The sequence below is a fragment of the Triturus cristatus genome, chromosome 4_1 (assembly GCF_964204655.1).
Source record: "Triturus cristatus chromosome 4_1, aTriCri1.1, whole genome shotgun sequence".
Taxonomy (NCBI): Eukaryota; Metazoa; Chordata; class Amphibia; order Caudata; family Salamandridae; genus Triturus; species Triturus cristatus.
Window position 1 is genome coordinate 886978333 of NC_140585.1, and position 72089 is coordinate 887050421.

Sequence of the window (72089 nt, forward strand, 5' to 3'; positions counted from 1 at the left end):
AAACCACAAAAAGGTTAATGTTCAAAGAAAGGTAGCGTGTAACTGATCAGGCTGGATCTATGATGCTGGGAAGCCTGTTGAGATTATGGGAGGTATTTACTCATATAAAAGGATTTAGCTTCGATTTTGAATGCAGAGATGGATGGATGTTGGGAGGAAGAGCATTCCAGATTCGAGGAGCAGCGCCAGAGAATGCTTAGTCATAAGTTCTTTTCTTACGAAAATGGGCTGGTTTCAGTAGTAGATCCCCATGGCTCCTAGAGATACGGCATCCTCCAGATGGAGTGATTTTCTGGGCTAGGTACACAGGTGTTTGGTAATGTACCGCCTTGTGAGTGATGCATGCCAACTTAAATTGTACTCTTGCTTCTTAGGGCAACCAGTTGAGGGGTGATGTGGTCGAATTTTTGGGATCCCGTTATAAGTCTTGTGGCCGCATTAAAGACAAGCTTTTAGTGGGGCTGTTGAGATCTTGGGAAGACCGGCCAGCGTTCTGCAACCATACTCTATCCTTGAAATGACAAGTGCCTGAACTGCTGTTTTGAGATCTGACTTATTTAAGAATGGTTTCAGTTTTCTGAGGTAGTTTAAATGGAACCGGGCGTTTTTTGCCATTGTGTTAATATGTGATAGCATGTTCACGTTTTTTTCAAGAATAATTCCCAAGGATTTTGTGGAATCAACAATCTTTGGAGTACAGTTTAATGCCGTGATCAGATTGGTCCACTCTAGAATGTTCATGGAGCTTTTCTGGGGGGAGATCAGCAGGAATTCGGTTTTATGTGGGTTGAGCTTCAGATGGTTACTGGTTAGCCAATGATTGGTTCTCTTTAGTGCCTGGTTCATGATACCTATCTCTTCTGTCGATGTGACTTTGATGTATAGCTGAGTGTCATCTGCGTACATGTGGAAAGAGATGTTTGCTCGCTGTAGTGTTTCCGGGAGTGGTTCTATGTACAGATTGAATAACGCCGAAGATAGTGTGGCTATCTTGGGAACTCCGATTGTATTTCCGGATGAAACTGATAAAGTTTGGTTGACAATGAATTTTTGCTATCTTTTCTCTAGGAAAGAGCTAAACCATTTTAGGACAGTACCCTCTACTCCCATTCTATTTTTCATGCGATCTAGAATTTTGGCATGGTTTACCGTGTCGAAGATACTCACATGACTCTAAAAGGTCAGATTGTATTTTTGTAATAGAAATGTTGGATCTATGTATACAGGCAATGCCTCCTCCCTTTTTGCCTAGCCTGTCTTGCCTCATAATGCAATAGTTCGGGGGGACTAATAGATCTAGGCATGGGGAAGAAGAGTCAGATAGTCAAGATTCTGTTAGTATAGTTACGTCTATTTCTTGACTTAATATGAGGTCGGCTATGTCTGCAGCGTGTTTTTTATCTGACCGACGGTTGAGTAGTATACATATAATGTGTTTCTGTGGTTTGATCTTTGGCGAGTCTAGTTTGTCGGGAATTATTAACACTTTTTTAGGTTGCTATAATTTAGCCTTCTATTTTTGGTCTTAGTAGTTCTGCCTGCATTATTTGGGACTGATTGGATATTCTGTTCGCCTAACTTAGTAGGAGTAATGAGAGCTGGTTCATATGATAACAAAAGGGTTTGTATCTCATTGTCTGTCAGGTAATTAAGTTGATTACGAGGCCGGAATAATCTGTTAGACGCAGCCATTGGGGTAGATCTTAGTTTAAATTGGGTTTCGTGAATGGATTTCTGTACATGTTCCATTTTTGAAAGCCATTTTTGTGAGAGGCAAAGAAGGTTTTTCATATCTCAGATAGCGAATTGCAGGGCTTTAAGGGTCTTGTTTGATTGCGAGCTGAAATTATCAAGTTCCCCATTGTGTTGAGGGGCTCTAAGATTGTTATACTCTATTTTAAGTTGCGGAATAATGGGAGGTTGTGTGGGTTCCCCTGTTGGTAAGCTGGCATTATTTATCTCTAGGGGATAGGGACAACTGTTAGGATGCTCTGTGCATGTTTCCTTCTATCTAGCTGCTGTTTCGCGTCTCCTATTGTCGGTCAAATGAAAACCTCTCCCGTTGGCCTGGTCAGTGACTGTAGACTCCATCCTACTGACTATTTCCAGTAGAGGGATGTGGCCGGTGTTGTGGCTTGAGTTGGAGCTAAAGTCTCTGTGGTTAGTGGTAGTTAAAGTTGATTGAGATAGAACTGGGCTGTTACTCATAGCCTTGGGGTTTCTGGCATCCTGTATCGGTTGTTGGGACTCATTAGCGATTATCGACACATCTTGAGTAGCCTGTTTGGGTTCCTTAGCGATGAGGTTTTCTATCACAGTAGCTTGAATTCTATGTGGGGAGACTGCGAGTTTTTTGGTCGGGTTCTTGAGGGGGGCTGTTAAAGACGTGATCTTTTAAGGTTGAGAAGTATTCATCAAATCGTTCCAGATCTTTGTTGGCAGCTTGAATCAGAAACTTGCCGTTTTTGTAGCATGTTATGTTTAGTGTTGCTCTCAGTTTTCGAGGGGGTGTTATAAGCATCTTAGTGCCATAGGGAATGTTTCTCAATTCCTGAACCTTCAATAGATTTAGAGTATTTCACCATTTAGCCATTTTGGAAGTAAAGAATATAAAGTCGTTAATAATAGCACCTTTTTTTAAGTTGAAGGGGGGGTCTAAGTTTAATGTTTCTGGGTTTCTTCTGAGTAGGTTATGTTTAAAAGATTTGGAGGAATTAATATTTACTTTAGCCCTAATTTAGCTACTTCAGTTCAGTGGCAGGTGCAAAAGGACTGTCCATGGCGATCCTATAAAAATCACAGGCTGAGCATTGAACCTGGAAGGCAATTGTGTTTTGGTCTTCAAAAGCAAAACACTTTGCTAGCCCTTCACCAGGTGGTACAGCATAAATGCACTCAGCGGACACTAACTAGGGTGTGCCTTTAAATGGCACCTCCTCACTATTGTTACTTGTTATTTGCTTAAGACTGGAGGTGCTTTGACCTTACTCTGCCCTTAAAAACACTCAATATCTGTTTATAATGTTTCTGTAATCAGAAATACAGTTTCTGATTGGAAATGCAGAATACAGTTTCTGATTGGAAATGGTTCCTACTGCCAATTAATGTTCATGACATAATGGTTATTTGGTCTAGAGACAGAATTAAGCTGTTGACTTGTGCACTGACTGAACACTGGTTGTCAGGCTCAGCGTTCTGGTATGGATCACGTCTGGCCATCATGAGCCAGAAGGAACTACTTCCAGGTCAAGGCTCTGGTGACCAGAAGCAACACTAATTAGAACATTTGAAGGTTGAGTGTTCCATTTAAGATGATCAAGTGGCATAGGGCAAATAATGGTTGGTACAAGCCTGCTGCAACATTCCCAGTTTTGTCTTTCTGTTTTTCCCTCTTTAATTTAGAACATTCTGCCATTAGTATGTGTAATACTGGTAAGGAAATGCCTCCTTTGCATGATCACCCCCATCGTTTTGGGCAGATGCTGCTGGCTTTCCAACTTTGAGAGTGTACTGAGGCCTACTAACCAGACCTCGGTGTCAGTGTTCTAACCCTTTACCAAATCTATGTTGACTTGGCCATCCCCAGTAGGCTTAAGCCGATTACTTCCAAGTCCCTGGGATATGGTACCCAGGCCATGTGAGTTAGAGTGTCCACCCAGGGCTGCAGTTCTGATTGTGTCACCCTGTGTGTGACAAAGTGAAAAATGGCTACCGGCCTGCCACTGCATCCTGGAAGAGCAGTGTTAAACTGCTAGTTCAACTTTGCTTTTTAAACCAATGGCAAAGCCCCACTTCCCTTAACAATATATATATAAGTTTCCCCTAAGAAAGGTCTATCGAGCCCTAAGGCAGGGGGCTGTATATTGTACATGTACTTATAATGTCCTAACAGTAAAACTTCCAAATTGTCGTTTTTACTGTGGAAAAGCTAGCAGCTCATTGGCTTGTACAGCTTTACAGGCTGCCACTGCAGTCCTGCTAACTTCTGAATGGAAGTACTAAAATGGATACTTCAAGGTATCAAATTAATAATGGCATAAACCCTGACCTGATGCCTAAGATAAATGTAATGTCACTTTTAAGGTAAAGCAACTTTTAGTAAGTTTCCACTGTGTTGCCCAGTTCATCCAGGAGTCTATCGTAGTTGCTGGCCGCCAGAGGAATAGTGTAAACGACTCCCAAACCCTAGAACAACAGAGGACTGCCACAGACGGAGGTTTTACCTCCCCTTCCAGGAAGTCACACAGGGTGTTGGGCCAAAAGGAAAGGCCCAAAGGAGGAGCTACCTTTGGTGGGCAAATGAGGATCACACTTGAGAAGGGCTGCCTTGTGAACAGGTAGATGGGCTGGCGGCGGCAACAGAAAGGGGAAAACTGTTGCTAAACCAGTTTTTTCATAGGTGTGTAGCCCACAGGCAGCCACACCTCTAGGGTGGGCCACCAAGCTCCTAATATTGAAGGCAGTGTTCAGATATCATGAGAGTGGACAAAATAGTGGCCTCTGGGATTGCTAGATGCCACTCAAAACCAGAAGTCATCACAGCGCAGGAGGGATCCTGTAGCCCATTGGCTAGTGACCGTGTCATCCCTCCAGGGCAATTTCTGGAATAAATGGCACACCTGGCTCCCTGAAACTTAGGTCATGTCTGGACTGGAGAAAGGTCTGAAGAAGGACTGCGCTGCTGACCACTGGACTTGGCAAGAGAGGCTGCACCAACCGCTGGCCTGAACCTGCCACTCCTTGTGTTAGTGGAGAGAGGACTTTGCCTCTGTACCTGGTTCTGGGAAAAGTGGTTGCTGAGCCCCAGAATCACAAGGTGAACTCCAAGGGTCAGTCAGCTGACCTCCTGTTCCAGCACCAGGGCCACAGTAGCTGAAGTAGCCCGTCCTGACCAGTCAATAGCCATCCGCAAGGAATCTCCGCTGACCGCCGACGTGCAGCCAAGAAGACCACCCGTCAGGAATCAAAAGTTGCACCCATGTCAGCTGGACTCAGGAGAGTTATCAGAGTGCAAATTGGTCACCCAAGACAGACACTAGCCCTCACCAAAGGAGACTGCTGGAACACTAGAGTGATAGCCCAGCCACTGCTGGGCTCATACTAGCTCAAAGAGGACTTAGAGGGACTCCTACCTCTGTGGTCAAACTACCCCACCTCACCCACGGACCATGAAAGAATCCCAGGAAGGATCCCATCAACTCCAGAGCTCCAAGAGCATCTTTCCGCATCCTCAGCATCCTTTTCCTTAGTATTAGGACCTCTCAGTTAAAGTCTATGGTGTTTTTGTTTAGACTGTGGAACTGAACTCGAGACTGCTTTGATGACCAGGTAACTGTCCATATACTCCTTACTGGCCTCCCTGGCCTTCTTCCTGTCAGAATTGGTGGCCAAGTCCATGCCAGAGTAGCCAAACACAACTCTTTCAAACTTTTTAAAAGTTTACAAACTTTATAGTTACCAATGCTTGTTTGCGCGTTGGACTAAAAAGCTAAGATTTACATTTCACCTAAAACTCTATATCTCTGCACCCTCATGCAGATTTTGCTCATGTTGGTGTCTAATATTTCATAAAATATAATCTATTGTTAAAAATTGGTGTCAGATTTCTTTTGTGTTGTGTGACTTTCTTATTCTGTTGTTTGGTGCTTCTAAACGCTTTACACTAGTTCCTTTGTTTAAACTTCGCTGCTGAAATCCACAACTACCCAGGGTTGAGCAAAAGGTTTTACAAACGAGCCTGACTGGGCCCAAGACGGCTTTGTGAGTGTGCTACACAGTGAGGTTGCACAACCATATCATATAATACCCCACAAACCTCACAATATTTTTTAAGCATTATAGCCCTTCTGTCTAGTGGTACACCACTTGTTAAAGGCCCTCATCTGGGTTATCTCCCTAACTCAGGTTTAGGGGCCGATATCATCCTCAACAGTGGGCTAAAATGTCTATTAGGAGTAACGTTCATTATTGCATTTCACTTCCTTATATTTAGCAAAGAGTAATATATAATGTGTTATTTTATTGCATATCAAGAAGAATGAGATTTTTATGTTGTAGTGTTTGTTAGCTACCGAACTATATTGTGTTGTCACATATTTTATTTCTTTTGGTTGTATGAAATGATCTCTGGGCCAGGGTGCTTGTCACTTCTTTTATGCTGCCTCAGGCTCTTGCTTCTATTTCTATGACGCAATCTTTCCAGGCTTATTACAGTGCACGTGGGACTGAGTTATGTCACCCTCCAAAAGAGTAGTTGATGTCAGTATAGGTACTTTAGCAGTGTTACTGGAAATGTTAGCACGGTTAAGGAAATGTCAATAATTACCTTAAACTAACTAGAAACTAGTCAATGAATTGCAACCAGGCAACGTGTCCTCTGGCACATAGTTATCCCGTCCTGTCTTTATAGCTAACAACACTTTCTGGAATTAAAAAGGAAGAAGCTAAATACAAGCCCGGCATAAAATGCTAAAAATAAAATCATGACTGTAATAATTTGCCTCTGCTGACGTGAAGGCAACAAGCAGCTCTATTCGACTGAAGGTGTGCCTCGGATGTCTGGTGAGCGGTGGTTGCCCTCCTCCTCCTACCCATCGTCCCTTGGGCAGGTCTGCGTCATTGGGCAATGCGTGTTTTGCCGCCATTGCCCCGCCGTGCCTCGGGCTTCCTGCGGAACGGGAGCAGCAGTGCGGATTACCGAGGATGCGGCCGTGTGCTCGAAGAGACCGCAGCAGGAGGCCCTGACCCTCTTATCAAAGAATGATTAGTGCAGATTAAGGCTTTTGTGTCTGGCTGCGGGGCCACGGGCTCGAACGGCGCCCTCGTGCCAGGAGAGTGCAGCCCATATGGATGGGAGACATGCTTACACTGCAGGAGGACTCAGACCCGCTTCCCGGAAGCCTTGATCCCCCCTGCCGCCCCAGGCTCGAATTATCCCCTCCTGACACAACACCGGTCTCACCAGCAGGGCCACTGAAGAGGAAAGACACGGGCTTAAAATATCAATGAGCCCTTCTTGTGGAGGGGCTTGGCAGACTAGCCCGGGGCCCAGCCACTCACGCTAGAACTCAGCGGAATAGACAGTGTGCTTTCTGGGAGAATGAATGCCTGGATTTGAGAAAGTCATTAGAGATGAAATCAGAGAACACTGACATCCTCTGTTGACGCCAAGCATGGACGAGTGTACAAGCAAAGGTAACAACCACAGTGCAAGTTTACCGGATCTGCCCCACCAAAGTGTCCCAACTCTGCAGTGGAGGGGGCTCTTATTCCGGGGGAGGGGCTAAGGAGTACAGAGACTTACATACATTTCAGTCCCATGGACACTTAAATGTAGGCCTGGGGGAAAGTTTAATTAAGCCAGAGTAATTGGAGTGATATCGGTAATTACGCTTTACTCTGGTGAAATTACGCGATAAGGCCACATTGAGTAATTAAGAGTAATTTGGAGCGAAAATCCTACCACAGGAGCACAGGAACAACAAACTAAGAGAAACATGCTGTCTGTGTCCTGTAGAATTTAGCGCTATTTTCTCTGTGCAAAACGCATCCTCAGGTGCATTTTGGAAGCAAGGTTGCATTTTGCACAAAAAAAGGCACTAAATGCAGGATTACGCTTCTCGCATAATTACAAGTAATTACAAGTAATTTTGAGGTAATTACAGAGAATTATGTCAGTTATGCCCACTTCTACTTAAATTTCAGTCCCTGACAATATTCTTGGCAGATTACTATTTCCGTGTACCTCAGGTCCCATTCATAAAAATGCTAAGTAAAAAACTGAGGCCACATCTGAAACAGCATGTGAAACAAACTGAGCTAAGAATTTCTGGAAATATTTGCAATAGGAGCAGGTCTCCGCATGTCAACTCTCCCCAAGAAGTCCTTCATTCAATAGCCCTCTGGCAATAACTTTGGCTCAATACGAGCTAGATTGAAACTGAATTTGTGATCTCAAAGTCAAATCCTGAGTTAACAAGCTTGACCCAGGAAAGCGTCCTCAAGTTCGAGCAGCAGGGCTACCGTTTTAGATCCATGGCTTCCATCCACTCACTGGCCCCCTGCTCCTCCTCTTCAACAGCATCTAGAGAGGCCGGGGCACATATTCTTCAGGAGGATGCTAACATTAAAACCCTTGGGTACAAATCAGATGATTTAATCAGAGGACCCGGGAAGCGGTGTTCAGAGCTGCAAGCAAAGACAGCCCCACACAGAAGCAAGCATTGGCAAAGCCAAAAGGTCTCGCCTATGCAAGAGATATTGGCTTTCGCAATGTGTTTTAACCATGTTGTACACCAGTGTAGCTGCTGTTTAGCATGGCTTAAAGTTAGTGGGGTATGGTGGGTTGGGGTGGATTGGGGTAGATTGGAGTAGGGTACATTGGGGTAGAGTAGAGTGGGGTAGATTGGGCAAGAGTGGAGCGGAGCGGAGTAGAGTGGAGTGGGCTAGAGTGGTGTAGACTGGGTAGAATGTAATGGAGTAGAGTGGGATAGATTGGATTGGGGTAGACTGAGTGAAGTAAAGTGGGGTAGATAGGAGTAGGGTGGAGTGGAGAGGGGTAAAGTGGAGTGGGGTAGATTGGGGTGGGGTAAATGGGAGTAGAGTTGATTCGATTGGAGTGGACTGGGGAAGGTTTGAGTGGGGTAAAATGGAGTGGAATGAGGTTGAATGGAGTGGAGTCAGGTAGATTAGGGTGGGGTGGGGTGGAGTGGAGTGGGGTAGACTGGAATGAAGTGGGTAGATTGGGATAGATTTGAGTGGAGTGAGGTAGATTGGTGTGGAGTGCAGTAGATTAAAGTAGTATAGGTTGGAGTGGGTTGGGGTGAAGTTGGGTGAGGTGGGGGAGATTGGAGTAAACTGGGGTGGAGCTGTGCAGATTCGAGTGGAGAGGGGTAGATGGGGTAGATTGCAGTGGGGTAGATTGGAGTGTGGTAGATTGGAGTGGGATGGGGAGATTGGGGTGGGGAGATTGGGTGAAGTGGTGTGGGTCAGATTGCAGTGGGTGGAGTGGGGTGAAGTGGGTTAGACTGGATTGGAGTGGAGTAGTTTGTGGTAGAATGACGTGGATGTGGGTAGATTGGGGGATTGGAGTGGGGTAGATTGGAGTGGGTAGATTGTGGTGGGGTGGAGTGGGCAGATTGGAGTGGAGTAGACTGGAGTGAAGTGGGGTAGACTGGAGTGGGGAAGCCTGAAGTGTAGTTGGGTATATAGGGTAGATTAGAGTGGAGTAGGTTGATATAGATTGGAGTGGAGTGGGGTGGAGTAAAGTGGGGTAAATGGTGTGGGGTGGAGAGGCGTAGAGTGGAGGGGCGTAGAGAAGAGTGGCATAGAGTGGAGTGGTGTGTTGTAGAGGGGCATAGAGTGGAGTGGTGTGGCATGGCGTAGAGTGGAGCTGAGTTGCATGTCGTAGAGTAGAGTGGAGTGACGTGGAATGTCGGAGAATCGAGTGACATGCCGTAGAGTGGAGTGTTGTATTGCAGAATGGAGTAGCGTGACTTAGATTGGAGGGGCATAGAGTTGAGTAGAGTGGAGTGGAGTAGAGTCGAGGGGCATAGTGTGGAGTATGCATGATGTGGTAGCACACTTTCATTATAGACAACATATATTCAATTGAAATGACCATTACATTTCCACAGACATGCAGATATACTGCACACAAATGATAATGTGTTGAAATGTCATCACCTAGTGTATTGATATGTTATGATCTTATTCAAATGTTTGTTTCCACCACACTTCAGATATGCAAAAAATAAACCCAATTTGTACTTTTCTAATTCTGATATATTTTAGAAATATCAGCACAGTTCATGTTAGAAATGGGGGTCTCTAGTTGGCAATGGCTGGCCACTGTCCAAGTAGGGACACTTCTTCCTAAGTCAGAGTAAGCGGGCTACACCCTTTGATAACCCCTGCTCAACCCTGTGGTAACGTAGCACAAGCAGCTAGGCTTATCTCAGAGGCAGTGTGTGAAGCATTTATGACCATACACAGTAACACAGTGAGGAACACTACAAAGGGACACCACACAAGTAGTTATACAAAAAATAAGTATCTTTATATATAGACGTAACACAAGACCAATAACAGTAAAAAGGCACAATACTAGAAAATAGGGTTACTCTTGGAATGCTGCAAAAATAGTTCAAAGTGTGCAAAGAGGAGTTCAGTTCAAAGCAGTGGTCTCTGCGACCCTTTTACTCACAAAGTACCTGGATTCTGTAGCAAAGCAACCAAAATGTCGCTAAGGAGCTGTAGCGATGATTTTCCTCACGCGTGATCAGCGATGCTTTGAATCCTGGCCGCAAGGGAGGATGATGCGCTGATCTGTGTGCAGGACAAAGCGACAAACTTCTCCACGCTAAGCCAGCGATGCGTTGAAATCCTTGCCGCAAGGGAGAATGATGCGCCAAACCTGTTGCATGTGCGATCTTGTTGCGATGAAAAGAAATGGCGCTCCGTGAGGGAGCGACGATCCTGATGTGATGCGATAAAAATGGCAGACACCCGGCGTCCGCGCTGCGATGTCTTGAAGCGATGAACTCGATGCGATGATCTTTGGTTAGCGAGCACTTAGAGGCCCGCAAACATGCGATGCGATAATCTTGAGGTCAGCGAGCATTTGGCAGCCCGCAAACATGTGATGCGATGATCTCCGGTAGCGAGCACTCAGCGGCAGCAGCGCGATAATTTTCCGTACGCTCTTCAGCGGCGGAGGCTTGCAAACGGGCGTTAGCGACGATTTTCAGCACTCTTTTCTCTGGAGTAGAACTAGAGGCCCTGGAACTCACAGGAGCCTCACCTGCAGATAGAAATCCTCGCTGGGAGGAAACAGGAGGCTGGTGGTGGAGTCTGATGTGCCTGAGACTCCAGCAGGAGGCTAGCTCTCTTCTAGCCCTTGGGTGATTGCTTTAGCAAGTTGAAATAAAAGTTCTCTTCAAAGTCCTTTTCCTCTTCTTCCAAGTCCAGTGAACTACTGCAGGCCAATCCAAGAAACAGCATACAAGCACAAGGACAGTCACCTCCTGCAGATTCCTCCAGTTACACGGACAGAGATTCTTCTTGTTGTCTAGGAGCAATACCAATTGTAGGGGTTTGAGCACAGATATTTATACCCCAAAAGTCTTTGTCCTCAGAAGCTACAAGTCACTGAACCCAGCCAGAACCAGTTCTGGTCAGTCCTGGAGCACTTTGTTTACCAGGCTGCATCCTTCCTTTCAGAAAGAGGGGGTCTGCCTCAGACGCACAGTAGGAGGTGGAGCCAGCGTTCACCTTGCAAGGCACAGCCCTATTCAGGTCAAGGAGCTACCCCTCTGTATTCAACCCAGGTCTGACTCAGCCTGCCCTGTCCCTCCAAAACCAGACAGCCAATACGCAACAGCAGAGCACACTGGAAGGCTTAGGCAAGAAAATACCTACTTTCTAAAAGTGGTATTTTCAAACACAGAATATAAAAATAAACTTCACTAAAAGATGTATTTTAATATTCTGAGCTCAGGCATACTAAATTCGTTTTTCTACCATGTTCTTTGGGTCAGTTAGGACTATAGAATGTAATAGTCTAACTGCCCATTCTGGCCTATGGAGAACAGGTAGACTTACAGTAGTGAAAAACAAAATTGTGTGTAATTCACTACCAGGACATGCTACACATTAGAGCATGTCCTACCTTACACATAAAATGCACCCTACCATAGGGTTGACTTACATGATGCCAAGGGAAGGTTCAGGGGCTGGGAAGTGTCGGTACTTCACAGCCAAGATGGCAGTTCTGGACTGCACACAGACTCTGCAGTGGCAGGTCTGAGACACACTTTACTCTTTTGTGGGTGGCGCAAACCAGCACTGCAGGCCCACCAGCAGCATTTGGTTTACCAGCCCTGGGCACACACAGGCCACGCTACTAGGGACTAACAGGCAAACCAAATAAGCCAATCATGGATATACCAATTCACATGTCATATTTACATAGGGAGAGCATATGCACTTTAGCACTGATCAGCAGTGGTAAATTGCCCAGAGTCATAAAGCCAACAAAAATAGGTTAGAAAAAATACAGGAGGAAGGCAAAAAGTTTAGGGATGACCCTGCAAATAGGGCCATTTCCAACACAACCCCCTTCCAGCCAAAATGCAGGCGAGACCAATCACTACCTTGATGGGCTTCCCTGCTTTGTGTGATAGAACATGGATCTGGCCCGCGACTGCAGGGGCATACTTCAGTTCTACGCCACTCCGAACCCTGTGGGATCCCCTGATCCACACTCTCAGGGCCCACTGCCACAACCAATGAGGAACACTTCCCTTCACCTGTGGACACCACCTGTGCAGCACCTATCCCTAGCTTGCTCACAGGTGGGTCCCAACAGAGAGATAGCAAGCCACAGTTTCTACGGACAGTAGTCAGCGATGAGACCCAGGCCCTATACCTCTCAGGGCTCTCAAACCTCTGTGGCATCAGAGAGCGGGGGGCAGTAGCCCCAGGTGCCCAGCACCTTTTGTCCACTCTCCCTTCTGTCAGGTCAGGCACGCCACCCTGACTCTGACCCGCCAGCCCTGGGCCTGTATCCAGCGGCTGGACGGGAGACTGGGGTGGGCTTTTCCACACCCGGTCCTCCTCCTTGGGGCTCGGTACCCCCTTCCAGAAATGTCAGGGCACCTGTGGCAGGTGTCCTGCACAATTCGCCCACCAGTTCAGGGGTTCTATCCTGAAACAGGCATCCCAGCCTAGGGTCTGTACCTTTAGACTGGGCGGAGGTCAGGGGTGAGGCTGCCCTCTCCCCGCTCCCCTTACTGGCGCCCTGTACCCTCCCACCTGGAGAGGGGCCCCCATAACACAAACCGGTAGGGGCACTGTTAGCAGTGGCCCCTTCCTCCAGGTCAGGGGGGACACGCTGAACCTGGTCCTCCAACCCAGGGTCTGTACCCTTAGGCTGGACCTGTGCCTGGCAACCCAGGACTCCTGGAGGGGTACACCAATTCCCCCCTAGGAAAACACACTCCTCTAGAATTGTGCAACAGTCTGCCTGGCACACCAGGACTTCCTGGGGAGCACACAGGCCCCCCTCGAGGGAAACACACCCCTCCACCAGTTCAGGGCCTTGACCCTGCGACCGATCTACCAACCTGGAAAAACCCTCAGGTTGCACCGGGGTCAGAGGCGAGGACTCCCTTCCTCTGCACCCCCTTCCAGCATACTGTACCCTCCCACCTGGAGTGGTGCTCTTAGGAAAAAAAATGGTCGGGACACTGCTTACAGTTGTCCCTCCCTCCAAGTCAGACAACACCTGGACCTGACTTACCAACCCAGGGACCAACCCCTGCAGCGGAACAACTGCCTGGCCAACCAGGACTTCAAGGGGCGCACACAACATCAACCCCACGGGCAGGACACCACCCATCGATGTCCTTCCTTCCAGGTCAGGAATAGCCTGTACCTGGCCTCCCAACCCAGGGACCATCCCCTGCGTTTGAGCAATTTCCTGGTGAACCAGGACTTCTTGGGGAGTACCAACACGCTCCCCGAGGGTAACCCATAACTCCTGTGTTGCGTGACAGTCTGCCTGGCGCAGATCTCCCGGTCCCTGTCCACCTGACAGTGCGTGAAGATCTCCCAGGACAGAAGTGGTATCACCATGGTCACTCCTCTGGGGCTCAGCCCTCCTGACTGGCCCTTGATCCACTGGTTCTCCCACTGGGGGCTCCTTCCCCCTCTCACCCCTCAAGCTGGACTTCTGCACCCTCCCCCTAGGAGTGGCACTGCCAGACACAAGAGTTGATGGAGGCCTGACTACAGGCACTCCCAGCTCACCTAACACGGGGAGACTCCCCACAACTGACGGTCCATCTGGACAGACTAGATTCCCTACCTGGTGTTCCCTCATGGAACCATCCAGTACTGGAGACTGAGGTGGGGGCACTTCGGGACCCATGCCAGTCTCACTCCTGCTCCCACGAGACAGGCTGTGAGGCCCTACAACCTCCTCACAACAAGGGGACCTAGCTGCATCCCCCCAGACCTCTCCCACCACTCTGGGCTGGAAGACCTCTGAACCACTCCTATTAGGGTCATTCCCTAATGCCTCTACAGAGCCTCTGGTACTCACCCAGAGGTCTGCCTCCTGTGCAAGCTTCCTATGATCAGAGAACTCACGCTCTAACAGGTGTTGGTTTAGCTCTGGAAAACAGGAACTCACAATATGCTCTCCCACAATTGGATTACACAGTTCCACGCAGGAGCTAACCTTCACCTCACAATCCAGTGCCTCACATATATACCCCACACCACTCTCCTGAAATGGGCGAGACATTACATGACTGTCTCTATCACTCAACCCACACTCTTCTGGGCGGTTCTCACACTCATACACCAGGACTTCAACCACGGGGGAACCCCTCTCCCTGCACCTCACATCTAGAGTCGGTAGGGTGTCCTCCCCCTCACTAGGACTATGGGCCCCTGCGCTAGTTCCCCAATCCATCTCAGGAACACTGCACACCAATGGAGCTGCCTCATATCCTTGAATCCTCTGGTGTAGATCAACCCCATTCTCCGAGTCAGGTGCCACATCTCTGGGTGGGTGGACTACACTGTCATCATTACATAACTAAATTTTGCTGCCACCACTGGACCCCACCCACACTGGTGAATCCAGACAATTAGCACTGCGCTCAGGGGATAACCTACCCTCCAGAGCTAACTTTTCCTTTACTGCTATCTGTGCTAGGTGTGCCTCCAGCTGGGCAATCGCCATTTGGAGCCTCTCTAATTCCAGCTGGTTTTCCCTCTCCCTCTGTCTGTCCAACTCTTCTGGGGACCATGAAGGGGATTGGGCACTACTCTGGGCACTAGATCCCGCAAGGGACTCCCTACCTATGGGACCCTCCCACCTGTCCACCAACTCTTCTGGGGACCATAAAGGGAATCGGTCACTACCATAGGCACTAAACTCAGCAAGGGACTCCCCACCTCTGATATATTCCATAACACTTTCTCCATCCTCTTCAAATTCTCCAGAGCCACCCTCAGACCAACTATCCTCTTGGTAGGTGTACTGGGACTCCAAGAATCTCCATCTGTCTTGTTGCCAAAGTTTCAGGGAAGTCTGCAAGGATAACTGAGTCTCCTTCCTACTCACTGCTAAACCTCTCTCCTCAGAGAACCCCCTTAGCTCTTCTAGACTGTAGGTCAACAGATCCTCTATATAAAAAGTAGACCTCATTTCAGCAAGACCCATTGTAACAATAACTGGCAATGATGAATCAAAAATAGAACCAAAACCTCAAAACGTATGTGGTTGCGTTATGGTCTGCACTCACTAGTAGTGTACACCATAATTACTGTATGCGATCATAAATGCAAGTCCAGATCCTCACCGCTGACCACCAATGTTAGAAATTGGGGTCTCTAGTTGGCAATGGCTGGCCACTGTCCAAATAGGGACCCTTCTTCCTAAGTCAGAGTAAGCGGGCTACACCCTTTGATAACCCCTGCTCAACCCTGTGGTAACGTAGCATGAGCAGCTAGGCTTATCTCGGAGCCAGTGTGTGAAGCATTTATGACCATACACAGTAACACAGTGAGTAACACTACAAAGGGACACCACACAAGTAGTTATAAAAAAATAGGTATCTTTATATATAGACTTAACACAAGACCAATAACAGTAAAAAGCCACAATACTAGAAAATAGGGTTACTCTTGGAATGCTGCAAAAATAGTTCAAAGTGTGCAAAGAGGGGTTCAGTTCAAAGCAGTGGTCTCTGCGACCCTTTTACTCACAAAGTACCTGGATTCTGTAGCAAAGCAACCAAAATGTCGCTAAGGAGCTGTAGCGATGATTTTCCTCACGCGTGACCAGCGATGCGTTGAATCCTTGCCGCAAGGGAGGATGATGCGCTGATCTGTGTGCAGGACATAGCGACAAACTTCTCCACGCTAAGCCGGCGATGCGTTGAAATCCTTGCCGCAAGGGAGGATGATGCACCGAGCCTGTTGCGTGTGCGATCTTGTTGCGATGAAAAGAAATGGCACTCCGTGAGGGAGCGACGATCCTGATGCGATGCGATAAAAATGGTGGACGCCCGGCGTCCGCGCTGCGATGTCTTGAAGCGATGAACTCGATGCGATGATCTTTGGTTAGCGTGCACTTGGAGGCCCGTAAACATGCAATGCGATAATCTTGAGGTCAGCGAGCATTTGGCAGCCCGCAAACGTGTGATGCAAGGATCTCCGGTAGCGAGCACTCAGCGGCAGCAGCGCGATGATTTTTCGTACGCGCTTCAGCTGTGGCGGCCCGCAAACGGGCGTTAGCAACAATTTTCAGCACTCTTTTTTCTGGAGTAGAACTATAGGCCCTGGAACTCACATGAGCCTCACCTGCAGATAGAAATCCTCGTTGGGAGGAGACAGGAGGCTGGTGGTGGAGTCTGATGTGCCTGAGACTCCAGCAGGAGGCTAGCTCTCTTCTAGCCCTTGGGTGATTGCTTTAGCAAGTTGAAATAAAAGTTCTCTTTAAAGTCCTTTTCCTCTTCTTCCAAGTCCAGTGAACTACTGCAGGCCAATCCAAGAAACAGCATACAAGCACAAGGACAGTCACCTCCTGCAGATTCCTTCAGTTACACGGACAGAGGTTCTTCTTGTTGTCCAGGAGCAATACCAATTGTAGGGGTTTGAGCACAGATATTTATACCCCAAAAGTCTTTGTTCTCAGAAGCTACAAGTCACTGAACCCAGCCAGAACCAGTTCTGGTCAGTCCTGGAGCACTTTGTTTACCAGGCTGCACCCTTCCTTTCAGAAAGAGGGGGTCTGCCTCAGACGCACAGTAGGAGGTGGAGCCAGCGTTCACCTTGCCAGGCACAGCCCTCTTCAGGTCAAGGAGCTACCCCTCCTCATACTCCAATGCAGATCTCTCTATTCAACCCAGGTCTGACTCAGCCTGCCGTGTCCCTCCAAAACCAGACAGCCAATACACAACAGCAGAGCACACTGGAAGGCTTAGGCAAGAAAATACCTACTTTCTAAAAGTGGTATTTTCAAACACAGAATATAAAAATAAACTTCACTAAAAGATGTATTTTAATATTCTGAGCTCAGGCATACTAAATTCGTTTTTCTACCATGTTCTTTGGGTCAGTTAGTATTATAGAATGTAATAGTCAAACTGCCCATTCTGGCCTATGGAGAACAGGTAGCCTTACAGTAGTGAAAAACAAAATTGTGTGTAATTCACTACCAGGACATGCTACACACATTAGAGCATGTCCTACCTTACACATACAATGTACCCTACCATAGGGGTGACTTACATGATGCCAAGGAAAGCTTCAGGGGCTGGGAAGTGTGGGCACTTCACAGCCAAGATGGCAGTTCTGGACTGCACACAGACTCTGGAGTGGCAGGTCTGAGACACACTTTACAAGCTGCTTCTGTGGGTGGCGCAATCCAGCACTGCAGGCCCACCAGCAGCATTTGGTTTACCAGCCCTGGGCACACACAGGCCACGCTACTAGGGACTAACAGGCAAACCAAATAAGCCAATCATCGATATACCAATTCACATGTCATATTTACATAGGGAGAGCATATGCACTTTAGCACTGATCAGCAGTGGTAAAGTGCCCAGAGTCATAAAGCCAACAAAAACAGGTTAGAAAAAATACAGGAGGAAGGCAAAAAGTTTAGGGATGACCTTGCAAAAAGGGCCATTTCCAACAGTTCATTTTTGTTGTGTTCCAGAAAAAAGCCTTTCTGTTTCACAGCAAGATTGTCACATAAATTCTCTCACTTTGAAGTCAGAGAAAAACAAGTAAACACCAGGCTCCCTGGAAGACAGATCCTGACATATGACCTCTGTTTTTCAATGCACTGTCTGGTAGGCTTTGACCTAAAAACTGACCAGAGACAGAATTCCTTTTTTTTTTTTTTGGTTGGAGATAAATATTTCAGTCACTACTTATTTGCAACATTCTTGCAAAGGAAGAAACATCAGTTAGACAGAGAATGATTAAATGTGACATCTTACAAATTTGTAATGTTAATATCGGTCCCCATACAGAGTGAGTTAGACTGAATTAAAACCTAACCAACCATCCAGCTGGAAATCTTTTTGTGAGCTCCTCCCCAGGTCCTCTCTGCATCTTCAGAAACCAATCAGAGCCCCCTTACCTGTAATATGAAGGCCCACCAGAATGTTTCTTTCTCAGCTCCTCTTAAAAAAAGGGAAGAAGTGATCCACACTGATGCATGTCTAAAATACCATGCCAGAGGCATGCCTTGGAGGACCCCTTGACACCCAATAAAGAGATAGGCTGGGCAACCATGCCAACACTTGGTTCCTCAGCACAGACTACATCCCTCAGTAATGCAAAAAGCCAAAATTAATGTGGCGCCGAGCCAAGTAGACACCAGAAACCGCTGCGGCAGTATCCACCCCCAACCTCCTGTCAACATTTAAGGTACCATATACCCAACATTGAGGCCCAGAATTAGACTAGCCAATCATGTAAAATAATTTTTTGATGCAAGATGAGGTCACCCAAAATCTCACTGCCAACCACGATCCCACCTCACCACAGGCCTCATGGTTCATCTACCATCCAGACTGCCTCCAGAAGATACCAAGAACGAAAACAAGGTAAGAACAAACAACTCATTATCCTCCTGGGATAATTGTACCCTGGTCATGATGAAACATCGTTTGCCCCTAAGACATTCATGTGTAACAGACCTAAGGCTACATGTGCAGAGTAGTTTGATAAGCCCTCTGTTCATGCACTTAACTGATTTGTTAAGGGCCCCAACTAAGGACTCCCCTCTCCAAACCCTCTAGAAATTGTGAGACTTTGCAACTACTGCGCTGGGAACATTCACATCAGACAAGTAAAACTCAATATTCAATAGGTCAATCACGTTTTTACAGCTAAACTGTGCCAAATTGTTATACCTGTGAATACCTGAGTAGGCCATGAATCCGCCATTCCAAGATTTTTTGAACTATTGGTCCCATCGTCTGCAGGTGAATGCCCCCAATGCCAAACCACCTAATCCTGAATTCTGAAACTTCTAAGTCACGCACATCAAAATCTTCATTGTAGCATACCTTCTGTGCACGCTGAACAAAAGAGTGCCCAATAACCAAAACATCCGGAGGGGCATGACACCTAATACACATATATCGGAAGGAAAGCTAATTATTAGAACAAAGCCACAAACCAGAAGATAACTGATGAGGAGATTCTTGTATCGCGCGTACTTAGCCCAGTGGGCGTCAAGGCGCCTAGATTAAATACAGCAACTTAAGACCCTACCTAGTCCTATTTAATCATGAGTAGGCCTTCTTAAAGAAATACGTTTTTAGAGCCTTTTTGAAAGAGTCGATGGAAGGGAGAGTTTTTATCTCCATGGGGAGGGAGTTCCACAATTGCGGAGCGACGACAGAAAAGGCTCTGGCTCCCCAACTGACAAATTTGATGCGGGGGACAGCTAGTTGACAGAGTCCCGCAGAGCGCAGGTTTCTTGTGGGGACATAGCGCGAGAGAAGAGAACCAATGGCACTAGCAGGACCATCCATCAATGCTCTGTGGGTGAGACAGAGGATTTTGAAGGCGATTCTGTGCTGTACCGGAAGCCAATGAAGCTCTTTCCTGGCTAAGGTGGCAGAGGAGGCTTTGGGGAGATTCAAAACAAAGCGTGCTGCAGAGTTCTGAAGAGTCTGCAAACGGTGGATCAGCCCTTTGTTGACTTCCATATAGAGGGAGTTGCAGTAATCCAGTCTCGAACCCACCAGGGCGACTGCAACCTGTTTACGCGCCTGGGGGGAAAGGTACCCACGGATTTTGTTGAGTACCCGGATCACACCACAGCAGGTAGCAACGGTCCTGTTGACTTGCAGGGACATAGAGAGTGAGGTGTCAAATATCACTCCCAGATTTCTGGCAGATAGGGAGGGGGTGGGGCAGATGCCAAGAGAAGAGGGCCACCACTCGCTCGACCACAGATTCTGGTTCTTCCCAAATATCAACACCTCGGTCTTTTCACCATTCAGCTTCAGGGAATTTATAGTCATCCAGTCTGCCACATACTGCATGCAAACCCTGAAGCTGGCGGCAGATGTACTAACCGAGGTGTGAGCAAGAGAGACCATAATCTGAATCTGAATCAAATATAACATTTATAACAATCTGGCTTCCATCTATCTATCCTGTGCACTATAAGGGGAGAGGGAGCACTCTGTTTCTCATCCCAGCACAGTTCACCCCACTTCATTCTGGTAAATGCAGTACGCTCACTTCAAAGTTGCTTTAGTTTTTCACCAAAGGTGGTGCAGGTAGTGCTGTTATCTCTAGACACATGTTTCTGGGTTTAGCCCTTCATCAGTGGAGAGCAGAAGTAGTGGAGAGCAGAGAAAAATCATCTGGGGTTGCTGAAATGCTGCCCAAGTCTTCACAGGTCACATTACCACTCCGCAGGCACACAGGTGTGTCCCAGGTGAACTCGTCAGCTCCTTGGCTCAAAGGAGCCTTTGAAACAAAAGGGAGGGAGAGAGCACTCTGTCTCTCACCCTAGCACAGTTCACCCCATTGCATTCTGGTAAATGCAGTACACTTACTTCAAAGTTGCTGTCATTTTTCACCAAAGTTGGTTCGGGTAGTGCTGTTATCTATAGAAACGTGTTTCTGGGTTTGGCCCTTTATCAGTAGAGAGCAGAAGTAGTAGACAGGAGAGAAACATCATGTGGGGTTGCTGAAATGCTGCCCAAGTCATCACAATAGCCATAACTTCGGAAGGCGGCATGACACCTAATGCACACATCTGAGAGAAAGCAAATCATTAGCCAAAAGAGAAACAAGGTCACAAGCCAGAAGATAACTGAATCGGATATAACACTTATAGCAATCTGACTTACCTCTACCTATCCTGTGGACTAGACCTGGCTTAAGGCCGCTGCAAACACATGAGGTTGTAGCCCCAATCCTGAAGGAATGTGAAATAAAGGGAGCAGTCTTCATCCTTGCCTTCGTTACTGCCTTCTTTTGCACACTTGAATAATGTATCTTTGAAAGTGGGACCCCTTTGAAAAGTATAAATAGGGCCCTTGCACCACCCATTGGGTGAATCTGAATATAATCTTTTAGAGCAGAGCTTCCCAAACTGCGGATCCATCAAGAGCCAATTTTTGGTGGGTTGAAAATTCTGAGCAATAAATAAATGTGCCTTTAAATTCCATGTTTATCTTATCACATTTGCCAGTGAGAAAACAGAGATCAAATGTCAAGCTAGGTCATAGGCAAGATTTTAGTAGACAGATGCACCCAAATACTCCCTAAGCTCATACACACTGACCAAAATGTCTTCGTTTCGGGCCGCAGCACTTCCCAGAACATCTGCCGTCTTTTTCATATACAGGATCAGGTTAAAAACCAGCTCCCATGAGAAGCTTGCCTCATCCTAGACCTGAAAATGGCATTTGACACCCAAACTTGGCATTATTTATTACTGTTCCCATCTGCATGAGTATTAGGCCCAAGCTCTTAGCATAAACTTGGCTCCTATATTCCAAACCCATTTCCCGTACTCGCTTGGGACGTCTGTTCTCGGCCCCTTTCCCAGTAGGCCATGGGACAAGACAGTGTTACCTACTCTCTCCATTGCTGCTTGTGCTCACAGTGGAACCACTAGCCATACGAATACGTAAGGAGGGTCTGGCATGGGGCATTCCAATTGCAGATAGGACGCCCGCCATATCACTCTATGCGGACAATGTGCTCCTGTACCTATGCAAAGTGATGATGGGCCTATAGCCCCTTAGGGACACCCTGACTGCATATGCCTTAGCAGCTGGGCTCTGAGTTAACTGGGCCAAATCATCCATCTACCCTCTTCACCTGGACATGCAGCCATGTGAGGTGTACATCGGGAATGTTTTCCTTCATTGGCGTGCAAAGGCGATTCGATATCTAACGGTCTACCTCTAACACACTCCCACAGACCTCTACTAAGGGAACCTTCGCAGAGCCCTAGCAGGAATTAAGGCGCAAATCCACTTCTGGCAGCCTCTGCCTCTAACCCCCATAGGCAAGATCGGCTTGGCAAAAATAATAATCATGCCCCACCTTCTGTACTATTTTACAAATCTACCAATAGTACCCCCCATGCTCCTTCTTTAAAGAGATGGCCACTCTTTTCTGTACCGTCATTTGGGGCGGTAAGTGATGCCGGGTTTCCCTTGCAAAGTTGCAGCTCCCACTGGATGAGAGAGGGCTAGGTGCTCCTTAATTCAAGACGTTATCTAGCAGCCCAACTCCAGTGGCTGTCTCGGTGGACCGCAGGGTGCTACCTGGGAGAGACCAGCACTGAACAGCAACTTTTGCCGTCATCAACAATTTGTGGCTTGCTTCTCCCAAAGGAGCTACCATTCTTACCCTAGCCCTTGCAGGTGGCAGCAGCCCAGACGTGTATGGCCTGGATACATCACCTCTCCCAAGGCTCCCCAGTATATGCCCTGACCTTACCTCTAGTTGGATTGCTCCAAACCCCGGGATTCTATACCACTAGTGAACTTAAAGCCTGACGGAATGCTCAATACTCACGATGGGTGATCTTTTCGATAACGGTCATCATCCATTCGATCCGCTGGTGGAGAAGTCAGGCCTCCCTCCAGGCTTATTTTTATTGCTCAGGCAGCACTTGCTATGCCTTCTGGAATATAGTCATGGAGGAGCCCAACACGCTTTCCGTTTTACAAGCCATTCTTATCATGGGTGACGGGTGCCACCTCATTACTTGGCTCTGTAAACCATCTGCAAACTGAGGGCTAAATCGCTGGACTACTCCAAAAGTGTGAGGGTGACTTCAGGAGGGTGCTACACAATAGAGAATGGAGCCGAGCACTGGAATTTTCGCGGAGGGACTCATGTAGCTCCTAGTTTAGGAACATACAATTTTTCATCATTCATAGGGCCTACCTAACCCGCCACAGCTAAATTGCTATTTCTCCGAGGCGAAAGTTGACAGCCCATGATATCACACTTCCGATGCAGACCTAAAGCACATGTTGTGGTACTGCCCAACCATACAAAACTTTTAACACTCATTACACACGGCCCTGCACAAGGTCACAGAACTGCCAGACATATACTCGTGGGAGAAATGCTACTTAGGTTTGTTAAGAAGCAAAAAGCAACAAAAAGAACACACCAGATTCACAGAACTAGCACTCCTTCTCGCCAAACGCACACTTACACTCCACTGGTGTTCTCGTACTACTCCTCAAACAGCTGCCTGGTAAGGGGCAATGCGCAAATGGAGCACAGCGGAAGAAGAAGCCCTGCATTATGAGGAGGTTCGTGGCTGGCGCAGAAGGCCAATCTCCCTTCAATGGGCCACCCTTCTCATGCAATTCCAACAGGAGACCGGGAACAATGATCTTGCCCCATGACTCCGCCTCAAGTCCCATTGACCTCCGACATTCAGACATCACCGCTGTTGAGGATGTTTTGAAAATAATTATAACCCTGTTCGACTTCCAGTGAAGTCCTTTGTTTATGTTTGGTGTACGTCACATAGCTGTCATCTCCGAATGTTCGGAGAATATTTATGTGACGTCAGCGCTGCTCCCGCTCACTCGCTGATCCTGTCGTGAGCGGGGCGCGCCAGTGCTGTTGGTCTCTCGTGGGCCCTTAATATTGTAAAATTCAATAAAGAATTCATTTGGCATCGTCCATGGCCTGATGATCGTTTATAACAATGGCGACGAGGAACGGGATCAAGAAACGGGCTCACAAGCAAATGAAAATGTGAGATGAGGAAAAACATTACGGATGAAAAGTCGGAAGAGTTAAAACAGTAAATAACTGCCTACGAGTAAGCAACGATCAACATGAGAAAGTAAGTGAACGTTGCATGAGAGAATAACGCGGTGGTCGTTGGTGAAAAAATCTTGTCAGGAAAAATAAACTGAAGGTCAGAAGTGACGTATGGCTCAGCTCCGGGTTTTATTGGAGCAACGCCGGACACGTCGCACTGACGTAGTGAACGTGCCGCCATTTTAGGTATCGGACATTTGCCTGAGAGGAATATAACGCGCATGAGGAAAATGATTTAAGAAAGCAGCGCGTATTGAATAAATGGAAGGCGACGGTGTGTACTAACACAAATAAACAAAGGCACTGTTGATATTTAATGCGCTATGCCCAACATAAGCAAGCGATAAATGAACATGAGGTGAAATCAAATGGTGCTGACAAGGAAATAAATAGGTGCCAGTGGCAGCTGCATGTGAGAAGTGAAGCGCATTGAGAAAGTAAATAACACTTTAACAAATGGTCTGCTCTTGAGAGGAAAATGTTGGTTAGTGTGTGAACAAACTAGTAAATAGACCAACGTATTAAGGAGGAAAATAAAAATAAAAATACAAGAAGTAAATATTTTAAATAAAGAAGAAAATAGAACTTAAGTGTAAGAAGAAACAAGCGGAAATACATAACAGTACAATATGGCGCAAAGTTACAATATATGTGTACCACCATTGTTCCTAGAAGAACCGGGGAAGCCAATAATGAAATGGAAAAGTTGGCTAAGGGCGTTTGAAAATTACATAGTGTCAATTGATGGGAAAACATATGACGCTGAAAGGAAAAAAGTGCTTTTATTTGGTCTTCTAGGAAAAGCAGGACAAGAAATATTCGATAGTCTTCCGGAGTATGAAAGCCCGCCAGGGGTGTTCATACCATTAAATGAGTACCAAGAAGCCCTAAAAAGACTTGAGAAACAATTCTCAGAAGAAAGTAATATAATGGTAGGAATGCATAAATTCGCATTGAGAAGACAGGAAGAGGGAGAGACTGTTGAGTAGTATATAGCATGTTTGCGAGTTCTAGCAAAAGATTGTGAATTTGAAGACATGACAGATATCTATATAAGGGATCAAGTCGTGTTTTACTGCTATTCCAAAAAAGTACAAGAGAGGTTGTTAACATGCAGGAATCCGACACTAGAGGAAGTGACGGATATTGCAAAGGGTATAGAAAGGTCAATAATATCAACAAACAAATTATTGAGTACATGCAGTAATTCTAACGTGTTTTATTTACAGGACAAAAAGAAATTAGAACAAAGAGGTGTCGATAAAAGTTGGGGCGGAAAAAAGGTAGGAGTAAAAAACTTGTGTTGCTTCAGATGTGGATCACAGGAACATTTAGCTGATTGCAAAACATGTCCAGCAATTGGTAAGAAATGTGTTAAATGTAAAAAAAACAGCAGAAGGAATGAGAATAAGTGCATTAAGTGAGTCAGAACAAGAAATATGTGCAAACATTGTACTATCAACAGATAGTGTAGATGGAAGGATTAAGGGACCAATAGGAAATGTATTAATTGGTGATGTGGAGTTACAATTCACAGCAGATTCAGGGTCACCCATAACATTGATATCTGACAAGATATTTGAGGAAAAATGTCGAAATGTAAAATTAGAAGAAACTGATGTAAACCCAAAGGCATTTGGAGAGCAGAACATTGATATGGTGGGTTATTTTTGTGATAAACTCACATTCAAAGGAAGAGATATCAATACAAAAGTATATGTAGCGAAGCGAGGTAGGAATTTGGTGGGATGGAAGGACCTAGCAAAACTAGGCGTAATCCTTGTACCAGGGGCTAAAGAACCAATACTGTTGAGAGAAGACATGGTAAATGCAGTGCATGTTGATGAAGGTAATATGGTTTTAAATTGTATATTGGAACAATTTGACGATATTTTCAAAAGTAAAATTGGATGTGCAAAAGGATTTGTACATGATATAAAAATAAAAGAAGGGGCAATACCTGTAAAGCATAAGGTGAGAACGGTACCACTCTCTGTGAGAGATGAATTGAGAGAAGTGTTACACAAACTGAAAAAAGAAGGAGTTATTGAGAAAGCAGATGCTTCTGAGTGGGTATCTGCGATTGTAGTGTCTAAAAAGAAGACAACTGGTGATATAAGACTGTGTGTAGACCTAAGATCATTAAATAAAAATATTTTGGTAAACTGCCATCCACTTCCTAAAATACAGGAAATACTAACGTCCACAGCTGGATCAAGGTATTTCACTTTGATAGACCTAAAGTCTGCTTACCACCAGGTATGTCTAACCGAAGAATCTAAAAAATTAACAACATTCATAACGCCTTTTGGAGCTTACAGATATGTAAGACTGCCATTTGGGCTTGCCTCATCGTCTGGCGTTTTCCAAAAGCTAATGGATTTACTGTTTGGAAACATAAAGGGGGTTGAGTCATTCCAAGACGATATTCTGATACATTCAAAGGGTCAGAAAGAACATCTAGACTTACTGAGTAAAGTGATGAGAATATTGAGAAACAAAGGAATGACAGTTTCAAAGGAAAAATGTAATTTCATGGAAGAAAAAATAGAGTATCTGAGGCATACCCTAACTTCAAAAGGAGTAACACCGAAGGATGACTTAGTAAAAGCAATAAGGGAGGCACCCGAACCAGAAGATAAGGACTCCTTGAAATCATTTTTAGGTCTCAGCGAATACTATGCGAAATTTATACAAGGGTATGCAAATAAGGCGGAACCTTTAAGACAGTTATTGAGGAAAAATGTGAAGTACCAATGGTTGAATGAACAAATAGGAGCATTTGAAACAATCAAAAACGATATTGCTAAAGCACCTGCACTAAAACCATACAACCCAAATTTAAAAAATGGCATCACCGTAGATGCAAGTGCGAAAGGAATTGGTGCTGTATTCTGTCAAATGGATGGAAAAACAGAGAACACAATTGTTTTTATATCAAGAACTTTGAGCGAGGCAGAAAGACATTATAGCACAATAGAACGCGAAACACTTGCGTGTGTTTGGGCTGTAAAAAAATTGAAAAACTATTTATGGGGAAAAGAATTTGAAATTGTCACGGACCACAAACCATTGACATACATGATGGATGGTAGAGGACGTGGTAACGGCAAAGCAAGTTCACGGCTAATCAGGTTGTTATCCATGCTGCAGGAGTACAATTTCAGCATAAGCCACATAAAAGGAGGCAAAAACTGCAGGGCAGACTGTTTGTCGAGGTTGCCTATACACGTAAAGGAAGAGGGTTCTCTTGAGGACAAAGAGTGTGTAGTGGCATTAGTTGATGCAACGGCGATGTGCAACGGGTCAATTACAGAAGAAGAGTGGTTGGACAGTACAATGGAGGACAACATGTTGCAGAAGGTTATGAATCATCTTACATCAAAATGGCCTCCAATTAAAAACCTTGAAAATGGATTAAAAAGGTACCAACAAATAGGGAAGAACTAACAATCAAAAATGGGTTCTTAAAAAGATGCGACCTGTTTGTACCGCCAGCAAAATTGAGGCAGAAACTAATTGAAATAGCTCACAAAGGTCACCCAGGCTGCACAGCTACAAAAAACATATTGAGGAAATATTACTGGTGACCAGGAATAACAAGCGATGTGAACGGATACATTGAGAAATGTGAACAGTGCTTAAAAGCAGACAAACACTGGAAAGTAAGAAAAGGGGAACTGCAAATGGTTGAGATACCAAGTGGCCCATGGGCAAAAATAGCAATTGATTTTGCAGGACCTTTCCACTTGTTACAAGAAGAATGCAGGTATGGGATTGTGTTATCTGACTATTACTCAAAATAGGTGCATTACAAGTTTGTACGGGGCATGACCACTGAACGCGTGATAAAGTTTCTGAGAAAAGTCTTCTCCATAGAAGGACAACCTAAAATCATAGTTTCAGACAATGGAACTCAACTAGTGTCTCAACAAATGACTGATTTCCTTGGTCAATTAGGAATCAAACAGGAAAAAACACCACTATACAGCCCAAAAAGTAATGGACAAGTGGAAAGAATGATCAAGTTCATAAAGGAAGGTATCCAAATAGCAATTGAATCAAATTTAAATGTAAAAAACTATATGTGTGAAAAAATAGACACATACAACACTACTCCTAATGAAACCACCAAACACACTCCATTCTATCTGATGAGGGGAAGGGAGTGCATCAGTGAGCTCACACCAAAGTACAACAGGTGGTACAAAGGAAACGAGATAGCAGAGGAAATAAGGGACAACGTGGTAAGAGTCAAACAGAAAATTGTCTCAAAGCAAGAAAAGTCTAAAGCATATGCCGATGTAACAAATAAGGGAAAAGGAAAAGACATTGGAAAAGGGGATTGGGTAATCGTAAAAAAAAACTATAAGGTGGCCAAAGGGGAGTCGGTGTTCAGTAATCCTATTCGAGTGCATCAGGCATCCAAAGGGGCTGTTTGTTTGGAAAAGAGAGGATGGCGAAGTAAGGACGATGTGATAAAACTAAAAAAAGGACAAGAAAAAATTATGATGGAAGGAAAAGATAAACAAGATGGAGATGCAAATGAAGGCATGTTGCATTGGGAAGAAAATGCGTCTGCAAATCAGAGTATAAGTGACCCCGATGAAAGGTGGAATGGACTTTACAACAAAGGAACTAGAACCAGTTGTGTGACAATGGAAGACACCCACAGCAAGGAGTCATCTCATGTCAACGTACAGACAAGACCAAGCTCAGGAAAAGAAGTTGGCACAAACCAACGAAGCGGAGGCAAAGTTGTGAATATGGAGGCCAAAGAACAAGTGGAAGGTCAAGGAACTAGTCTTCAGGGGAGGTCTAGAAGGGAAATCAAACCTCCTAAACGATATGATGAATATGAGTTGTATTAATGTGTTGTTGTTGGATTAAGAAAGGGAGATGTTGAGGATGTATTGAAAATAATTATAACCCTGTTCGACTTCCAGTGAAGTTCTTTGTTTATGTTTGGTGTACGTCACATAGCTGTCATCTCCGAATGTTCGGAGAATATTTATGTGACGTCAGCCCTGCTCCCGCGCTCATCCTGTCGTGAGCGGGGCGCGCCAGTGCTGGTGGTCTCTCGTGGGCCCTTAATATTGTAAAATTCAATAAAGAATTCATTTGGCATCGTCCATGGCCTGATGATCGTTTTTAACAACCGCCCCAATTGGGAGCACACAGAGAAGCTTCTGTGCATGCTCCATGCTTACCCATCTCCACGCCATCACACTGACCCACAGAGTAGCACAGTCTCTCCCAGCAACTTACCCTCGCCAAATCTCACTTGCTCTATTACTACTTCTAGACCCGTCCACATCTCTTACTAGATTTCCCTCCCTAGTTTAACCCCAGTTTAAGATTTGTGGCACCCCACAGTTGTTGACACTCACTGTATAATGTAAAATGTAAACATTTTACAGTGTTGTACCATCTGATATTTTACATTGCAAACCATTGATATTTCTATAGGCAACACCAGGTTTTACCTACCACTTGAAATTATCAATGTCAATTAACACTGCATGCAAAGGCAGTATATATTGTTAAATCTAATAAAAACAGTTTAATACATAAAAGTCAAGCTATATCATCTGACAAATTGCTGCTTATTCTTTTAACATAGGAATTGGTGTTTACGTTTGCTTCTCTGATTGCAAAGTGAAAGAGGTTTTTAAAGTGAATGATGTGACATTTTGCTGGAGACCAGGAAGTGTGAAAGGTAAGGCTAAGATGACTTGACCAGAACGTACTCTGCCTTCTCATACTACTTGACCTATCATTGTCATTCGGCACAGTCAAACATGATATTGTTTGATCTAAAACCCTACCACTTCACCAAGGGGTCCCACTGGGATCCATTCTGAGCCCCACCCTTTTTAACTTGTATATAGGACCTCTGGCTAAAAATTATGGACAACTACAAGATCTCCATGGTGTCGTACGCTGACGACACACAGCTTGTGGTGACATTGGCACAAGATGCGGGCAAATCAGTACTACAATTCTCTTCATGCCTCAATGAGCTGACCTCATGGATGTCCAACAACTGTCTTAAATTGAATGGAAGTAAGACAGAGGTCATGATTGTTGGAAAATCCCCCTCCATCTGGGATACAACCAAGTGGCCGCAAACACTGGGCCCTATCCCTGAGCCTAAAACCGAGGTTAAAAACCTAGGAGTGTGGCTCGATCCCAAACTCTTTTTTGAGTCTCAAACCCGAAAGGTGGCAGGGAGATGTTTCAGCACCTTGAAGATGTTAAAGAAAACCCTAGACTTCCTGCCGGTGTCAGCCAGGAAAACCATAGTCCACACTCTGGTGACCTCACAGCTAGATTATGGAAACGTTCTATATCTGGGTACCCCAAAAGAATGCATGACACGCCTCCAACGCATTCAAAAGGCAGCGGCATGCCTTGTCCTCATTCTTAAACAACAGTGAAGTAGCGAGATGCACACCAGCGTACTCAAATTTTAGAGTCTTGTAATCTTTCAAACTGTGTTGGCGTGCAAACGTGAGGCGCGCTCCGCCCTGTTGCGCGCTGCAACATAACAGAACCCTGTGACACCTCTTCCGGTGCCAATTCATGATGCACAGCCGAATTATTGGAATGAATCCAATCAATCAAAAAAAAATTTCTTCTGCTTAGTTTATCAGTTTATCCAATATTTACTCCATTGCTTTTTTATCAATCTTGCATTCAATTCATTTTACTCATTCCAGTCACTAAAACGCAGGAGACTTTCTGGATTCCACATGCCACATCTTTATTCGAATAACCCAATGCATTTCGGGAACAAAGTCCCTTCGTCAGGGGTATCTAAAATACAAGAATCATATATACACTGTTACCATCGTAATTGCTAAATGATGCCTTTTAACAACATTGTCGAATATGCCTCCGTTGCTAAGTATCTGTCTATAATCATCACTTCATGGAATATTCTATCTGCTACGCATAGCGCTCTTTAACACCTGTTTGAAATTTAAACACGATGTGCATTATTAACTTATCTCCCATATACATTGAGCCCCTAGTTCAGCGACCTTTCACCAAACCCTAACACAACTATACATGAAAGTACGCTTACCATAGCACATGGAAAAACGCATGTTTAAAATAATCAAAGCTCGCTTAAAAGCCACGATTCTGCAAGCATCTCGAGAAAGTATCACAGCACCGATTTTCTTTCACGTTGAACAAAATTCAATTGTTGATAGCTAATGCTGCTTTTATCCCACCTCCCTGCTTCCCCACAGGTGAGTAATCACGTGTATGCTCCTCGATGAATACGAACGACACTAAAAACAGACTTCTCATATTTCGTGTTTCAAACTCGTAATCATGGTGACATATAAACTCCTACAATTCCCAGAACCCCACCACTCAAGCCTTTTCTAGCTGTTGTCAGACAATATTTCAACCAGCCCTGTCATGTTAATAACCAGTGTTATACGCTGATCAGTTAAACAATGTTACAAAATTCTTATTAACTGTCTTTACTGTGTATTGATAATAAATAAATAAAACAAAGTAATAATTCCGTTCTAATGTTCATAAAAATTCCCTTTTGTTTTGGCCGAAAAACCCATCCTGCGTTCGATGTCTGTTTTTCCAACTACATATGAATTTCCTTCGTTTTCCTCATATTTATACCGATCTCCTCATGGGTGCAACCTCACAGTCGGACGGAATCAAATATAAACAACAGTGAAGTAGCGAGATGCACACCAGCGTACTCAAATTTGAGAGTTTTGTAATCTTTCAAACTGTGTTGGCGTGCAAACGTGAGGCGCGCTCCGCCCTGTTGCGCACTGCAACATAACAGAACCCTGTGACACCTCTTCCGGTGCCAATTCATGATGCACAGCCGAATTATTGGAATGAATCCAATCAATCAAAATCGGTGCTGTGATACTTTCTCGAGATGCTTGCAGAACCGTGGCTTTTAAGCGAGCTTTGATTATTTTAAACATGCGTTTTTCCATGTGCTACGGTAAGCGTACTTTCATGTATAGTTGTGTTAGGGTTTGGTGAAAGGTCGCTGAACTAGGGGCTCAATGTATATGGGAGATAAGTTAATAATGCACATCGTGTTTAAATTTCAAACAGGTGTTAAAGAGCGCTATGCGTAGCAGATAGAATATTCCATGAAGTGATGATTATAGACAGATACTTAGCAACGGAGGCATATTCGACAATGTTGTTAAAAGGCATCATTTAGCAATTACGATGGTAACAGTGTATATATGATTCTTGTATTTTAGATACCCCTGACGAAGGGACTTTGTTCCCGAAATGCATTGGGTTATTCGAATAAAGATGTGGCATGTGGAATCCAGAAAGTCTCCTGCGTTTTAGTGACTGGAATGAGTAAAATGAATTGAATGCAAGATTGATAAAAAAGCAATGGAGTAAATATTGGATAAACTGATAAACTAAGCAGAAGAAATTTTTTTTTGATTGATTGGATTCATTCCAATAATTCGGCTGTGCATCATGAATTGGCACCGGAAGAGGTGTCACAGGGTTCTGTTATGTTGCAGCGCGCAACAGGGCGGAGCACGCCTCACGTTTGCACGCCAACACAGTTTGAAAGATTACAAGACTCTAAAATTTGAGTACGCTGGTGTGCATCTCGCTACTTCATTGTTGTTTATATTTGATTCCGTCCGACTGTGAGGTTGCACCCATGAGGAGATCGGTATAAATATGAGGAAAACGAAGGAAATTCATATGTAATTGGAAAAACAGACATCGAACGCAGGATGGGTTTTTCGCCCAAAACAAAAGGGAATTTTTATGAACATTAGAACGGAATTATTACTTTGTTTTATTTATTTATTATCAATACACAGTAAAGACAGTTAATAAGAATTTTGTAACATTGTTTAACTGATCAGCGTATAACACTGGTTATTAACATGACAGGGCTGGTTGAAATATTTTCTGACAACAGCTAGAAAAGGCTCGAGTGGTGGGGTTCTGGGAATTGTAGGAGTTTATATGTCACCATGATTACGAGTTTGAAACACGAAATATGAGAAGTCTGTTTTTAGTGTCGTTCGTATTCATCGAGGAGCATACACGTGATTACTCACCTGTGGGGAAGCAGGGAGGTGGGATAAAAGCAGCATTAGCTATCAACAATTGAATTTTGTTCAACGTGAAAGAAAATCGGTGCTGTGATACTTTCTCGAGATGCTTGCAGAATCGTGGCTTTTAAGCGAGCTTTGATTATTTTAAACATGCGTTTTTCCATGTGCTACGGTAAGCGTACTTTCAATGTATAGTTGTGTTAGGGTTTGGTGAAAGGTCGCTGAACTAGGGGCTCAATGTATATGGGAGATAAGTTAATAATGCACATCGTGTTTAAATTTCAAACAGGTGTTAAAGAGCGCTATGCGTAGCAGATAGAATATTCCATGAAGTGATGATTATAGACAGATACTTAGCAACGGAGGCATATTCGACAATGTTGTTAAAAGGCATCATTTAGCAATTACGATGGTAACAGTGTATATATGATTCTTGTATTTTAGATACCCCTGACGAAGGGACTTTGTTCCCGAAATGCATTGGGTTATTCGAATAAAGATGTGGCATGTGGAATCCAGAAAGTCTCCTGCGTTTTAGTGACTGGAATGAGTAAAATGAATTGAATGCAAGATTGATAAAAAAGCAATGGAGTAAATATTGGATAAACTGATAAACTAAGCAGAAGAAAAAAAAATTTTGATTGATTAGATTCATTCCAATAATTCGGCTGTGCATCATGAATTGGCACCGGAAGAGGTGTCACAGGGTTCTGTTATGTTGCAGCGCGCAACAGGGCGGAGCGCGCCTCACGTTTGCACGCCAACACAGTTTGAAAGATTACAAGACTCTAAAATTTGAGTACGCTGGTGTGCAACTCGCTACTTCACTGTTGTTTATATTTGATTCCGTCCGACTGTGAGGTTGCACCCATGAGGAGATCGGTATAAATATGAGGAAAACGAAGGAAATTCATATGTAATTGGAAAAACAGACATCGAACGCAGGATGGGTTTTTCGGCCAAAACAAAAGGGAATTTTTATGAACATTAGAACGGAATTATTACTTTCTTTTATTTATTTATTATCAATACACAGTAAAGACAGTTAATAAGAATTTTATAACATTGTTTAACTGATCAGCGTATAACACTGGTTATTAACATGACAGGGCTGGTTGAAATATTGTCTGACAACAGCTAGAAAAGGCTCGAGTGGTGGGGTTCTGGGAATTGTAGGAGTTTATATGTCACCATGATTACGAGTTTGAAACACGAAATATGAGAAGTCTGTTTTTAGTGTTGTTCGTATTCATCGAGGAGCATACACGTGATTACTCACCTGTGGGGAAGCAGGGAGGTGGGATAAAAGCAGCATTAGCTATCAACAATTGAATTTTGTTCAACGTGAAAGAAAATCGGTGCTGTGATACTTTCTCGAGATGCTTGCAGAATCGTGGCTTTTAAGCGAGCTTTGATTATTTTAAACATGCGTTTTTCCATGTGCTACGGTAAGCGTACTTTCATGTATAGTTGTGTTAGGGTTTGGTGAAAGGTCGCTGAACTAGGGGCTCAATGTATATGGGAGATAAGTTAATAATGCACATCGTGTTTAAATTTCAAACAGGTGTTAAAGAGCGCTATGCGTAGCAGATAGAATATTCCATGAAGTGATGATTATAGACAGATACTTAGCAACGGAGGCATATTCGACAATGTTGTTAAAAGGCATCATTTAGCAATTACGATGGTAACAGTGTATATATGATTCTTGTATTTTAGATACCCCTGACGAAGGGACTTTGTTCCCGAAATGCATTGGGTTATTCGAATAAAGATGTGGCATGTGGAATCCAGAAAGTCTCCTGCGTTTTAGTGACTGGAATGAGTAAAATGAATTGAATGCAAGATTGATAAAAAAGCAATGGAGTAAATATTGGATAAACTGATAAACTAAGCAGAAGAATTTTTTTTTTGATTGATTGGATTCATTCCAATAATTCGGCTGTGCATCATGAATTGGCACCGGAAGAGGTGTCACAGGGTTCTGTTCTTGTCCTCATTCTTCCCAGTCGCTCTTCAACGACGAAAGCCCTGGATTCCCTCCACTGGCTGCCTATCGAGAAAAGAGTTCTTTTTAAGGCCTTATGCTTTTGCCACAAAAGACTACAGGGGAAAGGCCCCAGCTACCTACATGACTTCATCACCCCTTACAATCCCAGTCGCCAGCTATGCTCAACGGGAGCACACTTACTTAAGATCCCCAGGATAAGGAAAGCTAGGCTAGGCGGACGATCCTTCGGCTACCTTGAGGCCAAAAAATTGAATACTCTCTATCTCTGGCTACGTGTTGAGGAATCTGAACCAACCTTTCGCAGTAGACTGAAAACCTGGCTGTACAAACAGTAGCTCAATAGTCTAGTTTCTTCTTCCGGATGTGCTTCTAGCGCGGGGACACACCTTTTGGGGTAGCCAGGCGCTCTACAAATGAACCATCATCATCATCATCATAACCCAATTCATCTCCTAGAAAAAATGATGGGGCTATCCAGTCCAATTTTAACTTGGTTTGCCTCATTCCTTCACAACAGAATGCAAAGATTCAAAATCAAATACTCTCGATCTAACAGTACGCCTGTACCAATTGGAGTGCCCCAAGCATACGCACTCTCATCCATGCTTTTTAACCTACTCATGGAACCCCTCATCGAAATTCTGAAGTACGCAAACATCCAATACCATATGTACGCCGACAACACTCAATTATACCTAAAAATCTCATCACCTGATGACATAAAAACTCTTAACTCTGTTCTGCTGAAAACCCAACATTGGATAACTCATAATCGCCTTATGATAAACACACTCAAGACCGATTTCCTCCTGATTGCTCCCAAAAATCATAAAGCCCCCATTCAAAACTGGCTCAAACTACAAACGGCACTCAACTGCACTCCTCACGTTGTGGACTCCGCTAAATCCTTAGGCATAACTCTGGACAAACACCTGAATATGCAAAACCACATCAGTGCAACCATCAGAGGAGCCAATCATCAACTCAACACATTAAAGAAACTCAAACCTTTCTTATCTACGGATGACATGCAGTTAGAAGTTCAATCCCTAGTCATCTCCCGCCTCGACTACAGAAGTGCGACCCTGGCGGGGCTACCTGAAGCCGACTGGCCTCCCTGAGAGCTACGTTGAACTCAGCAGCCAGACTCATCACAGGATCACAAAAACAGGATCACATCACACCTGATTCAACCCAACTTAATTGGCTCACTGTTTAAGCAAGGGTCCAGTTCAAGATAGCCTGCATGATCTACAAAGCACTCCATCATAACACTCCAATTTACCTGGCAAAAAAACTCGAACTATCTGGTCTGAATCGGACACTAAAAAACTCATAATTCTTCTACTGAAACTGCATAAGTTCATGAAGAAGGGAACTTACAACCGTGCCTTGTTCAGCCTCGCTCCAAGAATATGGAACGCTCTACCCCAGAAATCAGAACAAACCCCTCTATCGCCTCATTCAAAAAAGAACTAAAAGGGATGTTCTTGAAAAGCTGCCTGAAACTATGGACTTGAAATCACCAAACTAACTTTTAGCTCATGCTTTACAGCCAGGATCTACCTCTTAACCATATTTTACTTTGCCTCCATATATCTATGTTATATCTATGTTGATCACCGTATGTCTGCTTGACTTCTTTTATGTTTTGCTTACATGTACAGCGCTCTGACACCCTGTTCGGGTCATATTCGCGCTCTATAAAATTTTCCAACTAAATAAATAAATAAGGCTTTAGGATCATATTTGTTTTGCAAAACACAACAAAATGTAAGTACTTGTAAACAAACTGTTTACATTCAGCAGTTAGGAAAGCGAAAATGAAGCACATTTTTGGGTAATTCTGAAGCGTGCTGCAAACGAAAATTTTAATAGGATCAAAACAAATCAGAACACTCTACTTGGTGATGCACAAATGATAGATATTCACAGAAACCCAATGCACACACATCATCATTTGTGTGCTATATAGTTGAATCAGTAAAACGGTATGTCTGTGCAAAGTTAGTGGCCATTTCAATGGAAAATGTGCTGTCTGTAAATAACAATGCACTACCCACGATGCTTTAGTTTCATTCAAAAACGGCCCCTCCTCATGTCCACTAAGGGTAGGGGGGTCACAAACGTTCGTCATTCTAAAGAGTGGGTTATGGTTCTAAAACATTTCGCAACCTCTGTTATAGAGCCATAACAGGGCAGCAACGGTTGCCCGGAGAACTGTTCAGTACTATTTGGTCATCAGTTTTGAAAAATGGCAGGAAGATGGCTATTCCATTATCCTGCCATGCAATTGCTTCAAGAAAAAGCCCACAGCCAAGATCTGCCCTTGACGAAACAACCAGCTCATTCACCCTAAACAGTCCATTAAAGACCAGGCAGAAAAATGCCTTGAACAGGACAACCTCAAAATCAGACTCACAAACCAAAGGAGGACAGGTCACCACTGTGCTCAATTTATTGAGGTCCAGTGACCTCCTAGAATCTTGCTTAGGTCTTTTTAACCTCCCGCACCCGTTAATTGCTCTCCTAACAAGGAAAGACTTACTGAAGTACGGGCCCCAGCTATTCTAGAATAAGAAAAGGCAGCAAACGCTCCCTCAAGTAAGTGGCTGGTCTTGCCTCACGCCTAAGCACAGCTATAAATGCTACCATCAGCTCCTGAAAGAACACATCCAGACCACCTGCCCCTTCCACAAAAGACTGGTAATGCTTCAGTGCCCCCTCATAGGCGCAGGCGCTTCTAGTCCATGGAAATTGACTTGCTGCCACAAGGTCTGTAAGAGCAATACACTTAGACTCTAGAGATTTATGAGAAATGTGTGGGATCGTTGCCTGCCTCTGGAAGGAAGCGCCTGTATTCTTGGAACTTAAAGCAAGATGAAGCATCAGCAGCATTATTCATTACCCCTCAAACATGGTTAGCCCTAAAATTACCATTATTGTTGAGACATTGCAGTCCAATTTCCATAAGTAACATCAAAACCATTTTGCAGTGAGCATGTTAATTTACTCAACTACCACCATGTTCTCAGACTAGAATACCACTCACCGGTCACTAAAGTGATCAGATCAAATGTAGAGGGGAAACCAATATGGAGAAGAGTTCCAAAAAAGCCACATTCTTCACCAAACCATTCTGAGTCCACTTGACCGGTAATGTCTGAGCACAGCATTTGTTGTCTAGATCTGCACCAAAACCCACATTTTCGGCTGCACCAGTGAACACCACGGAACCATTAACACTGTCAAGAAATGCCACCCAAATCCTTTATCCTGCTTTACTTCGCTAGACAACCTAGTTCTGTGAGGCTTCTCTTTCAAACTAGCCATTGCCCAATCAATTGACCTGGAAAATGAAAACGGGCAACCCACTGGTTGAAACTGATGCAGCAACCTTGTGCGCCATAAGCAAACAGAAAAATAATCCTTGAATGTAAGTACTTTGTCACAAGGCAACCTACATAAACCCTCTTCTGTGTCTATATAGATGTACAGGAAAATGATCTTGGTAGTAGGGACACTGGTCTTATCCTTTGCCACGAGAATGCCTACCTTATCCAGCAACTCAAGGAAGGAGGTGGGTGACTGCTGGCAATGCCCAGAACCGGGGAGTCCAAGGAACCAAAAAATCACCTAACAGTGCAGCACCCATGAAGAACCTGTCTCAGTCTTGAAAATCCATTCCAGAAATCTGCTAAACATCTTAAAATAAGCACAAGAAATTCACAACATTTGCATTGATCAAAGAAAATGCGCATTTAAATCGAAACCTCAGCAGATGAAAATCTTCAGGGTGAACTTAATGCCCGCCTTGGCTAGGAGAGCCACACCACTCAATGATGCGAGCATCTGAATGGGTTGATCCAAAGAGGCATACTTCACAGAACACAAAACAGAGTCAATCAGGTCATTAACTGACAGACCCCCTTTGAGGAAAGAGATCATGTATGCAGTGAAATTCGCCTTAGGGACCAACCCAAGTCCTGAGTGAACTAACTTCTTCAAAAGTACAAAGATAAACAGGCCTTTCAACCTCCCCAAGTGTGTCTCATTCTCAGTCTTTATCCTTTGCCTTCTTGAAGCACTTGAACTGTCAATGCCCTAAACCACACCTTAATTTGTTCTACTCAGCATGCTGGCATTGGATTGGGAGCAGTGTGGTACCGATCAGACTTTGGCACTCCCCGCTGGACCCGTTCCTCTTTATTTTAAAGCTTGGAGTGGCAGAAGGCATGACTGAAGCAATTCTGGTTAAGAACAGCATACAATTTGAAGGTTTAGTCAAAGAATTAAAATACAGAAATGCACAAGTTGGGCCAACAAGCAATATATGTCAATACGCATACAAATAAAGAATACAGCAAAGAACTAAGTAACTAGTGAAAATCCAGCATAGATTTGCCTTCAACAAGTAGGGAAAAGGTCTTCTCCTACCATGGATGAATCACACTCTTTGATAGTGCTGTAGACAAAAGCTTCATACATTTACTACATTGGTACATGGTTCACATGCTCTCGGCCAATAGAAATGAAGCAAAGGAGCAACAATTGCAATAGGATACATTCAAAGATTTTCTCACTACTCTGCTACATGGAGTTCTTGTGCACACTACATCTGTTCTCAGCACATGAAATGTTACGTAGTACATTATTCAATCTGGGACAGCTGCTCTGTCCTGAGGAAAGTACACTCTGCTTTCTTAGCTACGGAAAATCACTCTCTCGTCTAGTAAACCTACGAATCCTTTCTTATGGCAAGTAATAATTCAGCAGCTCGAGTCGCGTGTTAGAAAACAACATCACAGTGAAAATGGACAGCAAGGCCTAAGTTATCCTTAGTTTAGCTAAACCCTGCACTTTACATTTTAAGCATTGGAATTTTAAGCAAACCACAGGATGGCCTGACGGACCACAGAAGAAGCAATTATGCTTATATTTACAGGACCCACCTGGGCATGTGCTCTTTTTTTTAATATATCCCCAACAGGCCCCTTTCTTTTCCCCTGAGAATTGCTGTGAGCAAAAGGCTTGCTGGTATTGGAAACATTATTCCAGCGAAATATCCCATTGTATTCTTTCCAACAATTTCCCGCAAACTCAGCATGATCACATACAATTTATTTCTGGTAGCAAGCTAACTGAGAGCCTAAAGCAGGTGAGTGGGAGTGCTTTTTTTCTGCTAAAGCCTGAAAATTGGTAAAACTTTTAATCCAATTTGACAGAGACTCACTGACCAAGAGCTTACGCTGCTTGTGAGGGCATTCCTTACTATATTTCTCCATCTCATTAGCACGTGTTTCCACGATTATATCACAATTTCAACAAATACACCTTTATAGATCTTCTCCCTCAAATCCACTGAAAAATGTGGGGAGGTGACTTGAGCGGGAATAGAGGTGGTAACCTGCCCTAAGGGTTTTGCTCATAAACCCCTGTGCCACAGCCCCCCAAAACTAACTGGCACAACAGGGGGAGCCAACTGGACTCCAGTAGCCTGTTGACAAACAGTACTTTCAGAAAGCATACAATCATCAGGTAGTACAACATTTTTTGTGATGGGACGGGAACTGCAGCAGGAGCTTGTGTTCCGGGATGCTGGACCCCCGAATGAGCCATTGTTACAGGCTGGGGCTCCACACTGCTGGTCGAGGAATCAGTTGGAAGAATGGCAAATTCAGGCTCAATACCCCTAATCCCCAAGATTTTATCTAAGGAAAAACTCTCCTTGCAGTCCCAATTTTTGTAGTCTTCTTGGGAGAAAGCTGCTTTAGATGGGACACCCCTGCCCTTCTGAGTCATTCTTCCACCTGATCCGACTGAACAACCAGCCAAGAGGTCCCCTCTACCGGTCGGCAATAAAGATGGGCACAACAAAGAGAGTAACTCTTCAGTTGAGTCTAGCTTCTTCATTGCCCTTGTCATATCTCCTTCGCTGCTGGAATGCCGTCCTGGCCGTTTGATTGCCTATTGAGGCATTATTAATATATTCCAGGTACAATAAGCCACTTAGTAGTAAAATATGTAAGGCCAGTATCCTGGGTTTGAAATACTCACTTAAACTACAAAACACAAAACGCTTTTAAAACGTGGTCTGAGGGCCAAGATTTTGCCAATATTGCTGAGTCCTGAGCCCAGGTGCACACACAACACGCAATAGGTTTCTAATCTTTTTGTTTATCACACAACTGGAAGAAAGTAGGTACTGTTACTTTAAGAGAAAAACATAGGTAGTTTTGCCTATAAATGACGACATTGACCCTTAAAACTCTTAAAATCCAAGAAAAAGCAGGACTCAGTCCCACTGCCTCCTACCCCTCTCACCCGAGGTGTTTCTGGCCAGTCGACCACCCGCAAAATTGCAAATGGAGTCGAGCAACGCCGGGGGCAGTGAACCTCCTAGGAGTATAAACCAGAGGTCAAGATGCCACACTGAAACAGGCACCCTTTTTTCAAGGAATCCAGCACTGCCGAAAAAGAGGCCAGAGGGGCTGGACACCAACCAGGAAGGAACCAATGGAAAAAGAAGCAGGTGACAGTGGTCGCACAGAGGGAAGCATCTGTAGGTCGGTAGCAAACGAGGACACACAACCATAGGTCCTCACCATAAAAGGTGAAAAAAGGCCCGCCCATAGCTGGCCCCGCCACCTTCCACCCACAGGCCAGTAACTTTAAAAGACAGCTTCCAAGATCAAAGTGGGTGCTGCCATTGAGGCCGCCTTTCCAGGCAGCCTCTCCACATCACCCCCAGGCGCCCTCTTAAATTAATCTTGCTCCATTTGAGCAAACCTAACTGCGTAGGGGTTGTATTTCTGTACACCATTAATCAAAGACTCTAATTTCACGTGCTACATGCTGCCTTGTTTGAGGAAAACTGTCCATTACCTAATTGCCAGTGCAATTGAGCTTGGCCACACAAAGTCTAAAATACCTGCAATTTGTCTGGCTGAAAATGAGGACATATAATTCATTTCAAAGTACCAGACAAATTCTAAGGCCCAACTTACACAAAAAGCCTTCAATCTGGAGAGAGAGTAACTAACATCTAAAGTATTTTGCTCAGTTCACTCCAACAGTTGTTTCGGAGGTAGCTTTAGCATTAGAAATGCTGTTAATACACAAAATGTCATTCTTACCCGGTTGTTCATCATTTTGCTGTCAGAATTTGATATCTTTGCCCACCCAAAGCTTGGACAAGGTTTGGTGACCAAAAATGGCCACAATGGAGTTAACTCACTTTTTTTTTATAATAAACTACCTATAGATTCTTGCATTGGTTTTTGGGCAAATTATACAATCAACTCCAGAAATCATGCCATCTTTTGAGCTGAATTTGTTTCATGTGCTTTTGACACTAGGATTCTTTTTGCACTAGAAGGTTTGTCAAATTTCTTATATCTCCTGCCTTGCTAATTTGATACTCTATTCCAGCAGTTCTTAACCTATGATCCGGGGACCCCTGGAAGTCTATGACACATCCTCAGGGGATCTGTGATAACTTAGAAAATAGAATAATAGTGATAGATTCATAAAATGTAGGTAAATAAAGAAGGAAAATGTATACTTGAAAATTTTAAAACGGTTGGGAAATGTGAAGAAATTTGAAATTGAAGGCTAAAAATTAAGTTGGCATCCTCAGATTGATTTGTGGAAGCAGTGAAATTGCATCAAACAGAATACAGTATGGACGATGAGTGGCCAAAATTGAATTTAGAGTATTAATACCCTACACCAATGATACTTAACTTATGGTCCGAGTATCCCGCAGAAGTCTGGGAGTCTGCGAATCCTACTAAGGGGGTCCTATACTGCTTAGAAAGTATAATAATATTAACAGATTAATAAAATGTATATAAATAAAGAAACCACATTGAAAATTTTAAATTGATCGGTAAATGTGAAGGAATTTTATATTGTAGGCTAAAAATGAAGTTGTCATTCCTCATATTGATTTGTGGGAGCAGTGTAATTGCATCAAACAGAACATAGTATGGACGATAAGTAGCATTAATTGAATTTAGAAAAGCTCCACCTTTCCCATTAACATTTTTTATTTACATTTGTGAATTAAATAAAATATTTTATCATTTGTGTATTTGCTTGATAAATGCTTGTTTCTGCAATATTGTGTATAGTTTTGCAGTTCAAATCATCAAAATTGCGTAGGCCGGGGTTCCCGGATTCTAATAATGATTTAGTGGGGGTCCCCAGATTCCAATAATGACTCAATGGTGGTCCACAGATCTCAAAAGGTAAAGAACCAGTGTCCTGTGCCTTGCTTATTTGACTGAAACTAATATCCTCCAATGTCCTAATTTCACCTTATCAAGATCCTTCACTGTGCTCATTTGAACAATATTAATATCCCCTGCCCTACTCATTGACCAATAATAATATCCCCCGCCCTGCTAATTTGACCGATTATAATATACCACGCCTTGCTCAATTGACCAATATCACTATCCCCTGTCGTGCTCATTTGACCAGCATGTGAAGGATATCATTGGTTTTCCTTCGACTCCTCATCCATCCCCACCATCTAGTAGTTTGTCATACTATCCTCTTGGTCCTTCTCAAGTATCAAACAAACAACTAAGCGCTTGGTGTATAAAGGGTTTTACTCATTCTGTATCTATGGTGAATTAAGTTGATATATAATGGCCCTAGTTGGGATTTCACCTTCTTCACCACAAAGGAGTGGCAGCCATAACCTGCACTGTGTGTATGGATATATTCACCTAGTAGCAGCATTGATTCTGTTGCCCACTCAGAGGTTTCCGCCCTGCTTGGTGATGGTGAGCTTGCGCCTTCGGTATATACTTGGAAATATATCAGACTAATACAATCTGGGTGGAGGCAAGGATGGAACAACAAGGCCTCGTGAAGGCACCACCCTACTGTATCGCTATCTGCAGTTTAGTAATGCAGTGAACATCTCAGCTCAAATACACCAAAAGGAAAAATATTCCCAGGATATTTTTTAGCACCGTCTTTGCTTTTCCACACAAAACAAGCTTACTTCAGCAGCAGAAACACAGAATAGTGTTTCCCTGGCTGAAATGCACAAGGACACAAGAGAATGAGGATCGGCATAGTGTCGAAAGTGTAGCATGCACAAAAAATGTGAAAGGAGTGAAATATTGGCAAAGAATGCACAAAACGAAACAGAAAGAATAGTTAGAGGCAAGGAGTGGGGAATTCCCCTGTTAAAAAAGTGTTGAGAGAAGAAATGCTCGACTTCCAAAAACATTGCTAAGCATGCATTGACAAAGCCCTTTGCCTACTAATATGGGCATATTGGTATGCCAATGTTGTTTGCCCATGCTGCTCCGCATCAGGAAAAAGAGAAAAGAAAACACTTTCTGCTGATGCTCTGCAGTATCTGCAAAACGAGGAAAAAAGGCGCAATGACGTGTACGAGTCAAAACAGGTATTTCTTGTATTTACTGTTCCAAGATGGTCTATGACAAGTTTGGAGCAGTAAACAAAACAAAACAAATAGGTTGAATGCGCGAGAAATGTTTTTTTGAACAAGTATTGGCAAAGTCAATAGGTCTCGCCTATGAGACCTCCTGGCTTTGACAAAGATTTGTATCCATGTTATATGTACAATAAGTGCTGTATACATTGGCAGTGTTTGCACATGCCCTCAGAGTCCTTACAAAGGTATGTGGGTAGTATTGTTAAATGCTTGAGACGACTGTAAATCATGAATATTCTTGTTATAGATTAAGGGCCGCTTTCTACTCTTTTCAGGTGCACAGACAGGTGGTCCTAGTCCTGAAGAAACCCGCCAATTTCTGATTTGGTCGAAATATCAACAAGACACTCTTGTGTGACTGACTCATTTGGAACACCTCAAATAATTTGTTGGCAGGATTCTTGATGTTTATAAATATTATCACAACCGTGGGTGCTTAATGTTTTTATGGAATTCTGTACATGATATTACACTTCCTCTGGCACTGCGATATCTGCACTATAATCACTTTTTGTATAGCACTATTGTGTTGGATGAGATAAATACATTTTCGTGAAGAAGAAAAAGAGAGGCTCATATAACTCTGTGTTAATTAAATGCATGATTTTAATACTAATGGCATAATATCATGTGTTGATTTATTCTATTGTCATAAATTGTGTAGAAGGCTGCCTGGGTACCAGGATGATTTCCACTAATCAGGGAGGTAGATTGAATGCAGTCAACTGCCTCCACTTAGACTCCATGGATTGAGGTGTAGATTGCCAGGCGCAGGTGCAAGATCCTGCCCTGCTGCTGCTACAGGAGATCCTTCCGGGGCAGCAGCCTGATCGGAGGGCAGATGCTCATGCCCAAAAGTTCCTGCTACCACATTCGCCTGCCCCAAATCTGGAGCCATTAGGATAACTTGGGCTTGGTCGTTCTTGAACTTCTTCAGAACTTGGGGCAGGAGATGCAGTGACAGGAAGGCATACAGGAGTCCTTTGCCCCACTCTATGTGGAATGGGTCTTATTGGGAACTCTTGTGCAAAAGTGTTGTCACTGCACGTTCATTAGGGGTGGCAATGAAATCGAGCCAGTGCTTTCTCCATTGTTGGAAGACACTATAACGTGCATGTCGATGACATGCACATGAATCAGTGCAGTGTGCCTCTTAATGAATGCCTCTACCTCACTGCCTTCCTCGGGCTCTCATTAGTACACAGTGATACTGTGGTGCTGCACAACAGCTGCAGACCCGAGTGATGCATTGTAAAGCCACGGATAAATGCTGCGCACACCCACAGTTACCATCGGCAGCATATGAAGGGTAGCTACAATACACCGCATTCACCTTATAAATTGGTAGAAACATTGACTAGAGAATCAACTCCATTATTGGACTTGTCAATTGAGGTAGTTCCTTCAACCAAACCTCTTCCTATCTACTTACCGTTTTACTGGTCCCATGACAGCCAACAACAAGAGCACGCCAACATCTCCTCCTTCAGAGCCGGAGAAGCAGTACAGGTCCAGGTCGCAGTATCAGGGAATTTCCTGGTGGAAGAAAGCAGGGAGACCTTTGAAAAACTTCAGCAAAAAGTTGGAACCCTTGTCAACAAGCCATGTGTAGGGCTATGTCAGAGCGAATGAAAGAGAGCTGTCCCCGGTATCAGTCCATCGCTTCAGAAGCCGTTAAACGGGAATCTGGAAGAACAGCAGAAAAACTGAACTATGGGCTGGAGAGCAGAGCGCCCCAGGGATGGGCCTGTGCCCTTGCACCTGCAGACCTCACTGCTTCACTGGCTTTCCCGGGTCTTATAATCACGAATAAAGGAATGAATGACTGCAATGTTTTCAGCGTGGCACCGCAGACTACACCCAGCTTTAGCATTGGTGGCACCCGGTGCGACAATAACATTTGGCACCCCCACACCCCATGACCGCCTCCTCAGATTCTCTCACTACCACTGGGTAAAAGTGCCCCTCATCTCACCAATCATATGTTATTGCTAAACACAGTGCCCCCCCCTGAGGTCAGTGCCACTACCACAGGTCAGCGCCCAGTGCGGCCGCACCAGTCGCACTGCCCTAAAGCCGGACCTGACTACACCGCCGCTGTGTTTCTTTGCTGATGAGAAAGTGGTTCTCGGGTATGAAGCTCTGTATAAATTCTACTATACTATCCATTACAGGACTAGATAAAGTGTGGCTTTCTGACTTTGACTAAGACGTCACAACTTTGTTGTGCTTTGGTGTGTGAGTGATTATTCTGTTGGTGGCACATACATGTAGAGATTTCACTGAGTATCATGTTGGATTTTGTATTGCAACATAGTCAGGTGACTTTATTTCTTCAAGTTTCTGATATTCTAAGGATAGTGTGTGTCACACGTGCTAGTTCATATTTTCAAGTAACAACGTTCCCACATAAATAAAGAATTAGACTTGAATAGCAAAAAATAAATATACATATTTACACCAATATATTAATATTCAAAAATACAAGCAAACTTTCATTAACATACATAATAATGGGCAGTGAGGCACACGTGACGTCATAGTTGTGCTCAGGCAAACAGAAGTAATACATATGAGTGAACAGTGTAATATTTATGTCACAATATAAATAATAGCAATGCCGCCCACTCAATTTTAATACAAAGAGAAAAGGGGTCTGCATGTAATATCGAAGAAGTTTCGATCCTATATAAATATGCGGATGATCATCAGGACAGTTATAATTAGACGCCTGAGATACATCTTAATACATAAATATACAATCATAAAAGACATTCACAAAAATAAAGACGAAAAAGATAAAAATTATAATAATGAGTTACAAACAGAGAAACGTTATACGTCACCACATAAATGCGGATAAACAAATTATCAAGAGTACAAAACAACATTTATTTTATATAAAAAAGAGGAAATAAGCATAACTATATACAAATACCAATGTTCCATGGCACGTGAATCTGTCACAATGTCAGAGCTCATGAAAAGTATCTGTATGTAAAAACTGAACAGGGACAAGGGAAGTCAAAAGAAATCCAAAAATAAATGGTACCTGAAGGCAGGAGTGGTTCACTGGACTATCTATAAATATACAAAATAAGAAGCATGAGAAACAAGCCAGTCGGGCCCGTGGGGCTAGTAAAATAATGATGAAAAAGGTTCAGCATACCTTCCGATTGATAATACAGAGCCGGAAAACAAGGGACATTGGTGCTCCACAGAAGCCAATTCCCGCGTTGGCAATGGACGAGTGGACGAACGCGCGAGTTCCAAGAACAGATCTTACAATGGACGCCGAAAAGAATGTGCGTGCTCCGAACATAGCAGTTGCCATAAAACGAGGCTCTGCTCAGTGGGCCGCTAGGGTAATAAACATAGAGGAATAGACAAGAAAAGAAGGGAAGAGGGCCAGCAATGGGAATACAAAAAGGAATAGACTGACGCCCTGAATAATTATAACAACCAGCAACAGACAAATGCTGAAACACTAGACTAATCAAGAATAGAGATAAAGAAAAATGACTGGCAATGGACACAAAAAGAGAACTTTACTCATGGTGCAAAAATATCGTCAGATGGCGTTGGGAAATCATACCATCATAAATTAGAGAAGAAACAAAAAATAAACAATGTATGTAGCAAAAAAGGTAAAGTAAAAAATTTGAAAGGAAGAAAAAACGCAACAAAAAAAAATCACCAGACAGCAATGAATACATAATTACAATTTGCCCTCAAAATACAAACAATTCGTATCTGGCCATGTGCAGAAGCAGACCAGTATTGTTATATTATAAAAGCAAGGTATACTACACAGACGTCCTACTTATTTCTGCAGTCAATTGTCACTGCACTTAAGAGGTCCAGTCTTTCAGCTTGTTTATACCGTCAAAGAGAAGGGTCCATTTCAGCTGTTCTTTGTTTAGGAGTGGAGAGACAATTCCTTCTCTGCTTGATAGATTTACAGCAGTGATTACTTGTCATGCAGTTCATCTTCTGCATGGTTGTGCTGTATAAAATGTTCTACCAATGGTGCAATCATGATCTTACACCTAATGTGACTCCTATGTTGTTGTATCTTTTGTGCGGTTTGCCCAATGTACTGAAGATCGAATGAGCATATAATAGCATACACCACATTGGAAGTATTACGATAAGAGGATTGTTTCAAAGTAAACTTATAATTAAATTGCTTGGATTCAATAGCAATGCACAAGCACTACATTGGCCACATTAAAAGAGACCCTTCGCAAGTGGTAGACCCCAGCGATCATGAAGTGTATGATTAGTAGTAGGCCACTGAAGGGCTGCCCGCACTAAGTGGTCCTTAGTACTTTTATTTTTGCAAAGTGCAAAGATAGGCCTCTCAAGAGTAAGGTCACCAACATTTTATACGTTCCAATGTTTCAAAAAATATTTCTCTACATTGTCTGAGAGCGGTGAAAATTTAGTAACACAAACCAGTTTTTTAGTTTCCTTTTTTTCATTATTATAAGTAAGTAACACGTTTCTTGGGCAATACCAAGCTCTTTTGAAAGATCTTTTCACTAAATGTCTAGATATAACTTATTGTGACAGTTGGTCTGCTTCATCAAAAAATCTTTTTTGTGCATACAATTTCTTCTAATTCTCAGAAATTGTGAGTAGGGAAAAGAGCCCAGTTGGGCTCTGGAGTGGAGACTAGAATAAGACAGGAGAGTATTTCTTTTTGTAGGTTTGCGATACAATACAGTGTATAAATTCCCATTGTAAGTCTTGATCACCAAATCTAGGAATGCTATTTCAGATTTGTTGTAATGTTAAGTAAATTTAAGACCTTTACATTCAGTATTTAACCAACTAAGGAATTCTGAGAGTTCATCTTGTTCTCCCCGCCATATCAGGAAAATATCATCAATGTGTTGTTTCCACATTACAATGTGACTGTAAAAGGGATGAAGGTTGGTCAAAATGATCTCAGATTCCAGGTTATCCGTGAACAAAATAGCAAATTTGGGAGAAAAAACCTCTCCCATTGAAGTTCCTTTATCTTGCTTCTTGAAACTTCTCGTCAATGTGAGCTGAAGTAGCTCAAAGAGCTACTACGAATGATGTAGGCACTTGATGAGGCACTTGATGAGGTCTTGGTCTTGTATCAAGAATTTTTCTGATTACTGCAATACTATCTGATTGAGGAATGTTAGTTTAAAAAGATTCAATATCTTTTGTGACCAAAAATGAGACTGATTGGTGGAAAGAATGGTGTTCTATTTTGTTTATGAAATTCATACATTCCCTCACATAGCAAATGGTATGAGGAACAAAATCTTTAATAAAGAAATCAACAAATTCTTCAATGGGTTCCAAAATGGAGCCACAGCGAGAAACTATGGGTTTCTATACCGGTAATTCCTGGTTCTTCTGTACTTCATGCAATGTATATATTATGGAGTACGTGGGTATTCGGTATTTAAAAAAAAGGAATTCATTCTGGCTTAAAAAGTCCTCCAATTTGCCTCAGTTGCTAATAGCAGAAATGAGTTCTTGAATTTCTCTAGTCGGATCTGAGGTCAGCCTCATACAATGTTCTGAGTTAGCTAATTATCACATAATTTCTTTATTGGAATCATTATTAGCTTGAAGTACTATTTCTTCACCTTTATCCGCAGGCTTTATAATCAAGGCATTACAGGCACTATTGTTTCTTTTTTTTTGTTTTTGTTTAAACTGGCACAAAATTAATGAAACATTTCATACTGCGTAATAACAACAATTTGAAAAAAAGCCAGAGACTTTATGCATCGGACCTATTCCATTAGAGGGCCCCAGATTTTCCTGCCTCTTCACCCCGCCCTCCGTCCTTTATATTTGAACAGTGCCATCTCTAAGTTATATATATAGAGCATTCTGGCATACCAAGCTTGATATGCCGGAGGGTCAACATCCTTCCATTTTGTTGCGATCAGCATTCGAGCTACTGCCATTGCCATAAAACAAAAAATTACCTGTGTCGGTGCTAGTTGTGCTTTCTCATCGAAACCTAGCAGCATCAAAGTTGGCGAGATAGACACATCCTGTCGTAACACCTTTTGCATAAAGTCCAATCCCTTTCTTCAGGGCATTTAGCTTACCGCAGTCAAAAAACATATAGGCCAGATCTGCAGGGCTTTGCACACATCTCAGGCAATGATCGTTTTCCCTTTTCCCCCAACCAAACAGTTTTACCGGGGTAAAATACAAGCTAAAAACCGTTTTGAAGTGTTAGGCCTTTAGATTGGCAGAAAAAAACACTTTCTTAGACAGAGCCAATGACCTGCCTAGATCCACGTCCTGGTTCTCTAACTTGCCTGCCCAGGTAGTTTCAGTTTTTACGAGGTTATCCTGAATGGCTTTCATCAAAAAGCAATATTTAGCCTTAATTCGTTTTTTTTTTATATAGGATGGTTTCTAGCAGCGGAATCCTATCTGTAGAGGTAATAATTGATACAACAGGTCTGATGGTCCTTCTATTTTAAACATACTTAAAATACGATCTCGGGTCAATTTTGTACCGCTCCTATAGCTCTACAAAGGAAATCATTTTATTCCTATCAATGACATCCCCTATTCTGCTAACACCTGCCTGTTCCCAATGTTTACCAATTCCATCATAGAGAGGGGCCGGAAAAACCGGCGAGCGCCACAGGGGTAGGTATCTCTGGAGCCTGGGAATTTCTAAAAGCATCCAGATTTTATGCCATACATTCCAAGCTGCCCTACAAGGCTTAAATCATGTTTTTTTTTGTAATAACTAACCTCCAACTGCCTGAGTAGAACCCCTGGTGCTGCTCCACCTATAGCCAACTCAAATATTGAGGGTGGGACTTTGCATTCCCGTGCTCCCCCGCATGTTTCTGCCCCCATATTTGATTTAAACAGGACGGAAATTTGTTGTAATGTTATGGCCCAGCAGTTATATACTAAATTGGGAACTGTCCACCCCCCAATCTTGAGGAAGGGTCAGGAATTTCAATGAACGCCTGACCTTCTGAAAATGCCAGATAAATTGGGAAAATATTCCATCTAGTTTTTTAAAGAAAGCAGGCTCCGGCTCTAACGGCATACAGCGAAGTAAATATAAAACGTTCGGAAACATAGTCCTTTTGAGCACGTTACACCTTCCCATTATAGACATATGTAAACTATCTATTCTTTTTAGGTCTCTGCTGATCTTATCTATAAATGGAGACAAGTTAATTGCCAAAAAAGAACCGACATTCGCCGAGATGTCGATCCCAAGATAGGTAGTTACCTCGGTCCTGCGGGAATCCTGGCAGAGAATACTTTTAGTGCAGACAATCCTGGTCTTCCTGCCGAAATCCTTGGCCAAGACTTAAATCCTCGCAATTGCTCCCAGTGGGTTGGGGGTGATGACTGCTATGTCATCAGCATCTCCTAAACCCTTGGTCTTATACCCCCTGACCACTATAGGTTTGATCGACTGGTCTTGCATGAGTGACCTAATAAGCGGATCGATATATAGCGCAAAGAGAATTGGTGAGCAAGGGCATCCCTGTCTTGTCCCTCGAGCTACCACAATCCTTTCGGACTCCTTACTCATCAATTGGATCCTAGCGTATGGCTGTGAATACATAGCTTTTATAGCCGTTAAGATGCGTGGTCCACATCCATTGGATCTTAAATTGTCCCATAAATATGCCCACTCAACTCGATCAAAAGCTTTCTGGGCGTCGAGGAAAATCAGGGCCATCTGTTCTCCCGAGACATCTGCTATGTCAAACAAGGAGATTAAACCGATGTACATGATCCGTAGTCCCTCTCCCTGGTAAAAAACCATGTTGCCATGGACTCATCAATGAGGTAATAACTTTGCCAAGTCAGAGCGTGATGATCTTAGAGTATAGTTTCTCATCGGCGTTAATCAGGGAAATGGGTCGATATGAGGATGGGTTCTCGGCGGGTTTCTCTTTCCTGAAGAATTCGACTATGTCGGTACCTTGCCAGGATTGAGGTGGGAGCCCCTTCTGTTGTACTGCCAAAAACAGATTTAGGAGCAAGGGGGATAGCTCTGGCTCGGGTACCTTATACAAATCCATCGGAATTCTATTGGGCCTGCCGCTTTCCCTGTAGCCTGGAGTGCCTTGGTAACTTCACTAATCGAGATACCTGCCTCTAGTTCCTGCAGGGAAGGAGGGTTCACATCATCTTCAAGCCCAGTGGCCTCTGGAGATTCATCCTCGATCTGATAAAGGTCCCTATGAAACTACGCAAATACACTTAAAATTTCTTGGGGATCTGTTGCCGTCTTTCCTTTTTAACCTCAAGATGTTATTTGTAACTGCCTTTTGTCTTAGGCGTAGTGCTAAATGTTTGCCTGTAGTCTCCCCGTAATCATAATTATCCCTGGTATAGGTTTGAAATGCTTCCACGACTGATTTATTCTAAAAGCCATTAATTTCTGCCTTTATCCTTATGACCTCTAGTTGCAACTCAGTTTGTAGTTCTGCCTGTTTTTGAGCGATGGCAGCCATGTGCTCCTCCTCACACTTCGTCAACTGATCTGTTAGTCGGAGTAATTCCTCTCGCTGCCTCTTCCTAGGTAGTTCAACAAAACTAGCAATCTCCCACCTTAAGCCAGCCTTAAACGTATCCCACACTATTTCTCTGGAGGCACTGAACCTATTTCAATCGAAGAACTGTGGGGTCCATCTCATAATACGCTCTATGACCCCTCAGTGACCAATAATTTCCTATCAAAGGTCTACTTCGATAGAGAACGTTGATGCCCCTGCACCGTAATTTCCAGCATCAAAGGGTTGTGATCCGATAGTACTTTCAGCATATTCCTTATATTAGCACCATCCGTAAGAGCGGCAGAAGTAAAAAAATAATCAAGCCTAACGTATATCCTTTGAAGGTAAGAAAAGTAAGTATAGCCTAGGTCCCTTGGCTTCCTACAGGACCAAATATCGACTACTCCATGGCTAGAAGTCGGAGCAACTAATGCTTTAAACACCTGTGGCTTTCTCCCCTGATATTCCTTGATAAAAGGGCCACTTGTGTCCAAGTGAATATTAAAATCGCCACAGATAATAAGGGCCAGGAGGCTAGCTCTAACTCCAGTTCCTCGAGCATCCCGGGGTCATCTAAATTAGGCCCGTAAACCGTGCATACAGTAAGCCCAAATGATAATGAGACTATTGCCCATCGCCCCCATTTGTCCAATAGTATTTGTTTTGCGAGGGACAAGCGATTTTAAAAATGGATTGCGACACCTCTAAGCATAGTAGTCTGGGAAGAGCAGGCTACCTGTGTGTATCCTAGAATTATGTTGAGCCCTCTCTTCTGTCACAGAATGTGGGTTTCTTGTTGGCAGATTATATCTGCCCCCGGAGATCTGAGTACCGCACTTACCCTACCCCTCTTCCCCCTGTCATTTAGTCCCCCAACATTAATTGAGCAAATAACTAACCTACCCATTACTAAAACATTTTAAACACCCAAGTTGATTGCTATACAGTTTTAAGCTATGCACGCTGTTTCCTGCCTCCTTCCTTAGATTACACCAGTCACTATGCTTTTCTGGGTTTTTTCTCCTCCCCCTCCACTCCGACCCTCTGCCATCCCTCTTCCCCGCGCTCCAACTCCCCCCACCCGCCCCTGCCTCCTCTCATCCAGAGGAAAAACAGACCTGTGTCGGTCTGTGAAGGATGAAAGCTGATGCCGCTTCCAACTGGTGGCTTATTTGTGTGTGTGTGTGCCTATCTGATATCTCTGTACCCCATTGGTTATCTCAAGACAATAATAGCTTATGTTATGAGAACATTTAATCCCCTCCTCCCTTTTTTTTCCCCTCCCCTTTTGTTTTCCCCATCTACTTTATTCCAACCTTCTAGTTCTGGAAAGGATTTTTGCAGCAGCTGGACCATGTATATACGGGCATCTGATCCCTCTTTCCATTCCAGAATTCCCAAGAACTGCAGATTATTCCTTCTCTGACGGTTTTCGCTGTCCTCCAGCTTCCATTCGATGTCGATCAGTTGTGACTCAAGAGCTTCTGCTTGTCCCTTGGTTCCAGCGATGTCCATCTCGAGGGCAGCTGTTCTTGTCTCGAGGTCCGTCAGCCAGTCGCTGATGGCATTGCAGGTTTTGGCTACTTTCCTCACTGCCCCCTGCAGTTTACGGGCTGCAGTTTGTAAGCGTCTACTTTCCAAGCGGGCCTCTTCACGGTGGGCAATTATGCATTTCAGAATAGTATCCAATGTAGGTGGTGCTGCGGGCTGGCCATCAGAGGGGGCCCTATTATTATCCCCAATTATTGGTTGTCTGTTCTGCCCATTTTATTATGCGTCTTTCGAGTTGTAGCAGTCGAATCCACACCGCTGGTGTATGGTACGCTCGCCGTCCCACTTGAATCTGTGTTGGACCCTGAGGCTGATCCCACATCTGACCACGTAGCATCGGATAGGGAAAAGAAGAAGTCATTAGCCTCTGAGTCCTGATCCCTTTCACTGTGTGCTCTCGTTTTCTTGGAACTTTGTACTCCATGGTGATTTTGCTTTTCCCGCAGCTCTGAGCCAAGAGAAACTGACACAGGCTCACCTGTTAGACCAGCTTCAATGTTTCGTCCTCCCCGCAACCCGCGTTGCCCAGTACGATTTTGTCCGCCTGCAAGATGCACAGGCCGTCTACTTGAGCTGTGGTACAGTCCTGCTCCGTGCTACCCGCAGTCAGGGATCCACTCCCGGCGCCTCGGAGCAACTCGACCACCGAGGTACCGCTCCGGTGTTGCTGTGGCTGCGTAACCGCACTCCTCCCCTTCCCATCTGGGTTTGTTTTGGTCCGGGTTTTCTGCCGGCATCCCGATTGAGCTAGTGCAGGGGCTGCGTCCACCGCCGACATCTGGTGGACGGTCTGCTGAATAGCACCTCTTCCCCTCGCCGTTGACTTGGGCCCCATTGCGGACGCTGCTTCGCCCGACAACCGATGTCCTGGAGCGAGGGAAAGCACCTTCTCCAGTCGCCTGCACCTTGCGATTAGCAATTCTGCCTGTCGCGCCACTGCTTGAATCCAAGGTATGGCCCAGGCGAGTTCTATTGATCTTCTATTCTGCTAGGGTTTAATCATAGTCCAGCTCTAGACACCATACAGAATTCTTGCTGCCACCTTGTTGGCAGCTGCCTATGGCCGGTTCAAGTGGCCGCCATCTTGCTTCCGGAACCGGCACTACAGTTTCTATTGCTCAGATGAGAACGTTTCTAGACAGGACCTTTCCTTTCTAGTGTCTGATTACCTCTACAGGAAGGCTGAATGACAGCCAGATGCAAGATCTCACACTTTGCTGTGCCTATGTTCTGGGTGCTCCAGATTAGACAAAGCCCCTGTGATACCTGTCTTGAGAAGCATTATTTTAAACAAATCCACTAAACAGACTCTGTTCTCCTCCATCCCACCCTGGTAATCAGAGAGAAGGGGAGTCACATCATTAGCACAAACATTTAAACTATGACATTGCTATTTTGTGTTTTCCCTCCATCGGATTTTGTAGGGAAATGAAACCACATTTATTTTATTACTAATAATGCACGGGTGATGGTGGTGTGTGTGCGGACAGTGGAGTGCTCATGGCCTGCAATGATATTGTAACAATCCAAATATTGTTATTTCTTTCTACAGTTTTACATGCTGTCTATAAAAGCCCCCACAATATTCCTAAAAACAGCGCATGAAAAGTGACTTTGACTTAAAACTTTCAAGTCTTGATTTTTCTTTTCTTTCAAATCACTCTTTTCTTCCTTTCTTCCTTTCCATCCTCTGCGTGCCTCCACACTCATAGTAAAGCCTACTCTAAATCACTTGAATGCTTACCTTAATCCTTACTATAGTATCTCTGCAAATTGCTCACATCTTATTTCCAAAGGTCACAACCCCTCTTTTAAAAACCATACCCTGCTCTCTAACAATACCTTATCTCCTGTAGCTTATATATTAATACTGCCAACCAATGCATGAATTTGCATATCCTCCTCTACTACTAGATATCACACCTACTTCATACTAATGTAATCACCCACCCAGAAACGGCAGTAAATTAATGGATGTTTCCTGTAGAGAACAAGACTAATCCAATAACCCACAATAACTACCAAAAAACCCACTAACCCTGGGACCTGGAGCAGTGTCCTGCCCAGGGTAAAAGCATAACAATGCCTCATCAGTGGTAATAAGTGCTATATAATGCAATTTAAATACAATATATAACACACACTAACACTAATTCCATAACTTTCAGCAGTCAGCTGCTGTAGTTCATATAGGCTGCCAAATGATTTCCTTTTACTGCTTGACACTCTTACACTCACATAAAAGAAAACCGCTAAGGGTCATATACATTACCCGGTGCTATATCAGTCCATAGCAATAACCACCCATAACCAATTGAACAGGCTCAGAATAATTGAAGAGATCTGCAACATACCACTGTCAAACAGAGGACTCTGATATAGCCCAACACTGCATCTCCCAACTAACACATACTATGGCCACTTTCTGGTATCCCACAATTGACAATCACATTTAGGGTGAACAAAGTCCATCCTAGCAAATCACTACACCACTTCTCCCTTTAAACTGTTAGTGCTCAGAACCATAAACTTAAACAAAATAGCACAGAATGGACAACCCAGTACAGTAACCAGCTAAGTGGACTATGAACATAAGAAATACCAAAAAGGGACCTGCAGAGCTAATCAAAGCTGCCAGCTTACTGAAAAACATAAACTGTGCACCTATCTCTCATACTTTTTCATCCATCACACTGCTAAATGCTGTGTCCCATAACACAATCAACCCAACTTGGTGGTCCTCACACATGACATGGAAACACTTTCCACACAGCATTAAAACAAAGATAACACACTTCCAACCAAGCACCCTACATTGCGCAGCGTGCTACACATGTAGGCAAACACTTCAGCACCCCCATCAAGGGTACCAAGCGCTATATAATGTTGCAGTACAATATTGAAAGAGAAAGGAAAGACCACAGAAGCTGACAAATAAGAAGCAAGCAAATAAGAGTGATGATAAAGCCAAGTAATGGCTGATCTCTAAGCCCACCATAAACTAACAACATGTCTCACAACAGTCAGCATATGTGCTGTCCTAAGGGAGACCTAACAAGGAGCAGTCTGGCATCAGATTTCAGCTGCTGGCTGTACCAAAAGTGTGTGGGGGGGGGAGTATGCCAGTGGCAGTAGCTGAGAAAGGGGTTTGGTGGAAAGGGGAGAGATGCAGTTGCATAGGGGAGCAACAAGGAGCAGGAGAGCAATAAGAAGCTTGGGGATGGGAGGATTTATAAATATAAATGAAACAGTGAGGAGTGATGGAAGTAATAGACGAGCCGTGGAGCTAGGGGCAACATGTAAAGTGTAGGGAATGGGGGTTTGAGGAGGGAAGCTGAAATGAGGAAGTGAGCAAGAAACCAGATGCAACATATAGAGTGCTGAAATGAGACAAGGCATTCCCTGCATGTAACCAGTGGAATGATGCAAGTCATCCTCTCAAAAGGACGGAAAAGAAGCTATGTTCCAGAGAAGGGGCAAAAACATGAAAATAATGGAAAGCCACTGTATAAAAAGCAAACAATTTAGTGATAACAAAGGCAACTAATGATAAGCAATGGGGTGGCCTAATGCCCGCTGTAAGTTCTTGGTGTTGTCCACAAGAGATCTTTTAATAGCAGGCAGCTAAATGCTGTTCATATTGAATCCTCTTTCGATTCATAGATTTTTAATTTGTTTTTTTATAAAGTTTTATATAGCGCGAACATGATCCCGAAGGATATCAGAGCGCTTCACAATTGGCAGGAAGGAAGGTAATCATTGCAGTACAGGCGTCAAATAAGAATACCAAACAAAACTGTTGCAAAAGGGGTCAACAGAGAACAACACAATAGCTGGGTGCATAGCGAACTGGGAGGGGAGCAAATGATTGATTAAAGAAGTAAAGTAACCAGCTCAGTGCTTAAAGGTGTAAGTTCAATAACTTAAAACAGACGATCCAAACCCACTTAAGGTAAGAACTTGTTCATAAGGCATCTTTTAACTTCCAATTTGAAAGCAACCGTGGAGGAGATTCTGCGTACTTTATGTGAGAGAGAGTTCCAGATCTTCGGAGCAGAGCCGGAGAAAGCTCGGTGACATATTCTCTTTTTGCGGAACATCTGCGGTTTCAGGAGGAAAGAGTTAGCATTTCTTGAAGGTCTACCACCTCTGGATAATTCTAGCTTTTGAGCTAGATAACTGGGGTTTTTGAAATGGAGGGCTTCGTGAGACAGGCAGGCAATCTTTAGCTGTATTCTTGCTTCGTAGGGCAGCCAATTTAGGGGTTTTAGGACTGGGGATATGTGCGCATTTCTTTTTGCACCCGTAACCAATCTGGCAGCTGCATTCAATGAAGCCCTTAGTGGGGCCAAGGTATATTTAGGGAGGCCACAGAGCGTAGCACTTGTCGTAAATAAAGTATTACGCACTCAGAATTTCTATATGTATTAATATGATCATGCATAAAGCAAGAGTCTGAGTCTGTGGTATCAGGTTCAAAAGGGCTTTATTCCAATAACTCGAGTTATAGGGAGAATAGTTCCAGCACCACAAGGGATCAGGACGGGTCTTCTGATCAGAATTCTCAATCTTTTATTCACAGAGTACAGTATATATACATTCAATATTATACGTAAGCAGGAGTGCTTCAGTCAGAGCAAGAGAGAATGAGATAAGAGCATGTGGGTGTGTAAGTAGGCGTGAAGGTGGGCGTCCATGTGGGCGTCCACTTGATGATCATAGGTGAATGTCATAGGTGGGTGGATGCCTAGAAGGGGTTGCGTGATCAGCTGGAACTTTACTGGAACTTTGCCTTACTTGTGCTCAACTCGAGCATGACGTGTAACTGACGTGGGGAAGGGCTGCTGTGCAATCGGGGAGTCTGGAAGTGAGGCCTTCAGTGTCAGGACGACCAGCACATCTTGTATTATCTGATATCTAAAGTCTGGGGCAGGGACTGATTTGTGACATAGGTTGCCCATCACCAAGAGCCAATGTGGCATCTATTTCTTCATTCACTGCGTAGGCCTTACATGGGGGCTATGGGCTTTTTACTGACGTGAGCTTTGCAATCACACGAAAAGAGACAGAAAGGCTAGGCTCTCTCCTTGCAGACGGGTCGTGTTTATTCCTCCTTCTCCAGGCAGGAATGTGGTTCAGTAGGAGTAAGCAGATAACCGTGCTCAATACTGTCTCGGCACCTCGGACAGGGCCCCTTTGGCTGAGGCCCAAGTGTGCAAGGCCAAGGATACGCAGCTGCAGCTCTCAGAGCGTCTGAGGCCTGAAACCTCTTTTCGGCTCTGGCTGAGCCACAATAATGGGCTTTCATGAAATGAACCGAGTACAGGAAAACATGATGCAAAACGTGTAGGCCTCAGTGCAGATTTGTCGTTTCTCTCATGGGAGACTGGATGATGGCAGGCCACGTTATAGCATAAGCATCATGATAGACAGGCCATGGAGGGGAAATGCATGGGTTACATGCATGTGTACATAAAGCGTTGGGGGGCACATAGGGGACACATAGGTCTCACAATTTTTATTTCCTCATTCCCTCCTTGTCCCCTAGTGGACCCTTCATGTCACATCTATTCTCATGAGACAGTCAATCTGTTCTTGCAGCATTATTTTTCCATTTTCAATGCTCTGTAAATGGGGATGTGGAACACATGCAGTAGCACACAGACCGCAAACGGCCGGGCCACACTGCAGACATAGACAGCAACTGAATATCATTAGTAGTATTAACCCACAGACGGTCAACACTTTCCATCCCCATGCCGATATTACTCCCCAGAACCAACTGGACCAAGTCCACGTGCCTGGGTCTTGATGTATGCTTTGGACAATCTTGTGGAGCCTTGTTATTGCTTTGTATACAGACGGTGCGTTATTAGGGATGAAAACGCAACAGCTGGAGCCGATGACCCTACAAGCCCCGCCCCTATCCGCCAGGATGACGTCAAGAACAAGACGATTCTGAAGAACGACCATTCTCATAGCAGACTGTTCCTGGGTCAAGTTCCCCAGGGCTGATGCAGTCTCATTTGCAACTGTTTCTAGAATCCTTGTTAGCCTGCTGATAAGTTTACTATTCTGGACGGGACCTATGAAGAAAAAGAATCCTTTGTTGAAATCTGTATATTGCTCCCAAGCTGTCTCAGTCTGGTCAATGCCGGAGGCATCGAGCCCTCGTCTGTGTCTGATAAGTGCTAGTTGGAGATCTTGATGATAGTTCGATGGGGCCAAGAAAACGGGTGGTAAAAGAAATGATATGTAGCACGTCCCACCCCAGTCTAAGGGCAGTTGCACATAGGCTGTCTGGCCACAAATAAAGTAGGTGTGTCGTGATGCTCTGAAATAGGACTTTCCTTTGTCTTTAAACACTATTATAGCATTACACTCGCTGTGCCCCAAATGTACTGAGCCTTCTTTTCTGACACACAAGTTCCCTTTTACTGGCAGGACTGTAATTGAGGATGGACCTAAATTGTGTATGGGCTTGACATTCAACACTATAAAGTCGAGGGTCGCATTTCCTTGCAGATATTCTTCATTTTCTAGATCTGTACCTTTCCTTTGGGGAAGACCTTCTTCATCTGGGAAACATGCTTCATTCATGACTTTATTCAAGTTACCCCATACCCAGTCGCCTCTACACTCCTTGTCTTGACATTCTTTGGCATCACCGTTGATGGATGTCATTAAGGCAAACCATGCTCCGCAAGAACCATTATGGGAGAATGGAAAAGGGAAAAGAGGCAACACTCCCTTCACCTTCTGATACGGGGGAAGTCGGCCACAGACCCAGCAGTCTGTAGCATTGCTAGTCAGATGTGAACGGTGCAGCATCTGAATAAAGGTATTGTTGCGTAAGGCAAGTCGATATGATAGCTCATGGGATGGCAGATCACTAAATGTGTGCTTTATGGTATCATTAGTAGAGGAGTGTAAGAGTGAGGCAATAGGAGGAAAAATAGCATGTAGTATTAAGCTGATACATATTATCGTGATGCACAGAAGAGATAGAAAAATCAAAGTCCCTATACATCTACCACGTAATATTTTACAGTATTTGCTTTTCATCTTGCTCTTTTTATCATTATTATTGTCCGAGATCTTATGCAAGCCAGAATACATGTTCAACCGCTTCACCACCTAGTGGACTTAATTGATCAAACGGGTTCTGACTTTTTAGATCTAAGTTTAGCTTTGTACTCCTGCTGGGGAGTCTCCTCTAGTAAAGGGGGCTCAAAGTCTGAAAAGTTTGTGTCCTTTTTAAAAGAATCGTTATTCCCGAAGTAACGTTTACAATGATGAAGATGAACCCATCCTTTCCGTCCTTCGACTTTAACGGCTGTCCTCGTGGTTAATAACACTAACTTCGGCGCCTTCCACCTCGGCTCAAGAGGGCTCGATCTATCAAAGTTCCTTATTAGGACATAATCCCCAGGAGCGATGGAGTGTTCCTTGACCTGGGTGTTGTCAGGGAAGGCGGCAGCAACCTGCGAACGACAAGAGAGTAGTGCAGACATCAAGGAAGCCAGGTAATCTGTCAGCATGTTACTATCAACATCAGTAATCTTTTTAGGCATCGGAGTGCCCCACATATTCGGTGGTCTACCAAAGACCACTTCATAGGGAGATAAGCCTGTTCTAGAATGGGCTACCATTCGCATGTAAAAGAGGGCAACCGGCAGGGCTACCATCCAATCTACACCTTTGTCTGCGCAAATCTTTGCTAGTTTTATCTTTAAGGTCTGATTGTGTCTTTCTACAAGGCCTGCTGCCTCAGGATGTCGTACACAATGGAACTTCCAGGTATACCCTAACAGAAGGGACACCTGTTTCATGAGTTCAGAGGAGAAAGGCTGACCGTTGTCGGAATATACGACACGCGGTAATCCATAACGTGGGAAAAACTCTCGCACCAATTGTCTGGCGGTAGTTACAGCAGTATAATCAGGAACTGGATAAGCTTCTGTCCACCTTGTCAGTGAACATACTACTACCAGGACATATTTGTAACCTCTACATCTGTCCATTTGGATATAATCCATCTGGAGGACTTCAAAAGGGTGGTCAGGTGGATGGAATCCACCTTGTTCCATCGGAATGCCTTTACCTGGATTGAATTGGCAACAGATCATACATGTTCTGACCTTTTGTTTCGCTGCTGCACGCAGGTGCTTGTTGAACCATATATTCTGTAAGCTGTCTAGCATTGCTTTCTCTTCTAAGTGTGCAGGACTATGTGCGGTATTTATGATCACTTGTACCATCGAATCAGGAAGAAACCATGTTGTTTTGCCCTTAGTCATCCAACCCTGATCAGTCAGTACCCCTCCTTGTTCCGACCATTTCTTTAATTCGTCTAGAGTAGCATGTGTCTGTATGTCTTGTACATCCCTGGAAGGATCCCTGACTGTCATGGCTTTGGTCATTGATGGTATCTGTGAGTTTGTCATGTCTAGTGGGGTCTGAGCTGTCTGTTTAGCAGTTCGGTCTGCCAGATCATTGCCTTGAGAAATGGTATCTGTGGCTTTAGTATGTGCTTTGCATTTTAGGATAGCTATGGCTGTCGGTAAATGTATCGCTTCCAGAAGAGCTTGTATAAGGGGGCCATGCTGTATCTTGGCCCCGTGAGAGGTCAAGAAACCTCTTTCTCTCCACAGTACTCCGAAGTCATGAACTACCCCGAATGCGTATTGTGAATCAGTGTAAATGTTTACTCTCAAGTGCTTAGCTCTTATGCATGCTTGTGTCAGAGCGATGAGCTCTGCTGCTTGTGCTGACAGTATGTCTATTCTTTTAGTCTCTATGATTTCAGTAGCAGTGGTAACTGCATATGCTGCCACTAATTCTCCCGCCCCTGTCCTCATGCATGAGCCGTCAACATAGAGTGTTAGGTCAGGGTCTGGGAGTGCAACATCTGTCAAGTCTTGTCTTGGTTTAGTCACGGTATGTATCACTTCAACACAGTCATGTGGTGGAACGTTTTCTGTACTAGAGGGCAAAAGAGTAGCAGGATTCAGTATGTTGCATCGTCTGATCTCTATGTGTGGTTGAAATAACGTCAGCTCATAACCTGTCAGTCTCGCTACAGTCAGGTGTTGGGTTTGTGTTCGGTTCAAGAGAACCTCCACTGCGTGCGGTACTTGTACTGTCAAGGGGTGGCCCAGCACTATCGAGTCACTTTGTCTTATGGCTAAGGCCGTTGCTGCAACAGATTTCAGGCACGCAGGCAAAGCCTGTGCTACCGGGTCCAATGTACTAGAAAAATAAGCACAGGGCTTGTGTTTTCCTGCATGATCTTGTGTTAGGACAGATAGTGCTGTTCCAACCCGCTCTGTCACAAAAAGCATAAAAGATTTGTTGTAATCAGGGATCGCTAAAACTGGTGCTTGACATAAAGCTCTTTTTAATTCTTCAAATGCCACAGTGTGTTCTTGTGTCCAAGGGAGGACATTAGTAGAAGCTGCCTCCTGTGTCGTCAACTGTATTAGGGGCTTGGCTATGTAAGCATACTGGGGGATCCACTGCCTGCAATATGAAGTGAGTCCAATGAATGCACGTACCTCCTTTTGTGTCTTGGGCTGTGAAAGGCCAGAAATCAATTGAATACGTTCTGGTGTCAGTCGCCTACCCTCCTTTGATAGCAAGTGCCCAAGGTACGCCACTTTCTATTCACAGAATTGTAGCTTCGAAGGGGACACTTTGTGCCCCTTGTCAGCCAGGAAGTGTAAAACCGTGAGTGATGCATTTTCACAGTCAGTTTCCGATCTTGCAGTGATGAGAATGTCATCTACATACTGAATCAGTGCTGTAGTGGTAGGCATATGAATACTGTCCAGTTGTCGTTTGAGTGCCTGACTGTAGATGCTAGGACTTTCCGTGAAGCCCTGTGAATCTGAAGCTGCGGCCTTTTAAACTGAAACCAAAAAGATATTGGCTGTCTGGATGTATTGGGATACTGAAAAATGCGTTCTTCAGATCGATAACTGTAAAGAACGTAGCCTTCGCATCAATAGCAGTCAATAATGAAGAAATGTCCGGGACCACAGGGTACTGTGGCACCACACATTTGTTAAATTCTCGCAGGTCCACAACTAATCTATAGACAGGTGTTGTATTGGGATCAGTTCGTTTAAGAATAGGGAGAACAGGTGAGTTGCATATGTTTGAATCCGTCTCTACCACCACCCCTTGTGCAATGAGTTCATCGATTATTCTCAGTAACCCTACTTCAGCCTCAGGTGGGATTTTGTATTTTCTAATCCGTGGCAGCACTACTCCTTCCTTGAGGGTGACCTGGTGTGGTGTAATTTTCATGAAACCTACGTCAGTCGGGCCTTGTGCCCATAGGTGCTGTGGTACATTTCGGAGCCTGATGTCAATATCTTTCATTACAAAATGTCCCTTGAAATCACGTAAATACAGTCGCACTCCTTCTGGCGAGCAACAGATAATTGCTCCCAGTTCCTTTAATGTCTTTATACCAAGTAAGTTTTCTGGACATGATTTAGTAAGCAGTAAGTCTGTTGTATGTATTAGTGGACCAACTCCTAAAGAGACTGGTTCTGAAACCTCATTAATAATAGGCTTTCCTGAAAAGCCCAGGGATATGCTCTTTGAGCCCGAGAGGGGTGCCCCTGGAACCTCGGAATGACTGATGGTAGTTCTACTCGCCCCAGTGTCAATCAAAAACTTTTTATCTTGTCCTAGTAAACGTGCATGTACATAGGGACCCTCTTGGTCCACAGGAACTGGAATAAGGGGCAAGTCGAATTCCCTCTCTGGGCTGTTTCATGAATATGCTTGGTATTCTGGATAGTTAGTTTGAGCGTGCTCATACATTTGTGTTGTGGCGTGGACTGGTGCAGGTGCATGGACAGGCGGTGGCGGCGGTGGAAACGTATCTGATGTCTGATGTGTGTTATTTTCCTTGGGAGGATAAGGACGTGGCTTTGTTTTACCTATAGCTATATTGTGTTTCAGGACTGCACATTCATTTACGAAGTGGCCTGGCTTCTTGCAATAATTACAGGTCCCACTAGTTTGTTTATTCTTGTTCGTGTTTGTGTTTGCCGGTGTCGATTGGGCCACCAGCATCTTCATCTTTGTGTCTTTCATGCGTCTCTTTTCCTGGTCGTGTTCTTCTCTAATTCTGTTCTGGTGATATTGTAACATCTGTAACATTTGGGAAGGGCTGTTTGCTTGCCAAGTACTCTCAACCTTCAGTACCCTATACTTTACCTCTGGTAGGGAATTTTCTACTAGTTTGCTCACGAACAGATGGGGATATGAATCGCTACCGGGCTTAAGGCCACTATTGATAGTAAAACATTTCTCAAACCTAGAGTAAAAATCGCTGGTGTCCTCGTCTGGTTTCTGTTTACAGGCTGAAATAGCATCCCAGTCTTCCTTCTTAGTAACTAATAATTTAGGCAAAACTTGTACAAGGAGTTCAGGTAAGTCTTTAGCTCGGGGACCCAGACCAACCCCCGGGCCTCTTTCTTCTTCCTCTGTTTCCAACAGATCCCAGCTAATCTTTTTCTCTCCCACCTCCCAGTCCTTTCCTTTAAGCTTCTCGTAAATACCAGCAGGCAATAGTACTTTTAATAACTTTAGAATGTCAGCATATGTATATTCTCCTAAGCGGAGAATGTCTTTTAGTTCTCGGTGAAAACCCCCCGGGTCTTTATCATGGGAGGGCAACATTTTTTTCATTTCCAGTATCTCTAATTTTGACAAGGGGGTGTAGACATACACCCGTTGCAGCGCATTGTTTGCATCCTTTACAGGATGAACCTCTCGTAGGGGGTTCAGCTTGCCGTATAACTGTCCCTTATCCTGTGGTGGAGCGGGAAGCAGGGACCTAGTCACGTATACTATATATTTGTGTCGCTGATCCAGGATGACATTAATCAATTCAGTACCCATGTTCATCCACCTGTCTAGTATTATGTCGTCCAGCAACTTATACAATAGACCAGGACCAGAATATTGACTCTCATACAACGTAATCAAATGTTGGACCATGTAAACACCAGCTATGCGCTGTTCGTTTGGTGGGAGGCTCAAGAACGTCTGTGCTACGATATCATTATTATATGTATCATATTGGGATACCCACAGGGTGGCTGACCGTGCTAATTCATTTTCGGTCGGGGTGAGGGGCTGATCGTTACCTAACCATTTATTCACCGCTTTTTCGGTGATTTGGAATAAACTTTCAAGGGAATATCTTTCTTTTATAGCCGTTCCCTGTTTACGGTGATTGAGGCCCTTGGGCCTCTCAAACCGTCGGGCATGGCCCACATATAGTACTCTGTCTTTGTCCCCTGCTTCGTCATCAGAGGCTGACTCAGCCTTTTCGTCCGGTCCTGCTTTGTGTGAGGCTATTATTGCCTTTCGGATTTTGGCCAACATGTTGTCTGTCTGACCTGATTTATCATGCTGACCGGCATCTATGCGATCACTCCAACCAATATAACAACGGTCTACGTCCCCGTCACCTTCGTCTTTTTCCCTGATCAGACTGTTAATCAGGAAGCGAAGGATATAGTTCTTAATAATTACTTTTCTATTTTGTATGGCTTCTGCTATGCACTCAGGACCTTCCCCTGTTCTTATGAATGTGTACATTTTCTTTAGATGTTTATCCATATCTGGTAATTTTTCCAAATCTGCGACTGCTCGTCTAAGCCTTAGTGAAAACACGAGCATTCTGCCCTTTCCTGGATCTGGATCATATATACATTCGGATATGTCGACTTTTACTGTCGGCCCCCCTCCTGATGTTGTCCCGGATCCTCCCTCCCCGCCGCCCTCGAGCGCCTGGAGCTGGGATTGCATTGGGGATGCAGGGAAAGATCCGTCCACGTATGCTGGTGGGGATTCCTCTAGGTAGGTGTTAATAAACTTTTTGGATGCTGTTGGTCTTATTTTTCGGGGTACTTGCGGTGGCACTCTAATGGGTCTTTCTACTGGGGCCACTCTTGCTAGTTCCTCTGAAAGGATGGGATAAATACCAGCAACGACAGTATTTCTTTCTCTTTCAGTCTGCTCTCTTTTTACCCGTTCCCCTTCCTCCTGTAATTTCTTTTCTTTGGCTTTTTCGGACTCCTGTTTACTTCTCTCTGCTTTGTGTAACTCTTTCTCTGTTCCTCTATGTGACTCCTTGCGCCAAAACTCAATGGCATCCTTCTGAGCAGGTCTACATTTTCTCTTCCATAGCTCTTCCTCTACCTTCATGATGCATTCCGCATCCCACGTTCCCGTGATAGGCCATCTATACTTTGTCTCTAAATCCTTTGTGTAATCCACCCATAGTTCTAAAAACAACACGGCATCTAAACCATGCTTACAGTACATGAAATGTCCAGGTGTGTCTCTAGGCGGAATGTTAACTGGTTCCTCTAGTACACCTTTTCTGGTACATATCTTACGCAGTTTCGAAAACAACGGCATGTTGGAATGTAACCGAAAACAAAAATCACAATGACTAAAAAACAAAAAATCACAATGAAACAAACTTACATAAAAACCTGACACATTCAAACCTAGCTGAACCTGACTAAGACAATAACATTTATGCAGTTATATCGGTGCACCTGAATACTTGGATTACTTTAATTCTTTAATACTTGATGCATGCTCTTGAATCCTTGAAAACTTGAAAACATACCGGTCTCACAAGTGAGACACGTCTTTACCGTGTTCATTAAATGAACCCGTCTTTATGCAACCCCCATGAAAAACTCACCGGGAAGCAGAACTTGAAGGCCTCAGACACTTGACGCTGCGCAGGGAATGGCGTATCTTTGGTGGATCTCTAGAAACCTCGGACACAGCTCTCTCGCAGGGTGGGCTCTGGGTGGGGACGATCCGCAATCCTCACCGCCTCGTATGGATGCCTGGTCGCAGTCCGTCTCCTTCGTTGGCCTGAGGGAGTTGGCGGGAAAAACCCGCGACGTGTACACTTGAAGTCCGTCACGGCTGTGGAAGGGGGCAAAACTGGACCTTCATCTCCGGCGCGTGGGGAAGGAGATTTGTCCCTGTTCGGGCGCCATTAATGTCGTAAATAAAGTATTACGCACTCAGAATTTCTATATGTATTAATATGATCATGCATAAAGCAAGAGGCTGAGTCTGTGGTATCAGGTTCAAAAGGGCTTTATTCCAATAACTCGAGTTATAGGGAGAATAGTTCCATCACCACAAGGAATCAGGACGGGTCTTCTGATCAGAATTCTCAATCTTTTATTCACAGAGTACAGTATATATACATTCAATATTATACGTAAGCAGGAGTGCTTCAGTCAGAGCAAGAGAGAATGAGATAAGAGCATGTGGGTGTGTAAGTAGGCGTGAAGGTGGGCGTCCATGTGGGCGTCCACTTGATGATCATAGGTGAATGTCATAGGTGGGTGGATGCCTAGAAGGGGTTGCGTGATCAGCTGGAACTTTACTGGAACTTTGCCTTACTTGTGCTCAACTCGAGCATGACGTGTAACTGACGTGGGGAAGGGCTGCTGTGCAATCGGGGAGTCTGGAAGTGAGGCCTTCAGTGTCAGGACGACCAGCACATCTTGTATTATCTGATATCTAAAGTCTGGGGCAGGGACTGATTTGTGACATAGGTTGCCCATCACCAAGAGCCAATGTGGCATCTATTTCTTCATTCACTGCGTAGGCCTTACATGGGGGCTATGGGCTTTTTACTGACGTGAGCTTTGCAATCACACGAAAAGAGACAGAAAGACTAGGCTCTCTCCTTGCAGACGGGTCGTGTTTATTCCTCCTTCTCCAGGCAGGAATGTGGTTCAGTAGGAGTAAGCAGATAACCGTGCTCAATACTGTCTCGGCACCTCGGACAGGGCCCCTTTGGCTGAGGCCCAAGTGTGCAAGGCCAAGGATACGCAGCTTCAGCTCTCAGAGCGTCTGAGGCCTGAAACCTCTTTTCGGCTCTGGCTGAGCCACAATAATGGGCTTTCATGAAATGACACGAGTACAGGAAAACATGATGCAAAACGTGTAGGCCTCAGTGCAGATTTGTCGTTTCTCTCATGGGAGACTGGATGATAGCAGGCCACGTTATAGCATAAGCATCATGATAGACAGGCCATGGAGGGGAAATGCATGGATTACATGCATGTGTACATAAAGCGTTGGGGGGCACATAGGGGACACATAGGTCTCACAATTTTTATTTCCTCACACTGCCATAGTCTAGCCTCAGCAAAACAAGCGCTTGGACCACCTGCTTGACGTCAGCCTGTGGAAGGAATGGTTTGAGATTCTTGAATAGCCTTATCAGGTGATTAGCTCCATTGCACACCTTGCTAATATGATTCTTCATGTTCAGATGCTTGTCCAGGGTGATTCTGAGAGATTTGGCTGAGTCAATAATGAGGGGGGAGCAGTTGAAGGCAGTGAGGTGGTTCATCCAGAGGTCTACCTTGGGGTGTGATTCAGAGGAGTAATGAGAAGGAATTCTATTTTGGAGGTGTTGAGCAGGAGGTGGTTCTCGGTTAACCAGTTTTGAGTATTCGTTAGGGTAGTGTTGAGTGATATGAGGTTATCCGGGGAGGTGATTTTCAGATAAAGTTGCATGTCATCCGCATACATATGGAAGAGAATGTTAGTGGAATTTAGTGCATTAGCTAATGGTTCCAAGAACAAGTTGAAGAGTATGGGAGATAGGGAGGACTCTTGGGGGACCCCCATGGATACTGGTGAGGGCTGGGATAGAGAGTGGTTTGCCTTGTCTCTTTGGGATCTGTAGTGGAGGAAGGATGAGAACCATTGCAACACCAGACCAGAAAGGCCCATCCTGTGCTCCAAAATGAATAAGAGGTTGTCGTGATTGACAGTGTCAAACGCAGAGGAAAGGTCAAGGAGGATTAAGAGGCAAGATTCATTTTGGTCGAGCATTTTTAAAATGTCATCTATAATGTGAGTGAGAGCCGATTCGGTGCTGTTCCCACTCCGAAAGCCAGATTGATGTTGGTCCAGGAGTTGGAAATTCTCGATGTGAGCACAAATTTGTGATTGGATGCATTTTTCTAGGAGTTTGGCTAGCGTGGGGATGCTAGAGATAGGGCGGAAGTTGTTAAGGTCATCACTAGCTGCATTCGTTTTTTAAATATAGGTGAAATCTGGGCTGCTTTTAGGCAATCGGGGATCGTGCCTTGTGACAGTGAAGCGTTGACAACCTTTGACAAATGGGGATGACGACATCTTTGATTTTTTTGAAGACGGAAGGTGGCAGCGGGTCGCTGAAGTGATTAGATGGGTTGATACTCTGAAGAATCTTGTTAATGTCTCTTTCACTGAAGGGAGCAAAAGTGCCCCATGAGGCATTGTTCTTGGTGCCCAGGCTAATTGGTTGGAGCTTCTCTTAGAGGGCCAGAGGGTGCGCAAACCCATAGGATGACAAAAGAGCCTTCTTAGAATCAATTTCCATATTGATGAGTCTTGATTTCTCAGTAAAGAAAGCAGCCAGTTTGTCACATGAGGGTGGGCTGACTCCAGAGTCAGTGCGATTGGGTGCTTCCACCGATTGTTGTTTAACAACTTCAAAAAGTTTCTTGGGGCGATTAGAGGCTTGATTAAGTTGGGATCTGAAGTAGTCAGCCTTAGCGCTCTTGATTTGTTTGTTATAGGAGCTCCTTACTGATCTAACAGGGCTGGCAAGGAGGACCTGTAGTGTTCCATCACGGTGTTGTGATGTGGTTATATTTCTTCATGCCCCAGTGAGGTGTGCTGCAGCATGTAGAATGCACTTGAGGGGGCCAGTGTGGATTCAAATTCCAAGATGGTTGACAAGATACCCAGTGAAAAAAGGGTATGTGAAAAAAATGTGAAAGCAAATAAAACTGTTGAAAATAGATTCACGTCTATTGAAGGCATCGCACTAATCACTGAAAAACACCAAAAACGGCCAGAATACAATCATCTGTAGGCTAAAGGGTTTAATGCCATGAGCCATGGCTACAACACCCCTATCAACGTCCTCTGAAATCTTTAAATGCTCTAATACTAATAATTAGTATACACTTCCATGGTTCCAGAGTGCATTTAATTTAGTAAATTGTCATGATGTAGATTCAGTTAAGAGATTTGAGATACATCTCCTCTCATTTGATTTCTCCTAGATTAGAACAAAACCTTGACAGCACACGCTTAAATCCAATTAAATAATGCTGCAAGCCGGGCCCACTAAACGGTCCATTCCTTGGTCCTCACAGTGCTGACTATGGCTGCAAGGCCTATTGGAGAGGGGCCAGGCCTCTAGGGTTGTGTCTGGTCAGTATTTTACTGTCATTGATAGTATTTTCATGTCTACAACAGAGCAAAAAAAAGCAAAAAATCTCAATAGAACTTCTAGGGATATAACAATATAGAACAAAATATCTGTGTCTCATCAACTAAGTAAAATCTCTCAAATTGGATGTCCACAAAATATAAAGACAAATTGTGTAAGAAGATGTCTTCAAACTGGGGCGAGGCTCCCCTGGTAGACCTCAATTTATCATAGAGGGGTATCA

General features: G+C 44.1%; 1 long non-coding RNA gene across 2 annotated transcripts; it reads left to right on the forward strand.

Moving 5' to 3' along the window:
* Positions 1 to 6549: 6549 nt before the first annotated feature.
* Positions 6550 to 45018, forward strand: LOC146855726 (uncharacterized). 2 transcript variants are annotated; one of them, XR_014980869.1, is made up of 3 exons: positions 6550 to 7194; positions 25095 to 25148; positions 44731 to 45018. It is a non-coding gene; the product is annotated as an uncharacterized LOC146855726 (long non-coding RNA). The 2 variants fall into 2 exon arrangements; XR_014980868.1 differs by lacking the exon at positions 44731 to 45018 and adding an exon at positions 32133 to 32226.
* Positions 45019 to 72089: the final 27071 nt, after the last annotated feature.